Here is a 71,421-nt window from a genome sequence, read left to right as displayed (position 1 = left end):
GAAGAAAGCATGGTCCAATCTACTGAGGTTTTGTGGAGTCCTCTCATGCTACCTCCCTGGGCTACAGGGAAGAAGACCTCCTCAATTCACCCCAGGGCTGTGGCCTTGGAAGGAGAAGGCCACAGTGCGATGAGCAATTGGGTCCCCATCTGTGCCAGGCCCTTGACTGAATGTGCTCTTCATCAGATGCCCTTCGTGAGGGTCAACTGGAACTGCAGCTTCTCCTCCAACCTGGGTTCGAACTCCATTGGACAAGGTTTTCTGGACGGGACCAGGAAGACCACAGGCCACTGCCCCAGGGGCCTATTCAAGCTGGATAACCTCCACATGACAAGTAGGGAAAATAGAATCGAGTCAGGGTGGGGAAACTGCAGTGGGAAGAGGAGATGGGAAGGGGCCTTGAGGCAGAAGGAAAGCTTAGGAGGCTTGGAATCCAGCAATTGGGGGTGAAATTAAGACTGATGATTCTGAAACACTGCAGAGCAAGGAAGTTCCCTACAACAGAACGCATAACAGGTTAACAACAGGAAGGTTCTTAGGACCTACAATGTCAGGACTTGGAAAGCCTTTAGAATTGAGATTGTCAGAGTTTTGGGTGCAGCACACAGAAGCCAAGATGTCGGTGCTGGGAGGGCCCTTAGAAGCCAGGATGTCGGACATTGGAGAGCAGTATTAACATACAGAATGGAGAAGGTTTGATCTGGGAAGGGCCTCAGAGCTTCCAACCCTATAAATTTGAGATTGAGCAAAGTCAGATCCAGGGAACAGACTTGAATTTGCCCAAAGTCACTGAAAGTTAGTGTCAGAGGTGAGAAAAAACAATTCCAATGCCAGACCATCCCTACACTCCCCCAAACCCAAGCAAGGAGCTGACAGGGGTCTCTTTTCAGGGCAGAAACTTATGACCTTTGCAAATGCCTTCTGAGAGCCCCAGTCATGAGGGCCTCCCTGAGGACAAAGGGAGTCCTCCAAAGAGCCACAAGACACACAAACCTTGTTGCCATTTACCCCTTCAGGCTGCTCCTCCCATCTTTTCCTCTGTGGATCTTCAAACCTCTTTCACTTAGAAAACATTTATTAGCATCTCAAATGAGATATTATTTCTGAAGTAATTATTATGTAACATGTACTTAAGTGAATGCTTGTTCCTTTTTAAAAAAAAAAAAATTAATGAATATTTTGTTGGATGGTAAGTTCCCAATTGTCTCCCTTCTTCCCCACCACCGCGTAGAGAAAGCCACAGACAGATGGATAGAAATATACAAACTATGCCATGCATTCTTCGTTCATTCTTTCCTCTAGCCCCTCCTCCTCCCTCCACACTCTGCTCTTCCTTTCACTCCCATCCCTTCCACTCCCTTCCTCTCTTCTGCAGAGGTTCATGCATGGCATTTCATAGACACGGAGAACTCCTTTTAGGGAACTCATGTTTCCAGTGCACACCCATACATACTTTTATCTTAATATCTTCGAGAGTGACATTGAGAGGCAAAGTGATTTGCCCAGGGTCAAGGAGACAACATGTGCCCGAAGCCACTGGACTTGTAGTTATATCTTCCTGTCTCCGAATTCAGCTATCTACCCTCTTCTCCACATTTCCTCTCAAGGGCATAATGGAGGAGATAAGATTCGAGACTGGACCTGTGATTTCCTGTGTGAACGCAGCACTTGGAGGAAAAGCTTCCTTTAACAGAACAGATTTTAAATTCACTTGAGACTTAGGAGAGTTGGAGAGTTGGCTGTGGATAAGACAGACTTGCATTAGCAATGCAATAGATCTGAGTGTGACAGACAACTCTGTGAGAACCTAGTGGATTGACTTTTCGTGGCTCTTGGACTTGAAGAGAAAGTGATATTGGAGCTGGGCTTCCACATCTTGTGTGCCTGTTACATGTGGGGGCTAATCCTGTTGGGAACGCTCCACACACTGTGCTGTCCTCACATCCCTATGATGGCCCCTTAGCATCATCTCTGTTTCTCCCCAGACATGCCCTACTGGACCATCAGCTTTTTCGGCCTGGCACTACTCCTGGTGCTCCTGGTTAACCTTATGTGATACTTCACAGTAAGAGAAACTGGGGAACCCCTAAGAGCCTGTTAGTACTGTGTGCATGTGTGTGTGTGTGTGTGTGTGAAAGTGAGAGAGAGAGAGAGAGAGTAAGGGAGGGAGGGAGGGAGAGAGGGAGGGAGGGAGGGAGGGAGGGAGAGAGGGAGAGAGACTTTGTGGTTGCACAGTGGAAAGACGATTGTGGTATCTGGAGCCAAAAGACCTGTGTTCAAATCCTCATCAAGTATGTCACCATCATCAAGCGCCCCCCCCCCCCCATGGGTAAGACTCAATCTTACAACCCAAAATCACTTGGTCACTTCTCTTCTTTTCCGAATTGTTGGATTGTTTTTGAATTCTTTTAATTGGCATATTTTTCATTATGAGGGAAGGTGAACACAGGAAAAGACTTTCAGGTTTTAGAACTTCTAAAAAGTTTTTAATTCGATGGTGAGGAAAGAGAAATATGAACAAGGGTGAGTACTGTGGCTCAGTTTGGACGATCTTATTGAGAGCCAAGAGGCAGTCCCTATTATTCCAGTTTTGTTGTTGTTGTTTTTTTTTTTACCAAGGAGAATTCTCTTTGTAGTAAAATCGCTGTTTAAGAAGGTGATACCTGAGTTAAAAAAAGGCACCTAACTGAGATGAGTTCCAGGGCACCAAGCACAGTGGATACTGAGAGAAATGAGGCAGATGCCATTGGAGAAGCCAGAATCAGCCATTTGGGGAAAATGGTGTGGCATGGAAGAGGATCAAAGGAGGGCGAATGTCCTCATCTTCAAAAAAGGGAAGAGAAAAAAATCTGCACATGGAGAATAAGGAGCTTGATTTCTGTTACTGAAAAGTTAAACATTAGGTTATGAAAGGTTTGGGTAGCAAAGTGATAGAAAAACAGGTCGTAGGCCTGGTGCTAGCGTTCCCAATGTCACCCCCCCCCCAGCTCATTTCATCTCCCATGTTCTCCATGTGTTTAGATTGCTCAGTATGGCAAATGCTGCGGTTATCATTTAACAAGATTTTTGCAAATGATATGACCGAGTTTCCCGTGCAGTCTTTTCCAAAATAAGAGTGATGTGGGCTACCAAGTAAAAGGATCTGGTGGATGTAGAATGAGAGGAAGGATCAGTCCCAAACCGTAGTCGGTCCTTCACCTTTCAGTATCAGCATGAAAATTGGTTTCTGGCAGAGCACCATAAGGATCTGGATGTGACCTGGATCTAAAGTTTTTCTAAGTGACGTCAGTGAAGGCTAAGACTGAATGCTTTTCAAAAAGAGCTAACCATTTTAGTAGTCAGGATTACAAAAGATCTAAAAGGCAACAAGTATTAGGTCGATTCTCGTAGGAAGAAACTGGTGTCTCTTTGATTGTGTATTACACAAGCTTCAATAAATATAACTATGTCGGTCACATTAATTTAGAAATAGTGAAGAAGAGGATTGCACAGGAAACCGAGAATCTCTTACATATAGTTTTGGTCATTTCAAAGTAGATACTTAATTTATATGAACCCCATAGAATTATTTGTCTATGTCCCCTTTCTGAACTTGGTTCTGTTCTTGCTGGATATTTTAAAATGTGATTTTTAAACTCTTTCTTCCATCAGGCTATTATGGGTACCCATCCATCTCAAGTAATCATCTCCTTCCCTCTTTTCCTCCCCAAGAAATGAAATCTGCCACCCTTCTAAGAGACAAATAAAATTGGGGGTTGGGATGCAAACATGTGTCATCTCTAAAGATAGTTTGCTTCTGCTCTTGTACTCTCTACCAACAGGATGTTGGCCTGGTTCACTAATCGTCTTCTGGAGAAGTGAAGACCTCAGAATACTTTTCCTTTACATCATTTTTGTCATTGAATATGAGTGTGCTTTACTCCATCTGCTCATTTGTTTCCCTAAATTTTTCTTAATGACTTTTATAATTCCATACTATTCATTTACGTTCACATACCACAATTTTTCAGCCATCTTCTCATTGCTGGACATGCTGTCGGCCTTCAGTTCTTTGCCTTAGCAAAAAGTGCTGCCATATTTTTGCATATTTCAACCTGTGGAGTATGAAATAATTGACTGAGAATGAAATAATCAAGGATCAAAAATCAGCTTCACTACTAACCTCTAGGGGAAGGTATGATGAGAGAGTGATGTAGTTGAAAGAATCTGGGCTTTTAGGGCTCTCCAGCTCCAGTTGAGTCAGTAGTGTAATATGGCATCCAAGAGAGTTAGAGCGGTCTTTGCTGCAGTAAGAAAATAATGTGGCCAGGCCTAGGAGGGCAATAGCGCACATGCCAGGGCTAAGGTGAAGCTCATTGGTAAGTTGGAATGTTCAGTGACAATGACCAAGTTTCTTCAGGCCTGGCCACCTGATCTGGAGGAGGACAAGGGCCGGATGAGCCCGGTAAAAAGGATATTTGCAGGAATTATGTCTGTTTTCAAGTCTTTGAAAGGCAGTCACAAGAAAAGGATCTAAACTCCATGTAGCAGAATCCCAAACAAAGGAATTAGCAAAGTCATCACACTTCAAGCTGGAAGAGATGGAGAGTTCTCCATCCCAGCAGAGATTTGGGCAGAAGCTAGCTGACAGGCCCTGAGGGAATGCAGAGTTAGGCCTATTGCTTGCTGTTCAAGGGTGTGTTGGCCTGTGTGTATGCTGAGGTCTTCAGAACTCAGAGCTTCTTGGTGGTTTCCCAGAGATGATTTGTGATTGGTGTATTGTTTGTCGGCTGTCTGTTGACAGATCACCTTTGATCCCTTAGGGGGTGAGTGTTTCCTTTGAATATTTGTATCATTTAAAAATGTTATATTCCATTAGATTGCACTTCCTGAGAGTATTTTGTCTCTGCAGTTTTTCTTTGAGTTCCGGTTATTTGTGACGTGTAAGGGTGTAGGGGTGTGAAGTGTGAGGTTTTTATGTTCTACCATATCATCTTCTCAACACATGAAAAATCTTGATGTATCATCTCAATTTCATCTCACTTTCTTTCAAAATGGTTAACCTTTTGACCTTGCAGAAACTTATGTTGATATATCCTCTTAAGGTTGGGAAGCCAAGTTTCTTTTTATCCACATTCCGTTGTTCATGAGAGGTTTTGGTTTGCCTTGAAGGCAATATTTTAATGTACATGTATAATTTGTAGAAACTTACGATACCTCTTTCTGCTCCTCCTGGATTGCATTCTTTTGATACAGTATTTATTCCTTTGACCTCTTTCTTCTCTTAAAGCCAAGTAATGGCTAGGATTCCGCAACAAATGAAAGAACACAGGATCACAACGTAGGAATCGATGGCTTCGTGGACGCCTAGATGGAAAGTCACTTAAAGGACACTCAGTTACCTGCCTTTGTGTTCCCTCTAGGGGTCACAAACACTCCAGCATTAACCCAAAGGAAGAGAACCAGCCTGTCCACACCTATTCAGTATTGGAAGAATGACTCTGGGCCTTTATAAACTTTATTATCCTGAAAAGAAGAAAACATTTGTACTGGATATTTTAATTTATTTTAAAATACATACGTCCTGTAGTTGGATGAGTATAACTAGTAAAAATAAAACCATGTAATTGTTACAAAATAACCTCATGTCTTTTTCAATTTACTTCGATTGTCCTTTTTTGTTCTTCTGTCTCCTTGCCATATTTATGTCTGCTCTTAGAGAATTTTGTATATAGATTATTTAGAGAAGCAGAGCAGTGTAGGTCTGGCTTTTCGAAAAATGATTTTTTTTTTGTCTGTATATTTGCAACACAAATGTGACTCTGTGAAATGTTTTGAGCCTTTTTCCAACACCATTCTGGCTTAGCTTTTTTACAAAGTGGACAGTGCTTCTCCTTCTTTAGGAGCAACCACCCTCACCCAGGCTCAAGCACCAAAAGTTCCCAAGTGAAGCATGGGGGACCTGTCACCAGAGGGTCCATAAAGTCCTGAGGTCCCCTCCGAATCAGAGAAAAAAGAAGCCAATTGGCAGGATGAGGGTGATGCATAGGAGGGAGGAAGAGAAAGGAAAGGGAGAGCTGGGCAAAGCATGGCGAGGGGTCGTATAGGGCGCTATAGCTTGGCTAGTTTCCAGTTTGGGTTACTGGATTCTTCTGCCCTTGGCAGGCTGTTCAGAGATGAGATAAGAAGGATCTCCACTGCCACCTTTGGCTGTAACAGTCTGAGGTTTAGACCTCAAATTGACATCAGGTCAGTCTTACCCAGCCACATGAAACCATTGTATCCAAGGAGAGAAACACGGTCCCTGCAGACTGCACTCATAAGCATGTTAGGTCGACTTGCCAAAACAAACTTTGGCATTTTAGTCTCTGTCCTGCTCAGGAATCATTGTTTCTGGTGCAGATGAAGGGGAATGTATTAAGACACTAGCATCAGTGCAGAATTCTGGCTGTCTTCTTTGATCTAGGTCCTCTTGAACCCTAGAATAACATATTAACAAAGCGGCCAGCCCGAATAAGCCACACTTCACCTCCTCACACCATTCTACCCAAACTCAACATCATGAGAAAGCTCGATCAGGAGGGTAGCGGCCTGGGAAATTTGTGATTTGTTATGGTTAATTTCCAAAAAAAATCCCTTAGAAAAACAGTTGCAGTAGTTAGTGGGAGATTTTTGTATTGGTTTGTGTGGGAATTTCGTTTTCTAAGAACATCGACGATATCATTGAAATGATGACATGTTTTACACTTGGCTTTGTTTTGAGTCAGCTGTGCAAGCTCACCAACATCACTTTGTCTTCCAGAGCCATCTGTGTCCCTTTCATTCTGATCTCTCCTTTGACTCTGTCCCTCCTCAAAGCTGTTTGCTTCTGATCACCCCTCCCTAGTCTTCCCTGTCTTCTATCATGTCCCCCCCTCTTAGGCCCTTAAACTATGGAGCTCCTGGAGAACAAGGACAGTTTGTGTCTCTTTCTTTGCATTCGCAGTGCTTAGCACAGTGCCAGGCACATAATGAGATATTAATAATTGTTTGTTGAATCATTTGTGGCTCTAAAAGCCAACCCCTCCTCCTTCCTGTTCTCTCTTTGGATTCTGTGACATCACCTCTTGTTTACCTCCTACCAATCTGACACCTCCCTCTCCAAGGCCTTAACTGGCTTCCTAGTCCACAGTCTTCTCCCTAAGTGTGGGTGAGTATTCCCTAACGTTCCAACTTATTCCCCTTCCACTACACGTATACAACTTTTATCAAATTGTTTGCCTACTCACTGAGGCTGGGGAAGGAAGGGAGAGAAGAAGGGAGAGTTTGGGGATTTGAAATAAAAAAAGAATCTTAAAATTGTTTTACATGTAATGGGGAAAAAAATAAAATATTAAATTTTGAAAAGAAAACAAATGTCACCCCCAGAACTGAGATTATAATAGGAATTTAATCCTATCCATATGCTTTTTTCCACTTAATCCTCTGTTTCATTGCCATTTGGACAGACCAGCACGTCTGGTATTCAGTAGCTCTGGCACCAATGATGGCAAGAATAGATTAATAAAAAAACGCTGTAAAATCTGTTTCATCAAAGCTATCTTTCTTTGGTGCCTCTGGATTCTTATGGAAATGTTGTTCGAGAAAATCTAGTTTAGTTGGGTCACATGCCAAGTTTTCTGCAAGCTTCTTTTCATCTCTCATATGAATTTTTAGACAGTAATGCTCATAAACTCCTACCATCCTCCAAACTGTGTAACTAGATTGGCAATTTTCTTGGCAGTAGCGTTTCACTGCTTGATAAAAAGATTAAATGTTTGCTGATATTCGCTGCTTGTCAGAAAGATTAAGTATTTGCTTCTAACACAATCTCTAGGCTCTTTTGTTCTTATTATTGGTTATATATTTTTATTATAAAAATCAGAGTCAATCTATTCTTTGTTCATTTACAACTGCAATCATTCCTTTGAATAGTCCAAGTTAGAGCTCTTGTAATTCGATGCACAGTCTCATCGTCTGTATCATTTCTTCTAATTTCTGTTGATTTTGTCGTTGTTCTTGTTATTCAGTCGTTTCAATCATGTCTGAGTCTTCTTGACCCCATTCGGGATTTTCTTGGAAAGATCTTGGAGTGGCTTGCCATTTCCATTTCCATATCATTTTACAAATGAGGAAACTGAGGCACAATGCGGTAAGTGGCTTGCCCAGGGTTACATAGCTACTAAGTATCTAAGGCCAGATTTTAGCTACTGCATCACCTGCCACTTCTTTCTGACCATCTCCTTAATCAGCTAAATATCTGACTGCACATGGACAAGTAATTCTTAAATAACTCCCATGTCAAAAACCATTTCTTTGGGTGTCTGCTTAGTATAGCCCTTTAATTGGCTCTCAGGCTCGTTTTCCCCACACTAACTTCATAAGAATTGGTAAGTAAAATGGCCAGAACATGGCTACATCTCTCTGTCTCTCTGTCTCTGTCTCTGTCTCTGTCTCTGTCTCTCTCTCTCCCTCCCTCCCTCCCTCCCTCCCCCCTCTCTCTCCCCTCTCTCTCTGAGTTCTAGAAGTAACCCTCAAGAAATTGGGATAATTCTTATATGCTCCTCCTAAATATCAATCACCTAGTGATACTTACCACCTCCTCAATATCAACAGTATCAGGGATTAGCATTGCACTATCACTTTTACCACTTAATTTCTGCTCCCTATAAACTGACCAGTAAACTCCAATTACGTTTCATAATTATGCGGTGAGATGAGAAGAGATTGATATCCAGAAAGTAAAGAAAATGAGATATTTTTCCTGAATACCCTAAGCAGGAACTACATGGGAATGAGGAAAAAGCTCAATTTGGCCTTGGTCAGGTCTCCCCTACAGACTGCTCCTGTCTTTGAAGCTATGTCCACTGGTATGCTAGCCATAAGGCGAGTCAATAACAGATGAATACAAATGATTCCCATTCTCAGTGGAAGACTTCTTGATCCTGACAAAAATAGAAGGAAAAGGCGTTTCCAGCAAATGGGAATGGTGAGTTATCTTTTTGCCACATGTGACCTCTTAGCTTCAGTCCACTTTCCTTGACTCTCTCTATGTAATGGTAGGAAAGTATGTAACAGAGTTTTGGGGGGAGCGTTTTAAAGGACCTCTTTTTATTCTACAACAGTAGTAAATATTCTTTTCTAAAAGGCACTTTATGGCTAGTTCAATATAGGATTCTCAATTGAGAAACTTGGGAGAAAGCAGATTGTAGGGATTTTGACCCAATGCAATTAGACAATCACCAACTGACTCGCTGTAGATATGGTCAAAATCCAAGGAGGAGATGTAGACACCATTGCTCTTTGATTGATCTGTCAGAGTGGGAGTCGGCATAAGAGTCTTCAGGGATTGCATGGGCTGTAGCTATATCAAAGTACAGTCTTCATCCCTTGCTTCCAGTACTCTAACACTTGTTAGCTTCCTTACCAGAGGACTGGGGGTTTTCTTTGTTCAAATACTCTTTTATTTTATGGACGGAGGGCAGTGTGGCACAATGGAAAGGGAGATGGATTGATTTGGAATCTGAGAACCTGGGGTTCCAATCCTGCTTTTACAGTTTACTCATTGAATAACTGTCGGCAAATAATTGTATATCTCTGGGTCTGAGTTTCCTCCTCTCTAAAATGAGAGGGTTTAAGCTAGATAAATAACCTTGAAAGCACCTTCCTTTTAGCAAATGATCCTGTGAATGATGGAAGAGTCATGACATTATTAGTAGCTATCTGTGTCTTGGACATTGCAGAAAAAAGGAGAACGCTATACCAAGGAAAATTATTGATATATCATTATATCAAATATATATCTAAATACAAAACAGAAATATAGGCCGTAAGACAAATTTGCCCTGTTGGCCTCAGGATCTGCTAAAGATATAGTCTAGAAACATGATTCAAACTGAGTAGAGTTTATAAATAAAAGTCAAAACTCTATTAACATAAAAATGTCACTGAGCTGTTCTGGACCCGGAAAATAACACGTGCAAGATAGCAGTAGCAAGCAACGACACCTGTGGTGCTAACCTAGTCTCATCATATTCTCCTGGCCACAGCAATTTGCAAAATGAAAACAGGTGGAGCAAACAGGAAATTTTTTTTTTCAAAATTAGTTTTATTGACGCAATTTTTGTTATATTTCAATTTCCAAACTGTCTCCCTTCCTCCTTTCTTACCCTGAACTAGTGAAGGCTACCAATTATAAATATGGTGTAGAACTATACACCATAAACATATGTAAATTAGACTATGTGCGTCTCCATTTCTGAGTTCTTTCTCTGGAGGTGAGAGTGCCTATTACTTCCTAGCTCCTTTATAGATGATTTGATTAATTACAGTACTCAAAATAACGTGGTTGTTCACAATTATTCTTCAATCTATTGCTATTATTATATACAGTGTTTTCTTGGTTCTGCTCTCTTCACTTTCCATTATTTCATGCAAGTTTTCCATGTTTTTCTCAAACTCCAACAGCTCATCATGTCGTAGAGAATGTAAGTATTCCTTCACAACCATACATAAGAGCTTCTTTAGCAATTCCCCAATTGATGAGAATCCCCTCAATTTCTAGTTCTTTGCCACCACAAACAGAGCTGGTATAAATATTTTAGAACATATAGATTCTTTTCTTTTTAAACTGATCACCTTGTGACACATCTACAAGTGCTATTACTGGCTCACATGGTATATAGAGTTTTATCGCCCTTTGGGCATAATTCCAGAATGTGCTACAAAATGATTAGATGAGTTCACAGTTCCACCAACAGTGTATTCAAGACCCAAATTTTCCACATCCGCTCTAACATGTCTCATTTTCCCTTTCCTTCATTTTGATAGATTTGAGATGATGTCTCCATGTGGTTTTAATTTTCCTTTTTCTAGTTGGTAATGATTTAGAGCACTTTTCAAATGAATTTTGAAGTCTTCATTGAGAAACAGTTCATACTTTTAGGAGTTTTTCCTAATTTAGTGGCCTTCATACTTCATATCACACTAATCACGCTCTTATATTAAGTTGACACTCAAATTACTGGAGTCATACTTAGCCTTAGGAGCAGATTCAAGCACGTATTAAGAAAATATTGGAGGTAAGTATATTAGCAGAGGATCCTGCTATTTCGTAAAAGGTAAAGAGTTGTAGAAATATACCTTTGCCTTGCCCCAAGCCTTGGATATAGAAAGAAGAAGTACCCTAAGAATTGCTCTTTCCTGTTGTGGCAGTTTCCCCTCTGATATCACAAAATCTCTCACTAGGAAAAACGCAGAAATCAAAGTTTCCTTCCTTTATCGCAGTCATTCCCATGAGGTAGAATGTCCCAAATTTGGTCATTTTATATTTTGGCTTTTATTCTTTTGTACTTTCTGCCTATTTTTATTGCTTATTTTTCTTTTCCAGGTCTCTGATAAGAACTGCTTTCAACTTCTCAATGTTTTTCCTTTTTCTGTGCTTTAATGGAAGTGGTTTACATACTTCAACATGGAGTTACTGTGTTCGGAGGCAAATACATACACTTCATTCTCCAGTGAACATGGACTTATAAATTCATTCTTTGTACTTTGAAGCAATTTAATTTTGGCATAGGATTATGTGAATTTTTTCATGGTCACATGATTTACTCAATGTGATACTTTCATTTTGTTTGTATCATTATGACTCAAAAACGTTTCTTCTTTCCAATGAACGTATCTTTGTTGGACTGTTTTTAACTAAATTAAAGGAGAAGACCATGAGACACTAAACTTTTACGTTCTTATTAATGGCAATTTTGCTGACAATTGAGCTTTTAAAAAATTTGTGAAATATATTTTGAATTCTATTCTTAAGATTACACAGCATTGAGCAATTCAGTCATCTGCAAAATTAATGAATCTGAATTTTAAATTGTGAAGGGACCTCCACATGGAGTCACTTAGTCCCATAATCCAAATGAAATTACCACTGCAATATATACAGCAAGTGCTTGAGTTTTGGTTTGCGTCAACACATACATTAAACACAAGGAAGATATAACCTTAACAGCATTGTTTCCCTTTACTCTCTTCAGGGACAACATGAGCTTGAAACTTCTACAAATTTCCTGGGGTTTTTTCTAGATATAAGACTTCTTTAAATGAAGGCCACAGGAAAGCAAATAAACACATTTTGGGAAGACATCTAAATGGAAAACTTAGATCTATATATGTAAAGGGTAAAGCTCCACTTTTATACCTGCAGCAATGTCCTGAGTATAGAGTTTGTAGTTATCTGGGACATTTCCAATATCCCATTCGAAATTTCTCCATTCGTCAATAGGGTAGAAATATCTGAAGGTATCTCAAGACCTACAATCAACACAAGAAAGGCACTACTTGAGCAGCACTGGTTTCGTTACTCTCTTCAGGGACAACATGAGCTTGAACTTTCTACAAGTTTCCTGGTGTTTTCTCACTCTGTAAGAGTCCTTCATTTGAGGACCTTAGTAGTTCAAAAAAACACATTGTGGCAAATAAGGGAAGTTGAAAATTTGACGTAATACATGCACAGGGTAAACCTCCACGTTTCGCAGCTGATGCAATGACCTCATAATAGAGTCACTAGTTATCTGGGAGATATTTGAAAATAACCCATTGGAAATTTCTCCATTGGCCAATATGGTAGATATACTTGACGGTATCTAAAGACATACATTCAACACAAAGAAGATGTTCAATTAGCAGCATGGGTTCATTACTCTCTTCATGGACAATATGTGATTCCACCTTCCACAAATTTCCTGGTGGTTATCTCACAATGTTACATGTCTCCATTAGAGGACCCAAGAATCGAAAGAAACACATTTACACAAGGTACCTTCACATACAACTTTGAAGAAATAGAGGAAAAAGGTAAAACTCCAGATGACTTATCTGCAGCAATGAGCACAATACAAGGTTGGCAATTTCTTAGGGGTATTTTCAATGAACACATTCCCAAACGCTCATTTCGCCATTATGGTAGATACATATGAAGGTATCTCAACACATCCATTGAACACAAGGAAGATATAACCTTAACACTATTGATTCGCTTTACTCTCTTCAGGGACAACATGAGCTTTAACCTTCTCCAATTTCCTGGGTTTTTCTCTAGATAGAAGATTTCTTGAAACAAAGGCCATAGGAATCCAAATAAACACATTTGGCCAATAAGTGAAAGAGAAACCTTTGGAGTACTTTCTGTAAAGGGTAACCTCCACATTTCACATCTGCAGCAGTGACCTCAATAGAGAGTTTGTAATTATAGGGGAGATAATTGCAAATATCCCATTCGAAATATCTCCATTGGCCAATATGGTAGATATATAGGAAGGTATCTCAAGACATACATTGAACACAAGGAAGATATAACCTTCACAGCATTGATTCGCTTTACTCTCTTCAGGGACAACATGAGCTTGAAACGTCTACAAATTTCCTGGGGTTTTTCCTAGATAAAAGACTTCTTCAAATGAAGGCCATAGGAATGCAAATAAACACATTTTGGGAAGACAGCTAAATAGAAAATTTAGATCTATATATGTAACGGGTAAATCTCCACATTTTGTACCCGCAGCAGTGTCCTCAGCATAGAGTTTGTAGTTATCTGGGACCTATTTCCAATATCCCATTCGAAATTTCTCCATTCGTCAATAGGGTAGACATATCTGAAGGTACCTCAAGGCCTACATTGAACACAAGAAAGGCACTACTTTAGCAGCGCTGGTTTCCTTACTCTCTTCAGGGACAACATGAGCTTTAACCTTCTACAAGTTTCCTGGTGTTTTGCCAGTATGTAGGATTCCTTCATTTGAGGACCTTAGTAATCCAAAAAAACACATTGTGGTAAATAAGGGAAGTTGAAAGTTTGAAGTAATATACACAAAGGGTAAACCTCGACGTTTCTTAGCTGATGCAATGACCTCATAATAGAGTCAGTGGTTATCTGGGAGATATTTGAAAATATCCCATTGGAAATTTCTCCAGTGGCCAATATGCTAGATATACTTGAAGGTATCTAAAGACATACATTCAACACAAGGAAGATTTTCAATTAGCAGCCTTGGTTCTTTACTCTCTTCATGGACAACATGTGATTCCACCTTCCACAAATTTCCTGGTGGTTATCTCACAATATTACATTTGTCCATTAGAGGCCTCAAGGATCAAAAGAAACATATTTACACAAGGTACCTTCACATACAACTTTGAAGTAATATAGGTAGAAGGTAAAACTCCAGATGACTTATCTGCAACAATGAGCACAATACAAGGTTGGCAATTTCTTAGGGGTTATTTGCAATGAATGCATTCCCAAACGCTCATTTTGCCATTATGGTAGATACATATGAAGGTATCTAAACACATCCACTGAACACAAGAAAGATATAACCTTAACACTATTGATTCGCTTTACTCTCTTCAGGGACAACATGAGTTTTAACCTTCTCCAGTTTCCTGGGTTTTTCTCTAGATAGAAGATTTCTTGAAACAAAGGCCATAGGAATCCAAATAAACACATGAGGCCAATAAGTGAAAGAGAAACCTTTGGAGTACTTTCTGTAAAGGGAAACCTCCAAATTTCACATCTGCAACAGTGACCTCAATAGAGAGTTTGTAATTATAGGGGAGATAATTGCAAATATCCCATTCGAAATATCTCCATTGGCCAATATGGGGGATATATTTGAAGGTATCTCAACACATACATTGATCACAAGGAAGATATTCAATTAGCAGCCTTGGTTCTTTACTCTCTTCATGGACAATATGAGATTCCACCTTCTACAAATTTCCTCGGGGTTACCTCACAATATTACAGTTCTCCATTAGAGGCCTTAAGAATCAAAATCAACACATTTACACAAGGTACCTTCACATACAGCTTTGAAGGAACATAGGTCAAAGGTAAAACTCCAGATGACTTCTATGCAGCATATCAGCACAATACAAGGTTTGCACTTTCTTAGGGGGTATTTACAAGGAACACATTCCCGATTGCTCATTTCGCCTTTATGGTAGATATATAGGAAGGTATCTCAAGACATACATTGAACACAAGGAAGATATAACCTTCACAGCATTGATTCGCTTTACTCTCTTCAGGGACAACATGAGCTTGAAACTTCTACAAATTTACTGCGGTTTTTCCTAGATAAAAGACTTCTTCAAATGAAGGCCACAGGAATGCAAATAAACCCATTTTGGGAAGAGAGCTAAATGGAAAACTTAGATCTATATATGTAAAGGGCAAATCTCCACGTTTCGTATCTGCAGGCCTGTCCTCAGTATAGAGTTGGTTGTTATCTGCGACATATTTCCAATATCCCATCTGAAATTTCTCCATTCATCAATAGGGGAGATATATCTGAAGGTATCTCAAGGCCTACATTCAACGCAAGAAAGACACTAATTTACCAGCACTGGTTTCCTGACTCTCTTCAGGGACAACATGAACTTTAACCTTCTACAAGTTTCCTGGTGTTTTCTCAGTATGTAAGATTCCTTCAACTGAGGACCTTAGTAATGCAAATAAACACATTTTGGCCAATCATCGAAATTGAATATTTGAAGTAATATATGTAAAGGGGAAACCTCCACGTTTCGTAGCTGCTGCGATGACCTCATAATGGAGTTTGCAGTTATCTGGGAGATATTTGAAAATATCCCATTGGAAATTTCTCCAGTGGCCAATATGGGGGATATATTTGAAGGTATCTCAAGACATACATTCAACACAAGGAAGATATTCAACTAGCAGCCTTGGTTCTTTACTCTCTTCATGGACAATATGAGATTCCACCTTCTACAAATTTCCTCGGGGTTACCTCACAATATTACAATTCTCCATTAGAGGCCTTAAGAATCAAAATCAACACATTTACACAAGGTACCTTCACATACATCTTTGAAGGAATATAGGTCAAAGGTAAAACTCCAGATGACTTCTATGCAGCAATCAGCACAATACAAGGTTTGCACTTTCTTAGGGGGTATTTGCAAGGAACACATTCCTGATTGCTCATTTCACCTTTATGGTAGATATATAGAAAGGTATCTCAAGACACACATTGAACACAAGGAAGATATAACCTTCACAGCATTGATTCGCTTTACTCTCTTCAGGGACAACATGAGCTTGAAACTTCTACAAATTTACTGCGGTTTTGTCTACCTAGAAGACTTCTTCAAATGAAGGCCAGAGGAATGCAAATAAACCCATTTTGGGAAGAAAGCTAAATGGAAAACTTAGATCTATATATGGAAAGGGTAAATCTCCACGTTTCGTATCTGCAGGCCTGTCCTCAGTATAGAGTTGGTTGTTATCTGCGACATATTTCCAATATCCCATCCGAAATTTCTCCATTCATCAATAGGGGAGATATATCTGAAGGTATCTCAAGGCCTATATTCAACGCAAGAAAGACACTACTTCACCAGCACTGGTTTCCTTACAATCTTCAGGGACAACATGAACTTTAACCTTCTACAAGTTTCCTGGTGTTTTCTCAGTATGTAAGATTTCTTCAATTGAGGACCTTAGTAATGCAAATAAACACATTTGGGCCAATCAGCGAAATTCAAAATTTGAAGTAATACATGCAAAGGGTAAACCTCCACGTTTCGTAGCTGCTGCGATGACCTCATAATCGAGTTTGGAGTTATCTGGGAGATATTTGAAAATATCCCATTGGAAATTTCTCCAGTGGCCAATATGGTAGATATATTTGAAGGAATCTAAACATATACATTCAACAAAAGTCAGATATTACGTTAGCAGCATTGGTTCCCTTTACTCTCTTCACGGACAACATGATGATTTAGAACACTTTTCAAATGAATTTTGAAGTCTTCATTGAGAAACAGTTCATACTTTTAGGAGTTTTTCCTAAATTAGTGGCCTTCATACTTCATATCCCACTAATCATGCCCTTATATTAAGTTGACAGTGAAACTATTTGGGTCATACCTATAGTAGCCTTAGGAGCAGATTCAAGCATGTATTAAGAAAACATTGGAGGTAAGTACATTGGAAGTGTGTCCTGCTATTTCATAAAACGTAAAGAGGTGTAAAAATTTATCTTCGCCTTGCCCCATTCCTTGGATATAGAAAGAAGAAGCACCCTAAGAATTGCTCTTTCCTATTGTGGCAGTTTCCCTTCTGATATCACAAAATCTCTCACTAGGAGAAACGTAGAAACCAAAACTTGCTTCCTTTATCACAGTCATTGCCATGAGGTAGAATGTCACAAATTTGGTCATTTCATATTTTGGCTTTTATTCTTTTGTAATTTCTGCCTATTTCTGTTGCTTATTTTTCTTCTCCAGGCCTCTGAGAAGAATTGCTTTCATCATCTAAATGTTTTTCTTTTTTCTGTGCTTTAATGGAAATGGTTTACATGTGTCTATATGGAGTTACTGTGTTTGGAGGCAAATAAATACACTTCATTCTCTAGTGAACATGGACTTATAAATTCATTCTTTGTAATTTGAAGCAATTTAATTTTGGCATAGAATTATGTTAATTTTTTCACGGTAACATGATATAGTCTATGTGATACTTTCATTTTGTTTGTGTCATTGTGACTGAAAATCATTTCTTCTTTCCAATGAACGTATGTGTATTGGACTATTTTTAACTAGAGTAAAGGAGTACACTATGAGACACTAAACTTTTACATTCTCATTAATGGCAATTTTGTTGACAATTGAGGTTTTAGAAATTTTGTGAAACATATTTCGAATTCTATTCTTCAGATTACAGCATCGGGCAATTCAGAGTCATCTACAAAATTAATGAATCTGAATTTTAAAGTCTGAAGGGACCTCCACATGGAGTCACTTAGTCCAATAATCCAAATGAAATTTCCACTGCAATATATATGGCAAGTGCTTGAGTTATGGTTTGTGTCCTTGATTCGATTACAGATGAAATGACCTCCAAGGGCCCCTCAAGGTATTAAGATGATATTGTCCTAGGGTGACTTTTGGCATGATCTATTTACATTTTTTAGGCATACTCTTGCTCAATCCATTAATTCCTTTACTTCCATTTACCTCTCTAACTTCCTTTCATCTGGTCACTGAAGAATCATCCCTCATTCTTACCAAGGCTAGCCTGGCTACTTTCAGGATTCTGAGTTCCCCTCCTGTCAGACCAGGATTGGAGAATTACCATCCAACGAGCAATCAATCAAGTATTTATTAAGCAGCTACTATAAACCAGGTACTAGGTTAGGCAGTGGAATACAAGTACAAAGGATGAAACATTTCTACTCCCAGTAAACTTCCATTCTAATGAGAAAGACGATATGAATACAGCCTAGATATTAAGTCAACAACCGCATATATGATTACATGTTTTTGTCATGGTAGTTAAAAACTGGAAACTAAGGGCGTGTACATCTATTTGTGAATAGCTAAAAGAATTGTGGCAGATGAAACGGGCCATTTCAGAGGAAACTGGGAGGGCCCATTGGAACCCATAAAATGAACAGAACCAGGCGACCATGTCCACACGCACAACTGTACAGAGAAAAACACTTTTGAAATGTTTTAGAACTCTGAGAAACGTAATGACACACCTTGAACCTAGACGATTTAATCATGCCAAGGAGGGATGGACTTGAAATTTATAAGGAGATCTGCATATTTGCATGTGGGCAATTTGGAAGTATCTTTTGTTGGACTAGGCATATTTACTAGGAGAGTTTTAAAAAATTGTTCTGTGAGGGCAGAGTGGGAGGGCATGACAATAAAAAATACTTACATAAAAGTAGAGAAGAAGGAAAAACAAGTTGCTGTGAAAGGGAGGCACTAGCTGTTGGAGGATGAAGAAAGGTTTTGTGTTGAAGATGATATGTGAGCTCCATCCAAGAAGAGATAGACTCTATGAGGTAGAGATGAGGAAGGAGTGCCTTCCAGGGGATTGGTCAGTGCAAAGGCACAGTGATTGGAGATGAAGTTTTGCGAGTGTAGAGCAGAGAGAAGACCACTTTGGCTGGATTACAGAATGTCGGAGGAAAAGTAATATACAGGAGGGCTGGAAAGACGGATGGGTGCTAGGTGCTGTGGGGTTTCCAAAGCCAAACAGGAAAACAGCTATAGACTTTCTATTTTGTTGTAAAGGCAATAATAAGCCACTTGAATTGGTTGGCTATAGGTATTGACATGGTCAGTTCTACACTTAAGGAAAATTACTTTATGAGCCGTGGTGTAGGATAGACAGAAGTAGGAAAGACGTGATGTGGGGAGAAATTAGAGAGCTGTTGCAATAATCTAGGCGAGAGGTAAAAAGAGCTTAATCGAAGGAGATAGTTTTGTGAGTCGATGGGAATGGATCCGAAGTGAGAGATGCTACAAATGCAGAAATAGCAAATTTGGCAAAGAGGAAGGGAACATTGGCAGGAAGGGTGGAAAAGGAGTGGAAGAAGAAGGCAGACTGGTTTTCAGTGCCTGTTCCTGTTGAACCCTCATGGTGAGACCTTGGTTGCCTAGGGACAACACCCTGATCAGATATCATCTGGAGGGCCCAGCAGGAGCATGTGTTATGAGGCCCTCCAACGTGTTAAAGAAAGTTTGACGTGATACGTAGCCTTTCACACCCACAGTGTCCCCCCATTTCAAAGAACAATTTCTGGAGTGGAGGTATCTTTCCATAGCAGTCAACATTTTTTAAAGGCTGATGATGTGGCAGTCATGACGCTAAACTATGTTTTTGGGGGGAAAGGATGGTTTTCTTTTCATAAAGGTAGAAGTTAAAAGTGGGAAAAGGGGGATACGGAAAGAAACACAAAGTGCAAGGTCTGCAAACTTGCAACAACTTTAACCCAGAACTTTCATTGATTTAAAAATTTTATCCTTGGAGAGAAGAGAATACAAAGGAGAAGATTCAGTACTGTGTCCCTACACAAATGTAAAGCAAGTCCTGTTCCTGATAATGAGTGTCATGAAAATAGACTTTTCATTAGCAACATCATTGAGGTTTCATGAAATTGGAATCCAAATTACTTCCTTCTTAAAGGGAATGTATTGTAAGCAAGAGAAGGAGAAAATAATTGGGACACAAATTACAGTAGCTTTAATCACAGAGAACAAATTGTAAAGAAATGTCAATATAATGAAGTAAATTGTCTTACGCAACATGTTAATCTGATACAACATGACCATTTTGGAAGGTTTTGCAAAACTACACATATATAGCCTATGTTGTATAGCTTGCCTTCTCAGTGGGGATGGGTGTGGAGGGAGGAATGGGGAGAAATGGGCATTCAAAGTATTAGGAACAAATATTTAGAATTGTTTTTGCGTACAAATGAGAAATAAGAAATAGAGGTAATGGGGTATAGAAATCTATTTGGCCCACAAAAAAAGAGTAAAGAAGGGGATGAGGGAAAAGAGTGATGTGATAGAAGGCAGAACATATAGAGGGAAGGGGCAATAAGAATGCAAGGCGTTGCGGGGTGTGGGGAGGGGAGAGATGGGGAGAAAATTTGGAACTCAAAATTTTGTGGAAATCAATATTGAAACCTAAAAAGAAATAAATAAACATTTGAAGAAAATACAACGGCAGTTATTGTACTGTGATGGAGAATCCTCAAAAACCTTGCCACAACTCTATCTTCCAATAATTCTTACCCCTCAAAACCAGTCTGTGACCTTGAGGAGCTCTGCTGGGATCACTAATGTAACAGAAAAACCTGTGGAAACAGTTAAGGCTGGTATCACTGCCTCCCTTTGAAGGACAATTACAGAAATCCTTCACATTTTGGTAGAGCTTTGTAGTTACCATGATGTTTTCCTGAAAACTCTGAGTTCTCTTGCTTTTACCGATCTACATGGCACTTAAACAATTTGTAAAGCACTTTCATTACAACTCTGTGATGTAGGCACTATTATTTTCCTCATGTTATAAATGAGGAAACTGAGGCTTGTGGTCACATAGCTAGTAAATGCAAGCACTCCAACGCAAGCCTTTTTGTTCAGTCCTTTTTCAGTCGTGTCCAGCTCTCTGTTGGGTGTTTTCTCGGTAAAGATACTGGAGAGATTTGCCATATCCTTCTCTCGCTCATTTTACAGAAGAAGAAACTGAGGCAGAGTTAAGAGACTTGCCCAGGGTCACAGGGCTAGTAAGTATCTGAGGGACAATTGGAACTCTCTCTCCTTGCTGACTCCAGGCCTGAAATTTTACCCAGTTTTATACGTAGCTGCCCAAGTATCCTAACTCCAAATCCACTGCTCTTTTTGCTATGTCACATAGCTGTTTCTGTGAAATGAAAGAATCAAGACATCAAATGCTGTGCCTTCAAGTGACTGCTGGCAAACCAGGATCCAAGACTAGAACCCGAATCTCCTGACTGCCAGCCCACTTCTGTGATTGAACGCCATCTTTATATTACATTCTTAGCTCTTACTATTCTAAAGCAATCAACTTTCCACATTTCTTGGCAGTCATATTGGGAACATTATGATTCTGATGTAGGGAAACTATGTTTTGTAATGTTATTCATATTATCATTAAACAGAAATAATAACAAAACGTGTTTTCTCTTTGGTTTGGTCCTAGTTTAATAAAAAAAAAAAATAAGAGTAAGTGGTAAGAAATGAGAAATTTTGAATTTGTTTTGCAGAATCTATTCCCTAAGAACTGAAGCATTAGAAGATCATACACAGAGTCAGTAAGACCTGGATTTAAATCCGGTCCGAGGCTCTACTCCTGCGACCTTGGGCAAATTACTTCTCTGTGCTTCAGTTTTGTGATTGATAAACAGAAGAGCATTGTGTTCCTTGCCTCCAAGGTCCCTTCTATCTTCTTAGCCTATCTTAAGGGCAGGAAATTAACACTGGATTTGCAGTCACCATAATTGTGTTAGCTAGCATTTTAAATAGTGCTTCAAGCTTTGCAAAGCACTTTGTAGAAATCATCTGATCTTCAGCCCTGTGAGGTAAACGTTTCTATACTCATTTGATGGATGAAGAAACTGAGGTTGAGAGGTTAAATGACTTCCCCAGAGTCACACAGCTAAGTCATTGTCTGAGGAAGGATTGGAACTCAGGACTTCTGGATTCCAAATCTAGCACTGTATCTATTGCACTACCCCCAGTGGCCAAAATTCTGGGTTCAAACGCTGTGTCCAACATCTCTCAGGTGTCTTAACAGAGTCAAGCCATCTCCTCCCGTTGGGATAATTCCTCCTCTCAAATGTGGGGAGAACAATTACTAGTCACAAGGTTGTTCCCACGATCAAATAATAAAATGTATATCATCGATTGATACGTCAGCCATAATTGTAAGTAGTTAAACAATTTACTGACCCTTGATTGGGAAGAACATGAATTAGGGCCTTCATGTTTTAGTCAATTGGAAGACCATCTGGAAATTTCTTAGGTCTATTATTTTAATAAGTTGAGTTCTATCAAGAAAATCCTTGGGATACCTGACTGTGAAAATGAAACGACACCTATTTAATTTGCCAGAGATGGTCTTTATCTCTTCTCTCCTCAGGTTTAGGCAATAGATCCATCAATAGCAAAGGAACTTCTTGGGAGGGTATAAGGTCATTAGAATTGGGAAGATATGGTTGCACTCCTCATATCCACTTTCCTCCAGTGACAACAAAAAAGAATTCTTTTCCAAGGATCATAATATTTAACTTTATAGCTGCAAATAAGGTGGAACATAAGAGGAAATTATGGTGAAAATAAATTGTCAATTAGATTATCTAGATATTACGTTTTAATTTGTCGCTTAATTTGAAATTCTAAGAACTGGTATAGAAAAAGGACACAAGACTTATATTGGGAGGTCTTATACAACCCTTTTAAAGACCCATATTTTTTTTAAAGGCCATAGAAGAAATGTATGTTCACATGTTCTCCGTAGGAGTGACACTTAGGCATTATTTTACCATGGAGAGATTGTTGTTTTTTTTCCAAGTATTCTACCCAGATATAACTCATTGTTTTCAGTTTGACTAACATGTCAAAGTGACTGGATAACACAATCCTAGTTATGATACAACTGCAAAAACTGACTCATATTTTGAGCAATTCAGAGAATGGAGTGTAATTATTATTATTAAGGAAATGATATTATTAGTATTATGAGCAACATTAATGGCTACTTTCAAACTAATTCTGTCACAGGCGTCAATGATAAAGTGTGTCTATTGAGTTTAATTTTTAAGGCTTAAAAAAGAAGAAAAATATGAAGCTCTGAGAATAATGTTGTGTTTGAATTTCACCTCTATAAATTGGGTAGGTTAAATTTCTGGAAGAAGATATCAGTAATTTCAAATGGAAATTGAAAAAAAAAAAAAGGAAATTAAAGAGGGAAAATCATCCAGACAGCAATCTGAGTGCTGGTAGAATAAAAAGAGCATATGTATGCAATGCAGGAGGAAATCCCATTTCAAATCTTTCATATTTAGGTGCCAAGAATGGTTTTAAGTAACAAGGGAGATCCCAAGTGAGTCTGATTAAGTACACTCAATTTTCAGCTGCCTGTGGATTGGTAAGATTCAATCTTCAACTATTATTCATAATTCATAAAATTTTCCTACTTTTCTTTTAAATTTTGATCACTTGGAGCACTTATTTCCTACAAAATGACCCTTTCCAAATATAACTGAAGAGATTAAATAATTTTCTCTAATACCTACCTATACATTGTCATAGCAGGATGTCGAACCAGAATGACTGACCCCTCACATCTTGGCCGTTGTTCTTTAAGTTGAATCAGTTCTTGCCTTGAATTTTCACTTCCTTTGGGGCTCCTCCAATTCTTCTCTTCTCTTCCTTTCCCCTCATCCCATTGGAACACATCATGGCAAAACATGCAACCCCATCATGGAATACGAAAGTAGCAATCTGTTTTTCTGGGCTCTTGACTGTTCAAATAGAAAGGAAAAATACGATTTCATATTATTTCTAATGCTACAATGAAGTACTTTGTAAGAAAAAGGGATCTTGAGTTGTAGGATAGTTATACACTTTCTAGCATGTTCCATCATCTTCAGCTTTATGTTTCAATTGCGATTTTGAAAAATCTAAGCAAAGGGTCCAAGAGAGGCATGAGTTAAGTCACAAGATGCAAAGGATTTAACTTGTCAGGACTTCAAGAGAGTAAGAGGTATTAATTCAGAATATTTTTAATCCAAAAAAAGGTTGGATTTTGATGACTGCACTTAGTGGAAAAACACGTATGTTTCGCTGCTTCTATTTGAACTCAGGACTCAATATAACATCTGGTGGAAAGCTCTTCATTTGAAAGAAATTGTAACCCACATAGTCATGAAGAAGTAAACATCTAAGTACAAGGGACACCTCCCATTTGTACAGAAATCTGTGATTCATGTGGCAGGCAGCAGCATGTGAATTTTAGGTGTTCTGCGGGAACGTTTTCCACCTCCAGCAGGCTCCAGCCCTCTGACAGGGTCAGAAATAGCCTGAATTGAGGGCAGCAGTTTGCACTGCGATTTCTGGGTCTACTTCAGGTTATTTTCACGCATGAAACAGAACTCCCTGCTGGTTCTATTGATAACAACGCTCGCAGACCACCTGCAAAACAGACCTAAAACGTCACTTCCACTTGAAAACAAGAAGCAGAGCTACGGGAATTGCTCCAAGCTAGCACAGCGGGCAGGCATGGCTTTGAAGGGACGAGAACGCCAGGACTTCCTTTTCGGAAGGAACGGGCACCCGAAGAGGTGACTGAAAACTGTGCATTTCGAGGACACATCAAAGGACCCCAAAGCGCGCTTGAGGAAGAAACAGAAAAATGGCTTTCAGGCTTCTGGCTTGATGCGGCACTTGCCTGGTCCGAGCCAGTCTGGTATCCCACGCAGCAGTCGGACGGGACTGGGGAGGTGCACAGAGCAGGCAGAATCATAGCTTCAGAAGGAAAGTGAAAAGTTTCACGGAAAAACGCGGACACGCACTCCCGAGAACGGCGGCGCCGGGGCGCGCTTCGGGGCCTGGCGAGTACTATTGTGCTGGCCCAGCCGCCAAGCGGCCTGAGGCTGACCACGGGCAGAGGCATCTACAGCCTGCTTCCTAAGCTCCTGGGGCTCCTGCATCCTCTGATTTAGGGAGCCACGCGGGAGGATGAAGGCAAGGGGGGCGGGGAGGCTGCTGCCAGCCCGAGGGTTGCAAAGGGGTGACCGCGGTGAGCAGCAGGCGGGGGGAGGGGCGCTCTCGGTGCATCCCTGGCTCTGGGGGTGCGGAGCGCTGCCAGCACAAACGTGCCCCGTGCGTGCACGTGAAGGACGTTTGCAGGCGCCTTTAAGCCCCACGCCGGGTCCCCCTCCGCATGCAGGCGTAACGCAGCCGCCTAGGCCCCTCCTACGGGGTGGGGTGTCCTGGTGGGAGGCACGTGGCGCATGGCGGGGTGGGCGGCGTCTGCCTTAGGGACCCTCTGGCTCCGCTTCCCCTAGCGCGAGGCAGACAGGGAGCGGGGAGGGAAGGCGGCTGACCCGGATGGCGGGGGAGGACCCGGGGGTGGGCAGAGAAGCGCGCGGCTGCCTTGCTCTTTCTGGCTCCCCCCACGCCTGAGGCTGCGAGTGCTGCGGGGCATGCGCGGCTCCGCCCAGCGCAAGGACGCAGGGCCGCGGGCCAGCCGTGAGCCGCGGGCCAGCCGTGAGCCGCGTGTCCGTGTGTGCGCCTTGGGGGTGGGGGGGGAGCGGCCGACGCCCTGCGTGGTGGGCGCTGCTGGGGCCCGCGCACTTGTCCTTGACCCGCTGGCCGAGGGGGCACTCGCGGGCGCTGCTGCCGCTGCCCACCCCGCGTCCTGCGTGATGTTGTCACCCGGGGGTCCCGGGTCCTGGAGCACTTGGAGGTCTTTGCGGACAGTGGAGGGCTTGAGACCAGCTTCGCTTTGCCGGCTTACTCTTCCCGCCCGTGAGAAGGGAAGCAGTTCACTGTGGGCTCTCCACGTGGAGTTTGCCAAAGACTTCCAGGACTGTCATGCTGCGTTTGCTGTCCTGCCCCGGCTTCATCCAGTTCTCTCTCCTGACTTGTCCCTCCCCAAAAGTGGTTACTTCCGATGACTTCCTCCTCCCCTGTGTCCTCCCCCTCACCCCTCTTGTCCCCTTCTCCCCCACTTCCCTGTAGCGTAAGAAAGATTTTCACACCCAGTGGAGTGAGCGTGTTGTTCCCTCCTTAAGCCCAGTGTGACCCGAGGAAGCTTCCCTTCTGCCCTCTCACCTCCTCCCTTTTCTCCTCCGTGGAAAAAGCTTTTGCTTGCCCCTTTTGTGAGATAATTTGCCCCATTCCACTTCTCCCTTTCTCCTCCCACCCCTTATTTTGATTTTTTTCTTTTTCATCCCTTTTATTCAACTCACCCTTTGCTCTCCGTCTGTATATGCATATATGAGTGTGTGTGTTTAATCCCTCCAACTACCCCAATAGTGAGAAGAGTCTGAAGAGTTCCAAATACTATCTATCCACATATGAATGTAAACAGAGCAACTTTAGAAGGTGCCTTAGGATTTCTCTTTCCTGTTTACCTTTTCATGCTTCTCTTGATTCTTGTGTTTGAAAGTCAGATTCTCTCCTCAGTTCTGGGCTTTTCTTCAAGAATGCTTGAAAGTCCTCTATTTCCTTGAATGACTGTTGTTTCCCCTGAAGTAATATCCTCAGTTTTACTGGGTAGGTGGTTCTTGATTTTCATCTTAGTTCCTCTGACTACTGGAGTCCCTTAATGAAGAAGCTGCTAGATCTTGAGTTATCCTGATTGTACGTCCACAATTTTCAAACTGTTTCTTTCTAGCTGCTTGCAATATTTTCTCCTTGAGCTGGGAACTCTGGAGTTTGGCTGAAATATTCCTAGGAATTTCGCTTTTCCTATGTCTTCCAGGAGGTGATGGGTGAATTCTTTCAATATTTATTTTGGCCTCTGTTTCTAGAATGTCAAGCCAATTTTCCTAGATAATTTCCTGAAAGATGATGTCTAGCTCCTTTCTTTCATCATGAGTTTCAGGTAGTCCTATGATTTTTAGATTGTCTCTCCCCATCTATTTTCCAGGTCAGTTGTTTTTCCAATGAGATATTTCACATTGTGTTCTATGTTTTGATTCTCTGGTTTTGTTTGACAATTTCCTTGTTTCTCATAAATTCTTTACCTTACATCTGCTGAAGAAAATAGTTCTGTAAAAGTTAGAAGTGAACATTTTTTTTGGAATGTTGCGTTGAAGTAAGTTTCTTTTATTTGTGTCTACATATGTGTATGGACACATGCATATATACATATACACACACATCCAAAACCGCATACCTGTGTATATATCTTCACTGTCTCCAAAAATAAAAATGTCCTCAAAAATCAAGAATGATTTCAGGTTGTGACAAAGTAAGGAGACAATCAGTGATGCTTGGGAAGTTAAAGTATTTTGTGGTTCTTTTTAAAAATAAAAAAAATGAATTCAATGGTAATCAAGTTTTCCATTCTTGACCTCTTTGAATAATGTTAATCATACTTTTGGTACCTCTGGAATTGTGGTGAGGGAGCATTGTTCTGAACCGAATGTAATTCTGTAAAGTTTGATGAGCTGCATTTCAATACTTTGGATAATAGGTTAATGGAATATTTAGTTTTGTGTATGAAAATGCTAATTCCACAGCAATTTTTATTGTTTTCCTCAGTGTGTTATAATTCTTCTTGAACAATGTGTAACTGATTTTTAAGTGTCCATTTATTCATTGAGTTGGTGATTCTCTTTTGCAAGCCAGTTAATGTTTTGAATCAATTTGAAATGGCATTGGTTCCTATCTCTGCTGAAATATTACTGTGGAATAAGATGAAGTGTGCTATGAGGGGCGCTCTGGACCTGGGCCCCCCTGAGAGGATAGGAGACGCCCAAGGGTCTGGACCTGCTGACGCGGCATTGCCACGCTGGCACTGGGGCGGCTCTTCTGGACTGGGCTGGGCTCCGCCCTCAGGGAGGAACTGGGGAGGGGCTTACCCGGAATAGGAGGGCGAGTTCTGGGGGCCATAAGGCACAACACGGAAGGGGACAGGGGGGACTTCTGGCTGACTATCATGTAATAAAGGTGCTCTTATCCACCTCCGGAGTTCTGCCTGGTAATTTCTCCCCCTGATCCCCAAGGGGGGAGCCAGATATGTCTGAAGACCCTGGGCAGGGTAAGTTGATGCGGTGGTCGGGGTTCCGCCCCTGACAGTGTGCCCCACCCCCAAGCTGATTACAGACTGACTTCTGCAGTTTTAACATTCCTACGCAGAAATTCTGCCAAATTGTTCATTGTATTCTGATCTGTTATAGATGAGCTAACCAGCCCAAGCACAGATGATGAGATTGCACTTATTCCTGCTTCTGCTGTCATTTTGGCATCCACCTGCCACTTACTCACTCTAGCCGAGATTCTTCCCAGCCTTACAGCTTCACCATCATGGTAAGTCTAAATTAGTCAATGCCTAGACGCAATTCTAACCTCAGTCTTTCATCTTGGAGGTCATAGCATTCTAGAATTTCAGTGTCATTGCAACAACTCCAAAGCCCAGCCGTGTGCATCTAAGTGCTCAGTTTGATGTGTGGGATCTTCTGCGCCATCCTAGATGGCCAGCGCAACTCAGAACACTGAAAGGTCAAAATCATATGAAGAAAGCCTGGGGGATTGCAGAGTAGAGGCCAAAGGGTGAGTACTGGGCGTTTGCTGTGAGACTCTTGCACATACTTGTCTGGGTAGAGAGACTTGGAGGAGTTCCATTTTAGATTTTCTCATACATGACATTGAAAAGCCTAAGAAATGAAGTCCCCTCCTAATAAGTATATACGTTTTATCAGATGATGGACAGAATGAATCAACTAACTTTAACATGGTCCTGTAAGTACACCTAATAGTTGTCCTTTACCTTGGGGACTGTCAGGGAGGATGAGGTAGGTATTTCTGAGGCTACATTTAAAGTAATAAGAAGATGCCATGTCATTCATTCTCCTCCCTAGAGGATACCACTTTTAATAGCAGTAAGGCACAAAGAATCCTCGATACTATTACCAGATGATCATACTTCATCTCTCAGGGACCTTTAATATATGACTTCATTTGGGAAAAAATTATAAAATTGAGAATTACTTATTTAGGTTGTCATTTACCCTTGAAAAAATTCTTGTAGAATAAAATTCTTGTGGAATCCACTTTTTTATTGAGTGTTATCTCTCTCATATGACATGTTCAAGTAACCTGCTGTATTTCCACTAATTTTTTGTTTGTGTTGTAAATAATCTGATACAGTTGACTTTTCTGACAGGACTTATAAGCATGTATCTACCTTGAAGGAAATCAAGGTACATGTTTAGTTTATGATTCAAGTATCTTATGTATGATTCTGTTTATTTTTCATTACTGTGGCTCTCTCATTCTGATCATGGACTTGAATGCAAGCAATCTACCTATGGTCATAATGAAAGATTTTGAGGTTTTTCTTCAGTGAGCTCTCAAAATATTGCAAAGTAGTAAATGTCAGCTCAACTCTTCATCCAGTTTTTACATAATACATATTTGTCAAGTATGTTCCCTCAAAGATTTTTCCAGATATTCCTAAATGACCCCATTTCCGGTTACTTGTCACTGATGAGGGGAACACATTCACTCTTAAAGCTATGCATAAATGTCCAAACTAGTTAAACACATGGCAAAATAACTTTGAAGTAAAATCTGTGGCTACCCAGGGAAAAAAACATATGCAAGAACTCAGTCCTTCATTTGCCCACTTTTTTCCAGATTTGGCTATTTTGAAACGTTCTGACCAGTTTTGAATTTGGCAGTTTTGCCCAGATACTAAAACAACATAGATGCAAAGTTCCTACGAAGAAAGGAACATTCTTTGATCAGATTGGTGTAGGGTGGTGCAGTGGACAGAGCACCAGGGCAGGAGGACCTGAGTTCAAATCTTACCTCAGACACTTGACACTCACTGGCTGTGTGAATGCTCAAGACGTTTAACCCCGATTGCCTCCTCCTGGGTCATCTCCAGTCATCCTGATGAGTATCTGGTCATTAGATTCAGATGGCTTTGGAGAAGAAGTGAGACTGGTGACCTGCTCAGCCCTCCCTCACCCAAAACAAAGTCCAGCGCAGGTCATGTCTTTATTTCTCTGATGGCTTGGTCTTCTTCGGCAACCAAGGGTGAACATGCACAATATTAATCCAAGTAGTAGACACTTTAAAACTATCCATTTTTCAGTTTTACACATGACAAGGCTCTTGATCCATTTCTAGTTTGAATCTGTTATAATTTCACTTCCTTACATGTTAAATGTTTGTAAATTTTAGCTAGATATTATAACCTTCAGGCAAAATCTCATTGTAAACAATTTGCAAAATGACCATTGGCCATCTTGATCATGAGTCAAGTTCCTTTTAGTAGTCAGGATCTTTAAGAGTCTTCAGAATAAATTTATTGTCATGAATGGAATAAGTCCCAGTTGTTGATTCATCCAAATCTTACTGTTCTACTTTCCCAATATTTTCCATATTTCCCATAACCAAGATACACTCTAGGTTATGAATAGAGTTTCTGTGATAGAATGTGTCTTCTAGGGATACTCATGTGGCAGATACTCCCTGTGAAAGTAGTTTGAACTTTCTTCATTTCATGCCAAACTTTCCCCAGCTTCCATTTCTTTCAAAGTTATTCTATAATGTCAGGCGTCTTTGACGAGGATTTTGTAGGTTCTAGCAATTTATTTGAAGTCCCACAGGGTTTCAGGGAGAAAATGTAAAGCTCCACTTAGTATATTTAAAGAGTGAGCATTTCCATAAAGTGGATATTTCAATCCTGGCCTCCACTTGTTATATAAGGATCCTGGGGTCACTAATGGCGACCTCATGAGCTGGAGGATAAAGGAATATAGCAGTCTGATATGGTACGGTGTCTACCATCTGTTATAGTTTTGGGTTTTTTTCTTTGTGGATTTGTAGAGGAGAAGGTGTGGAAATCAAGCCAGCAACTCTTTATTTTCTTGCTTCAGCCAAGCAGACCGTTTGCCAACAACACGCAGCCAGAGTGTCATTATGAGGCAGACTTTGCTTGGTAGTGAATTGGAATCAAAATTTCACAGTCCACCTTCTCCCAAAGAAGAGTCAGAAAGAAAGATGTCCTCAGTAAAGGACCATGCTTTTGCTGGAGAAATGTAACAATTCAGTGATTGAGACTACTTAGAATATTAAGTTCTCAAAATATTTTAACTTTCAAAATTCTTTCCTAAATATTCTTCCTAAGTCTTGGTGGTTGGTTTTACCTGGCTTGTAAGGGCCATAGTCCCGGGGGTCCTTTTCCATTTAGGCTTAGGCACAAAAATGTAGCTTTCTATAGTATGTATTACAAAAATAAAAAAGCAAGCAACATGTATTCCTGAAAATTGCAAATACAAAATTCATTTTTCACACCTATGTGGAAATGAATCCTGGGCAATTTAAGATATTATAGCGTGACATACACATACATGAGATGGGCTCTCCTAATGCTTGAAGATGCCCACATTGTGATCCAGTTCATTTCAGGCTCCATCTTTTCTTCACAGGACTCTCTCATGCTAGCATTAATAATGTAAATATCCCTTCCATAAACTCTCCCTAAGACCCATCATCAAGAATCCATCATGATCCTATTATCTGCAGTGGAAATATGACAGTCCCCACATATATTATCCACCCCTTTACTTTTCTCTGTAGATACAAGAGTGAGAGGCAGCATGGAATAGCAGGTAGAGAGCTGGCCTCAGAGTGAGTCAAAACCTGAGTGCAAATTTCGCCTCTGGCACATAGGGATTGTGGCTCTTTACCTCTGTGGGCTATAGGACACTCTTTAAGCCCCTTCGGTTGCAGAGCAGGAATGAGTATTTCTAGAATGAGCTGTACCTGCTGAAAATATCGCACAATATCTAGCCCAAAAGAAAAGAAATTAGAGTGTCAGCACTTGTACACACACACACACACACACACACACACACAGACACACACACACACACATATACATACACACATATACATATGCATGCATGCCTGAGTGTGTGTGTGTGTATATATATATATATATATATATATATATATATATATATATATATATATATATATATATATATATATACACATATATATATTAGTATAAATAGAGGACCATTAGAAACTTGAAGATGTTGGGGTAGAAGATAATGGATCTAGAATATTTGAAGAATCCTTCTCTGTATCTCCAGCTTAGTTATACTAGATACTTTGTGAATATTTGTGGAGGTTTTCCTCAGTGAAAAATTCAGCATAGTTTACATTATAATGGCATGAAAAACACTTAGTGCACTTTAAAATATATGGAAGAAGTTAATTTTCTTTTACTGATGAATGGCAAGTGAGGAATTAGAATGACTTGCCACGTTGGTAATAGGTGCATCTTTCTTAAAAATTCAAATATTGAAGGGATGCCATTTCAGCCAAAATATTTTGTTCATGTATTTGAATGATGATTCAAACAATTTTGTTTCCTTTGCTTTTTCTCAAATAAATCACCTCCTTTTTCCCACAATAATCAGAGATGACTTCAGTCCTCCAAAATACAAAGGCACATGGAGAAAACTCATTGCAAACGTCATGAAGGAAATATTTGAGAAAAATCCAAGTGCTGTAGGAACCTTTGGTGTCAGACTGGATGACTGCCCCCCAGCACATATCCATCTGGCAAGAGACGAAATCTTTGCTCGTACCCTAAGAGTCTAAGATACCTGTAATCTCCTCAGTGTGGCTGCTGCTTCCAGTGATACAGAGAACAATGTGTGATGCAGAAAATCATGTATTTCCGTTAATTTGTCCCTGGCAGGGATGTACATACATGCCGGACCTTACTTTCATTCTCTTGACATTTTGTGCCACCACCCGTGGCACAAGGTATCCATTGGTAATCCCTTGTCCTCACTTCAGTGGCTGACTCATCTTTTTTATGTGGGTCATGGTTACTTCTGTGACATTCTCCACTTGTACACAACTTTTTTTTTTCTAGTGGATAACCTACTTGTGGCCTGCATGCACTTCTGTGTTGACCTTTGAATGTTGTGATCTGTGACTTGCAACCATGTATTGCCAGTCTCTCAGCACACATTGAAATGCCTACTACGTGCCAGGTGTTGTGCCTGCCTCTGGGGCTGTGAAGGCAAAAGAGGAAACAGCATTTGGCCTCATAGCACTTGCACTAACCGGTTTAAAAGCATGCCTGTGGGTAGCAGTGTACAGAAGAGATCCACAGTAACCTGGAGAGAGTGGGAAGCATTCGCCCCCGAAGGGACCAGGAGAGTCCTCCTGCTGAAGAAAGTGGTCACTTGAGCAGAATCTTGAAGCAAAGAACACTGAGTTAGATGCTTTGTCTCATGATTTGGGGAGTTCCCTCCATGATGCACTTTGCAAGCCGTCTGTGCCTGCTCAACCTGTGTGTCTATATTTTCCCCAAGATTCTCTGTCAAAATGCTGGGAACTTTTCTCTCTTTCTCCCTGCAACACAAGGGCAGTAGGAAAGTGCTCTTCCCCTACCTTCCTTTCTTCCTTCCCTCCCATTCCCCAAAATCAGTCCATCCTCTCTTTCTGCCATGTGATTGTTAGATGACCACCTTTACTCTTGCTCTTTGGAGTGCCTTGTTGATATGTTGCAGGCCGCTCACACCAACCAAGCCCCCTTCTCTGCCTGCCACATGAGGTTCGTCTCTAGGTTTTCCGAGGGAGTGCTGAATAGCTGGGCCTTTGTTGTTTGGGGAAGCTTGGGGTTGGTCAGTTTTCCAAAAGCAATCCGGAGAGCTCTCATCTTCTTTTTCCTCTCTGCACCCACATGGAGATACCGTTAGACAAATTCAGTAGGGGTCCAGCCAGACATAGGTTGGAATCTGGGTATCCATTTGGTCTTCCTTTTTTCTTTGGATGGTCAAGTCACTATCCTTTGAATGATTGCAGATCTCTTCCAGGAGGCTCTGCAATGTGTTGTTGCTTGATGCAGTGAACAGGATGTCATCTGCAAGCAAGAGTATTTGGAGAAACTCACCATCCACTGGGCATCCCTTTTTGCCTTAGGCACTGGGCTGGATGTGCTCAATACATTGCTGATATCTCCTATCTTATGCCTCACTAGATGATTATTATCAAAGAGTCATTCAACAGGATGATTTATGCCGTTAAGACTTCCAAAGAAGGATGACAATATCTGGGTGGCAGATGCCTTGCTGTAAGAGCTTGTCAGAGAGCATTTTGCTTTAATGATTCCAATGTTTTTTCATACTTGATAAGCATTTTGTTTCCATTAATTTTGAGATGTTTGATTGTCACGTACCATTTTTGAAAACCCACTTGTCACTACCTTTTATCGTTGGGAGACCTTGGAGATCTACCTGTCCTCCAAATACCTTACAAACAATCACTGAATATTCTTATACGTTGACATTCTCTTCAGGCTGAGCATCCCAATGGATATTATAAGATGTCTACCAGTAGACATTCTATGCCTTTGACTTCTTTTCTCCTGTGGCGAGTATTAGACCTACTTTTTTTGAGAAAATGGAGATGTCACTTAGGATATTGTGCATAAAGACATGGAAATTGTGGTCAGCTCAGTGTCACTTTTGAACAAGAGCATCAGTAGGATCTCCCCACTGATACCACCATGTTCTTGTTTTTCACCGAGGCATTATATTTTACACCCTCCATGACAATGCTGAACTCCTCTAGCAAGCTTCTGAGTGTCTGTTTTGTGCTTCCCGTGAAATGACTAATCCAAAGTTGAAGTTATCCCTGTTCCATCTTTCAAGGAATGCTTTATGATTTGTATGCAGACGTGGGAAGCAACATTAGAGAAGACCTGTTGTCAAATATTTCTTATGTTGTTGTTGTTGTTCTTCCTTCGTATTCCCAGAGGACTGATGATATCACAGTGTTGGTCCAGTGCATTGAAATATGGCTCATCTGTCTAATGTGAGATTGGAAGGCTCTACCGCCTTCTCCGTTCAGGAGCTAATTGCCTGACTTCTAGTGTTCTTTGCTCAGCGGACTAACTCAGTGATTTCTTAGTAATAAGAACAAATGTATATTTGCTACCTTAAGATTTACAATAACAACACTGTGAGAAAGATGTTGCCGTTGTCTTTCGATGCGTTTCATGCAAACTGGGTCTTCCCAGAGTTTTAGTAACTTGCCCACAATTCTCCCAACGAATAAATGTTGAAGGCAGCATAAATACCACCTGAGTCTTCCATACTCCCCCATGCAATACTCTATTAGATAACACTTGGCTGATACTCATTTCCATCCCAGTGTTCCAGATATGTTTAACTCAGTTACAACTGAGCTCACTATTCTCTAGCTACTTCCCATGACCTAAATCGGAAATCTTTTATTTGAGAAATATATAGAGATAAATAACAGCTTTACAAGACCATTTGAGGGGGGCCTATAATCATTAGAATTGTCTCTTTTTATTTTGTAGTAGATTCCACTAGGAGTTGACATATGCTGCAAATCAGTTGAAGAATGACGACTTGAATATACAGATGTTTACCGAACCCTTGGAAATAATGCTGCTATCTCAAGTATGCAAGAAGCACTCAACAAGGGAATGGTTGATATTGATAGACATGGTGATGTAAGCTAATTCGTTCCTTCCCATTGATCTGAATGTTTCAAAATCTCATGGTGATTAGAACACATAACCTGTTTCCCTTTTGAATTCCTAAAAATGGCTCGACTTGAAAGTGATGATAAGCTTACTGAAATCAGATGGTAAGTTATCCTCTATAAAACCAGTTGAAGTTCCCCACCCTTAGGTTTGAATTTCAAAGGAAATTAAACTGGAAATAGAGTTATATGGGGCTGAACTAGAATGTATTTTCTTTTTCTTTTTGGTCAATCCATGAAAACAAGTTCATATCCAAATTATATAAATACAAATTTATATACAAATTATTTACATACAGCGAAACTACCTTGTTGTGTCCCTCCTTATTTCTGGCACTCAGACTCTTTAAACATGTTATTCCATATTACTTATATTTACATGTTTTTAATAAATCAACAAATCTTTTCTGAGCATGTCTCACACAGACACGCACCTATGTTGCTATACACACAAAGCCAAAAGATCTTTCTGTTGATGTTGGGGGCAGGAAAAAGAGAGGTATGTTTAAGACAAAGTTCCTGCTCTCAAGGCACTTTTGCACTCTAAATTACTCTAAGGATTTTCTCATTAAAATTGATATCATTGTGGAGGCCTAAATTTTAAACCTACTTAAGACCCACTCTTTTTCTCCAAATCAACATTTGTCATTTCGTTAACAATTGAAAGAATGCATTCAGCCTAAGCGTTTGAGAGAAACAGTGTCTTTGTATTGTCAAATAAAATGTGGAGTTTATTGAAGCAATTCAAGAAGAAGATCCCCTAGAGCGTCTACAAACATTCAAACCACTGGTGAGTATTATTAGGCAGTTGGAGAATGACACCACAAAGTTCTCCAGAGTTTTAAATCCATCTCTAAAAGGATGTTTTTACTGATTCATGATTTGCCTGAACATCATTATGAGACCTTTAAGTTTCTCTCCGCACATCTGAAGAGAGTAGCAGAAAATTCCGAATCCAAACAAGGTGAGTAAATAAAGGATTGAAGTCATATTCTTTAACTTTTTAAATCAGAACTTTATGTTTTATGTAAGAAAATCAAGAGTAGCCTTCTAATTAAAAGGAAAGGGTACAGATTTGTCTACCTGGCTTTTTCACTAAGTAGACCCCAGATGCAGAAGCGGTAGAAGGAAAGGGCAGAGATGTTCATGAATTCTGATGGTTGAGATATTTTTCTTCTGAAAGTACTCGATGCTCTTACTAAACTAGCCTCCTTCCCACTCGCTACACGTGTCAGCTTTCTTGTCTCCTTGCCTTCACACACAGGTCATAAGTTGCTGACTCTCTCTCCTAACAGTGGGAAAAAATCATCGAAAGGATTGTAACATGAAGAATTACTTTGAACCTTTAAAATCATAGTAGATTTAGAACAGTGTGTGATACAGGGAGTGCTGTGATATGCACTACTGCCCTCCTTATGTAGGATCCTTCACAGTTTTGGGTTTTTTTCTGCCTCTGATATGTCCCTGAAGAAAATTAGTGGCTTCTCCCAGCTTATTGAGCATTCTTCACAGTTCTGGGGTTTTTTCTTCCTCTGATATGTGTCTGAAAAAAATTAGTGACTTCTCCCAGCACGTGTTTTCCTATTTTTCTTGACTGACATATTCATGATGTGCTTGTTTCCCGTTTAATAGTATATATTGCAGCAGTTCACGTGTTGGGTGCTTGAACATTTCCCTGTGGTCAGAGAACTTGATTTGCTGCTTTACATGAAATATTTTATATATATATATATATATATATATATATATATATATATATATATATATATATATATATATATATATATATATATATATATATATATATATATATATATATATGTTATACCAAATGATGGTAGTTTGAACCATGTAGCTAAATTAAATACTTCAAAAGCACTATAGCAAAATTTGGAAACTTAAGTATAATTCCAATTTCTGCTGATTACTTCCTGTTATGTGACCTTGAAACGGTTGCTTAATTTTAAGGCATAAGTTTCCTACTCTAAAAAATGAGCTAGTGGATTCTCTGACTCTATATCCTGTTGTCCCTTCTCCTTTGCTTCAGAGTGCTAGTCTCTGATGAAGAGGCAACCCTTCCCTTCAAAGCCAGTCTGTACATTTCATTGTCTCACTCCCACCTGGACTCTGTCTTCAACTTCTACAGCAATGAGGGCTACGGAAACGAGGCCAAACCCAGACTAGCAGATGTGGAGAAACACCCTGGAGAGCCAGGATACCCAGACAGTAACAGATCCAGTTTCAGCTGCCTTGTCCTCTCCTGTTACCACCATCATTACGATATCTGCTGGAGTGGACAGAAGCATTTTCTTGATGTCTCCAGAAGGGCCAACAGAGGCTAAAGCATCGTCCAGCACTTTCTGCGACACCCCTGGAATCGGTGCCAGCGAGCACGTGTTCACCAAAAGGCCAGGAGGGCCTGACAGCAGGGCTTCCACCTCTTCTCTGAGCCAACTAAGTGAAGGACCCAGCTACTGCAGAAGAGTCTCCTACCCCTCTGTGGGAAACATGACAAAACTTGGTCATGACTGCAGCCCAGAGAAGCCCAGCTGAACCTCCTCCCCCAGAGCTCACAGAACCCAAAGCCCTTGAGTGAGATACTCCCTCTGTTGCACCAATGACTGACTTCAGAAGCAGGGACAGTGAAAATTGACAGGGTGGTTTGGCCTCGCACCAGCGTTCTCATGTGGGAGGCCATCGGATCAGGTAACCCTGCAGCCTCAGATGCCAGCACACTCATCCCAGGAATGTTTCATCTGGGTGGGAGCAAGGCTGACCTCATGTCAAGTGGTGTGTGAGGGTCCAGCCCAGAGCCAGCTGGCTACACGACTCCATCGCAGACCCCAAGTACTTATATGGATCAGGCTTGTAGGAGAAATAGACTGGGTCTTGGTATTGAATATACCAGCACCTGCTGTATCCATCACCAGGATCGCTGGCATAAGAATGGTGATCCCTGAATCTTGACTTACCCTGAAGCCCTGGATCTCACGGTGATTGGTTGGTATTATGTCTGCTTTGCCACAGGCCTTCTGTCCTTTTTCTCCAGTCACCTTCTCTGGGGTTCCATACAAGTTCAAGCCATGAGCTTCAATAATCTTGGGACTGAAAGCCTGAGCATCCTCCTCAGCAGCAAGGTCGTAACGATCTTCTTTCTTTATCAGGAGACCACTCCCAACCAAGAACTTCTGGGTAGAGTGGGAGAAAATACCACAGGTGCTTTGCTGATCACTCCTTTACCTGGACCTCCTGTGTAATTATCTGCACTTATGGGAGAGGTACCAAGTAGGTTAGGTACCCCTCCTGGTTCAATCCAGTCGGGACTGTAGCTTACAATCTACACTGCAATTGATAGACTCAGCGTGGACCTGAAGTCTCCCATTGGCCACAATGGAGCACAGTCCATACTGTCACAGTCAAGATGACTGGGGATATCTGTCTGTGCTCCCATGGAGCACAACACAGAAGCTCAAGTGATCTCAGTCCTGCTTCTTAGCCTCAGCACCAGTTGCATGGTTCTCCCTGGACAAAGCACAGTTTCTCCTTCATCTACCAATTCTGAGGCCAGGGATCTGACGATTGGCTGAATCAGATACCATCCCTGCATAGCCAAGGACACTGTCTTCTTCTGCTCTTGTAAGTTCATCTGGTCTTACTCCCTGCACAGTGAACATGAGCTCAACTGCCCCAAGGCCTGATGCCAAAAGACTCATCTTCAGCACTAAAATCAAAGACGTTGGCCCTGTCCCTCCTGTGGTCACTCTCAGCCCTGAGTTCCCAAATACGTTATCAGAGAAAAGCACCAATGCCCCATTGACCACCCACCACTTGTACTGAAGATCCACTCTTCTCAAAGACTAATCCTGGAGGTTCATTGGTCAGCACTGGCTCAATTTTTGTGGGGACTGATGCCCATAGTGTTCCACATGCAGAGAGAGGGGAGCTCAGAGCTTCCTCTGACCACGTTAACCAGAGAGACCACAAAGAGCACCATTCCAAGCAGGGCTCAACACAGAAGTTGAAGTGAACTCAGCCATTGCTCCTCCTGCAGTTCCAGAAGACTCTCCAAAAATTCTGAAGCCATTCTGACCAGCAGAGTCATAAGCCCTTCCTCCACGTGGCAGGGGGCATGGGGAACCCCAGTGACTGCTGTCCATATTGTTATCAGGTTCAAGTGTGGCTGCTGTGTCCCAGACTCATCCACTTGAAATTCAGAGTTCATTAATTATCATCAAAGCCCCATGGGAGAGTGACCCAGAAGGTCCATTGTCTTCTCTTGCAATCGAGGCCAATAACAGAGTGACCCAAACAGATTAGACTCTGATATCAGGGCTGCAGGAGAGCCAGGTTTCCAACGGTGCCATCTCAGGGACAGAGCCCAGCAAGATCTATCCCAGCTTAATTTCTCCTTCAGAAACACCATGACATGACACTAGTCCTGAGAGGGGAACATGCACTGAGCAAGCACTGCCCACTGAGCCAACTGAGCAGTTGCTTGAGACAGGAGCCAGGGCTGCTCCTTTTCTTTCCAAAACGCATTCTAAAGTCACTGTATCGGCACCACAGACAAGTAACCAAGGAACTGAAATCAAAGCATATCTACCCTGGTTGTTATAGGGACCCTAAGAGTAGGCACTGGCTGTAGCAGGACCTTTACGTCTCCAGTATCAAAGATCACAACTTCTCTCAGCATGGATATGCCAAAGGTGTGAAACTGAGCTCCTCAGGCAGCCAGCTGTCAAGGAATTTTCATTCTAATGGGGGAGACAACATATAGAAAGGAGTGGTCCCCAGTGAAAGACAACTGAGTTATGTATCTTGCAGGAATGGTCCGTGGGGGACCAAGAGAGTATATGGACACAAGATATTCGAGAAGAATGGCAGTGAGGATTTGGTCACAGTTCCAGATCTGGAGAGGATCTAGGGGATGAAATGAAGCATGACTTTGGATTTCATGAAAAAATAGATCAGGAGAGTCATTCACCAATGGGGACCATGGAAGTCCAGGGGAGACTTTCTAGGGACTAAGCATGAATCCTGCAAGAAGAGTCTTTGGTATGATCATTGGCGCAGTAATAAAGCTCAAGGAGAAATGGCCAGAGTGTAGGTTCAAGGCCTTAACAGGGCTTGTGAAAGGCCTTTAGAGGATGAAGTGCCCATGATGTGTATTGGAGAGGAAAATGGGGTCCTGGAGACTGGGTATTATCCAAAGGAAAAAAGAATCGCACTGAGAGGAAATGAGTATCCCTGCCAAAAGAAGACCAACCCTGCCCACATGCTAACCACCTCTTGTGCTCATAGCATTCTCCTCCAGGAATACAGTTGGTGGCTCAGTGGGTCTGCTGTGACAAGCAGCTCAAGAGAGTCTACCACCATCCTGAGGACTAGCTTCACAGTGACAAATTCTGTTTCAGAGACTGGAAGAGAGGCTTGATCAAGGAAACCCCTCTAGGCTCAGCGACCATTTGGTATCCATCTTCTCTTTGTGGGGATGATCACAAATTGGTTCAAATCTGAGACACCCAGAGGAACTCTGTTTTCCCATAGAAACATCAGTTCCACCTGAGACCCTCTGGAGTGACCATGGTTATTCCCATAAACCTGCCCTGCTCCTTGACTCCAGCAGATCCCACAGTCTGCCAAGGATCTTGTGAGCCATGAAAGACCACGCCAGTGGCATGGCATACTCAGGCAGGACCAGAGGCGGGTTCAGCTGCCTTGTCCTTCACTCCTCCAAGCACCATCCCAGCAGATGGTGGAGGGGACGCAAGCCCTTTCTTGATGTTTACACAAAGGCCAACAGAAGGTCAAAAGTTGTACAGCACCTACCCAGAGAACACAGACACTTTTGCAAGCACTAAGAGAAAACAGATGCGCTTTGCAAACACAGGGATAAGACTCTGGCCTGAGAGAACCCTCCCTACTTGTCTGTTCTGCCTGACTGAAGGACCCAGCTACTCACATTCCTTCAGCCTCTTGGGAATCATGGCCATGCCTGGAGCTCAGAGAAGCTCAACTACATCATCCAGCCTAGAGCCCAGAGACAGCATAGTCACCACAGTCCCTGAGGGGTAGTATTGTTGCTCCAAAGACTGAATTCAGAAGCAGGTACAGTGAAGTGTTAGAGAGTATTTTGGCCTCAGCTATCAACCCAGCTTGGGGGACCAGCAGACCAGGTGACCCTGCAATCTCAGATACCAGCACCCTCATCTCAGGGAAGTTTCATCAAGTCCTGTGGAAGGGTGCAGCCCAGAGCCAGCTGTCTATAGGACATCCTTCACCCTCGGTAATACAAAGTCCAGAAGACCAGGCCTGGAGGAGAAATAGACTCATCCATGGTAATAACTACACCAGCATTTGCTGTCTCCATCACCAGTATCTGTGGGTTTTTCTCCAACAAGAAGAGGTGACCCCTGGTCCTCATGTTTAGCTCAGGTCACAATTGCCATCATCACTAGGCCAGATACCCCCCTTCATGGCCAAGGGCGCTCTCCTTCCAGTCTAATAGCTTGTTCTGAGGTGAGCTATATAAGCTGGAGCACATGAGCTCAGCTTTCTCCTATATGTGTTAAACCGAAATCTGACTCTCAGCACCCAAATCACATACACTGTCTTTCTTTTCCTTACACTCCCTATTAGCCCTGAGCTCCTACATAGAGTGGCAGAGAGCAGCAGAGATGTTCCACTGACCAATTTCTTTCCCAAGGCCCCAGTGTTGTCAGTGAGCATTCCCGGAGGCTCATCGATCATCTCTGCTACCTTTGTTCCCCTAGAGAAAATCGTTAGTGCGATCCTGCTTAGAGGCCTAGAGAAAACCTCCGAGCTATCTCTAAGCACCTTAGTCATCGAGGCCAGTATGTTTCAATCATCAAGGTGACTAGAGACATCTCTGCAGGTCCTCCACGATACAGCACCCAAACTGAAGTGACACCTTCACTTTCTCCTAGTGTTAACTTAGGAGAGATTGTAGCAAGTTGTGGGGTTCAGACTGCCAGAGAGAATAGCTCTTCATCTAGGTGGCCCACAGGGACCAAGGGAGGGTGAATCCGGTACAGATCTGGCTGCTGTGACCCAGGTTGAACTATCTGAGTCTCCAAGTCTATTGCTCACTCAGATTTTACAGGACAGTAGCCCAGAATCTTTATTGTCTCTGAAGGTGAGCCCATAATAGAATGTCCTCTGAGCCCAGCGCTAAAGGAGACCCAGGCATCCCTGGGCACAATTTCAAGCACAGAAGACTTAACTTATCCCCTGTGTTAGAAAGCCCTAGGACCACACTCATCCTGACTCTGCTCTAACGAAGCCCTCTAGCAACGGAAATCAGTGGGGAACAGGCACTGGCTCAGCTGCCTCTGTTTCCACAAAGCTGCCTGTAGTCACTGCCTCAGCAGCAGGGCTAGGGACCCAAGGATCTTCTGGGAGTCTAAGTACAGGTACCCTGAAGCCCACCATTGCTCTGGCAGTTGGGTGTTGCTGTCACTTTAAGGTTTCCTTATCGATGACTAGAATGTTTATGTAAACAGGGTCATAGTGACTTGCCTAGCAACAGCTCCTCAAAAGGGGATAAATCAGCTCTACCAGCCCCATTGTTTTACCACTTTGTTTGGACTTTCCTTGCACTCACCACCTCCTTACCTCCTACAAGTACCCACTCCTATACCACAACCCAAGAACCCAGCTATTCTACTTTTGTGTCTACAAGTAAGTAGACTTCTTTAAACCTCACAGTAAGGTACAGTGATAAGACTTTGGAAAATATGTTTGGATCACCAAATGAGAATTGTGTCTGGCTTAATCACGAAGATGATACTCCTGCTGCTGCTGCACATGATATAGTTAGTATTTTAGGGTTCACAGAGTTCCGTCTAGATATTTTTTAAATTTAGTTCTACAGGGAATTTTAACCATCTCCCCATTTCATAGATGAGGAAACTGAAAGGGACATTGATCAAGTGACCCTTCCTGGTTTGACCCATTGTTGTAAGTATCTGCAGCTGTATGTGAACTCAGATGGTCCTGATTCCTAATCCAGCACTCTCTACCCTTGCCATAAGAATTTCCTTGTGTAGGCATTTCTCTCTTGGCACCTCTGTTTTGGGGCTTTTTTGACTTGAGTGGTGTGACACTCTGTTCACTCCCTTGTCAAATCTAGCGGTCCTTGTGGTAAGTTCATTTTCCTCTTTTTTTTTTTTTTTTTTTTTTTTGGTGAAATGCTGACATTTCCAATTGCAAACAGCAAAGTAAAATTTGAGAGTTTCCAAAAGAAACGTGTAGGGACAACATACTTTTCACAGTCTCTCACGAACCTCATCTTACTGATCTGTGGATCCATCCATTTTCTTTACCATTCTTTCTTAAATTTTGAGTTCCAAATCCTCTCCCTAGTTTCGGTCTGTCCCCCATGCATTGAGAGGGCCAGGGATATGGTTCCTGTTATATATGTTAAAGTTATGCAAAGCACATTTCTGTATTAGCCATTTTACAAAAAAGCAAGAAAAATGTAGCAGGCCTCAATATGTACCAGAGTTCATCAGTTGTCCCTTTGAAATTAGAGAGAATTTTTCATTATAGTTCCTTTGCAGTTATGTTGGATGATTTTATTCATCAGTTTAATTTAGTCTCTCTCTCTCTCTCTCTTGCTCTCGTTCTCGCTCTGTCTGTCTGTCTCTCTCTCTTTCTGTCTCTCTATGTCTTTCTCTCCCCTCTGTCAGAATTAATAGCCTTCCAATGCAGCAAGAAGCAGTGAGTATTCAGTGTTGTAATTTCTCTATGGACCCATGACTTGGCAAAGTAAACTGTTGATCCTCTTCCCCATCCTATTTTCCTCTATACTCTTGAAGGAGAAGGGAAAGTGGTGGCCCAGTGATGACCTGTGGTCTCTCAGTAGTTTAGTCCTCAATTTCCATGGGATAGTTAAGGACCTAGCCTCGCACTGTCCCTTTTGCCACATACCACACTAAAACATTATCTTCTCCTGACATTCATATAGGTTGACCAGGGTGGTTTTCATCCTTAATTTTCCCCCCATCATTTCCCATCTGCATTGACAGCGAGATTCTTTTCCATCTCTCTTCCTCAGTTCCTCCCATACTAATTCCATGTGTCTGTGCTCTGTGTCCTATATAGTGTGAAGTGAAGCGTTTCTTTGGGAAACTGACTGTAAGCAGAGGAGGTGGGAGTTGCAGAAGAAGGTGGTAGTGGAGGGAGGGGTTAGGGAGGTCCTATCACAGATGCATAATTGGAGTCAAGATGGCCAGTTTTCTTTCCAGTAAAGTATAGATGAACTTCACTTGGGTATCCTTTTTGGAGTTGATGGATGGCAACATGTTCCATTGAATAGGGCGTTTGTCTACAAGTCGTGAATACCTAGTTTCAAGTCTCACCTCTGTCACTGTGTATGGGAACGTGGCCACTACAGTGAATCCTCCCTGGGCCTCAAGTTCGTCACCTGCAAGATGCAGGGATTAGAAGGTCCATTCCAAGTCTAAATCTGTAATCCTTTGATCCTATGTATCCAAGACTCAATTTCTCTTCTCCCCAAAACAGACACTCGCCTTATGGAGTGTTTCACACTCGATTTTACGATTACCAATCTCCTCTGCAAGGCAGACATGGAACAGTCAGGCTCCAGGCAGTTCAGCGCCACTGAGAACATCCTACAGAGTCTGGTGAGAATCTTCCCTTCCTGTCCTGCCTTCCTCCTCTCTGGACCTGCAGCCCCATATGTCCAGGGGCTCCCTCAATCTCTGTCTTGCTTTTCAGGTCGGAGCAATATTTGAAAAGAGCTGCATTGCCTTCCATTTCTCTGGTTGCAAGCTGAAGTCACTAAGGTAAGGACACTGAGGGAGATGGGCCCAGGTTGTCAGGGAAACAGATGATGCCTGGTGCAGTTCTTCCTTTTTGTTGGGTCTATGGTCACTTTTTGGACAACACCAGGAAGACTACTGCCAGTACCAGAGGCTGTCCCACCACGATTTGCTTCAAGAAGCTTTGGGTTGCTTCCCAGCAGCAGCGCTAGGTAGCTATTCTCAAGACAAAACAGGCCCTGACCTCAAGGAGTTGGCATTGTGGTGGCGCTGAGGGGATACAATGTGTGACCTAAATACATGGTGAGTTGAGGAGAGAGAGGACACTGACAACTGAGAGGATTCAGGGAAGGTTTTCTATTGGTGGTATCATAGCTGCGTTCCTTGAAGGGGAGACTAAGGAGTCCAAGAGCATCTTGAAGAGGGAGTGCAATCCAGGCATGGGAGACATCTTATGCAAAAGCACCATGCAACATCTGAGTTCAAGGTACAGCTGGTAGGCCAGTCTTCTGCAAGTGCCAAGTGAGCAGTATGTACATCGCTCTGGAACACAGGACTGAAGAAGGCAAATCGAGAAGGATTTTAAAGGTCAGGTGGAGGAGTTTTTAATTCACATTAGAGGCAATAAGGAGCCACTAGACATTTGGGTTGTAAGAGAGTGACATAGTGAGAGATGTGTCTTAGGGAGATCATTCTGGCAGGCATGGGAAAGATGGATGGATAGAAGAGAGGAGGAGTTGGTGATGAATTGGGAGGGTAGGAGGCACTGCAAGCAAAGAGAGGAAGTGGGAGGTTATTGGAAGCTTCCAGGTCAGGGTTGTTGATATGGGCCTTTGTGTGAACAAATGTGAAAGATACTAAAGGAAATCAAGGAGCCAATAAACTGGTTATGGGAGCTGAGGTAGAGGGAAGAAATTGTAACAGAGACAGAGATTTGAAACCTGGTGATTGGTAAGATGGTGGTGGCTTTCACAAAATTACGGAAGTCTGGAAGAGGGACAGGCTTATGGAGGGGGCAGTGGAAATGGAAGAGATACCAAGTTCCATCTTGGTTATATTGGGTTTTGAGATACCACCAGGACACAGAGGTGGAAAGAATGACTTCCCCTTAGTTCACCTAAAGGCCAGTTTAGCACATATCAAAAGTGAATTTTACCCAGAGCAATGCACACGTACATGCGCACACACACACACACACAAACACACACACACACACACACACACACACACACTAAAACACACACACGCACAAACACACGAGACAAATGGCTAAAGTCTATGGGCATACAATTTTCAAGTTGTACGTAGTCAGTCAGAAAAGTATCCATGGATGGTAACAGTCAGAAGAGATGTAATTTAAACCATATGGAAGGATCGAGTCAAGGTAATGAAAATGGCAGAAATAACTAAATGACACTCAAATTTGTGGAGAAAGGGGAATACCTGTTCTCTGATATTTCAGTTGTGAAACTGCAGAATATTTTTGGAGCACAGATCACCCATTCATAGTAAAAGTAGGAGAAACGATCAGATTCTTCACATGGATAGCAAATAAAACTGTTCTATAGAACATCAGCCAAGCAGCTTGCACATGCTCATAAGGACTAGGTTCCTTGGCCCATCTTCCTATTATATTATGTTTTAGAAAGGAGTTCCAAGAATTCATATGAAGATTAGGAATGGTCCTGTCTGGTGAAATTCGACAAGTCATCCTGGTGGAAGAAGGGATAAGCGTTAGTGTGGAAAGTAGCTGCTGTGTCCTACCTCCTGGAAGCAGTGGAGCTACATATGCTCAAGCTGTGTCCCCCAGGTCTCACCTGTCTCTACTATGCCCCTGCCTTCCATTTCTCCCATAAGGGGCTAGAGATTTCGTCAGTTATGCCTTGCAATAAGAGTTAGCTCAGTTTTAGCTTAGGGATAATATAATGGGCCTCATTTTCACATGGTCCTTTTCTCTGCTATTTTATGCACTTTGTATAAGAAAATTGCCTTTAATTCCAATGACTTGTAATAGCTAATATCCCACTCCATTCAGGAATTTCCTCACATTCAGGGATTTGACTCTGCTTTCATTGGAGTTTTCTGTATTTCCCCTAGTGCCTGGCCTATTTATATTTGGAACAAAATCAAGGTAGACAAAAGAGTTAGGTAGCAGAATTAATCAGAGCTCCATAACTCTTTATACTGTATAGGCAGATAAAAAAAGAGTAGACCTTTAGGAAGGCACGTTCAATCCTTGCAACTTTTGGTTAGAATTCTCTGTTCTGAGGTCTGTACAGGAACTCAGTGACCTACCTTGAGATTTCCCTTCTCTAACAGAATCTCTTCTTTCACTTCCCTTATTTGCCTCTCATTGCTGTGTCGCCTTTTCCCCCCACCTCAACTTATTAACGTCTGCACATGGCTACAGACGCTATCTCCCTACTTTTTCTTGTTCTGTCTGTCTCTCTGTCTGTCACTCCCTTTCTCTCCCTTTCACTTCTCCCCATTTCCCTTTCCCCCTCTCCCTGTCCCTTTTGCTACCTCACTTCCCCATTCTCTGCCCTTTCATTTTCCTAGGCTCCTTCTCTTTTTCTAACTCTTTCTCTCACTCCTTCTCCCCTTCTCTCCTTCTTTTCCTTCCTCCTCCTCTTCTCCTCCTCCTCCTCTCATTCACTCTTTCTCTTTCTCTCATTTCCCTCTCCTCCTCCACTTTCCTCTCTTACTCTCTTCCCTTCCTCTCACATTCTGCCTCCTGTTCTTTCACTCTTCTTTCTATATTTCCCCTCTTCCTCCCCTCCCCATCTTTTACTCTGTCTTTCCATTTCCTTTCTCTGTCTCAGCCACAGCCCCTCTACCTCTTGGTCACATGTTGCCTCTCCCGCTCAACGATTACAAGAGTCCAATTATGTTCACACCTGTGAGGGAATGGTATTCCCTCTGAACTACAAAGTTCTGTGTGCCATCCAGTTCTCAGCACTGTAGTAGATGAGGAAGAATAAGAATCTCCCACAAATGAACTTCTGAAGACCCAGAAGGTGAAACAGTTCCACAGAGGCAGCAAAATGGCAATTGTTCAAAGAGCTGGAAGTGGATGCACAAGGAGCTAACCAACTAGCTTGGATAATTAAGAAGTTACTTACAAAATATGTGAGTGTTGAAAGATGGTCCACAGAGGAGTGAACAGGAAGATTATAACAATATCAGAGTCTTGCAGAAGTTGTGTCTGGAGTGCTAGTGCTGCTCATCTTGATTCCATTATATCCATTATATTCCAGAGGTTGCCTGTTTTAGTGGGTAGCGAGTAGGCCCCAAGAGTCAAGAAGACCTGGGCTCAAGTCCCCTCTCTTGACACCAGGTGATTGTGTGAGCCTGGGCAAATCATCAAATTTCCCCAGGCAACCATCTGAGTATATGTTGCAGGGAAGGTGCTGACAGGCCTTACTCAAGAAAGGTCTATGCCTTTCCCTACCCTCAACCCCTTAAATCAATAAAGTGATAGTTCTACCAAACACTTCTTTTACAATCAAGAATTATTCTAAAATAAACCTGAAATAATTTGCGGCGCATTGATGGTCCCTTCTCACTGCACCTAACTTTGGCATGCCCATGAGAAGCCAGATATTTGACAGTCCTTACCAATGTGTCCTTCAACAGGTCTGTGAAGAAAGGCACTGGCGTGCATCTACTTTGTGCCTATTGGAATGTCCCCACCATTCCAGTCCTGGACGAAAGGAGGATGTACCATGATTTTCGCAGTCAGACATGCAAAATTACAAGACTGGGTCCCTACACCCTCGACAGGAAAAGCCTGTACATCAATGGTGAGCAGTAATTCTGTCCAGGACATATAGTTCTTTAACCTCCATGCTTGGCCCCACTCCTCTTAAGCACTCACCTGTCAAAGCAATCTTCCGTTCCTTGGAGGATCCAGCTTTGCCTGGAGGGCACCTACTTACTGAAAGTACTTTCCTCTGATGCGCTCAGAGTCTGAGGGGTAGCCAAGGCCCCACAGGACCCTAGATGGGCAAAGGGACTTCTGACCTGGGAACTACTTTCTGAAATGCTTCCTCTTAGCTGATGACCCATATGTTTTCAATTGCTTTGCTTTCAGATGCTCTCTCATGTTGCTCTTTCACACTTTCTCAAAATCTCTTGGTCCTTCCAAACATGGCTGTTTTCTCTGTCTCTCTCTCTCTCACTCTGTAGGTTACAACTATAGGGTGTCCCTGTTCTCCTGCGTAAGCTGTTGTGAGTATTCTTATCCTAGTATCAAAGAGAGAACACCCCTTGTCCTTACCGACCCTGTTCTCCCAGCATATTAGGAAGGCAAGAATGGACCACGAGTGTACTAGTGAGAGGAAGGCATAATGTCCCCCTCCTTCTCAGGAAGCAGTCTTCACCGCTTGACTCAGTACCCTATCCAAATGAAGTCTCTTTTCCTTGTTTGTCACAGTCCCTTCCCCTCCTTGTCACATGGACATTGGGTCCACAGTGTTCATTCATGATATTTCTCTTCAGTTCCAGTAACATCCAGGAGGCCAAATCCAAGTTCAGTTTGCACAGGTAAGGTCTGCTTCCACCTTTGATCCCTTCTCTGGAAGCTTTTGCTTTCATTTGGCTAGGAGACTGAGAGAGAGGGGATTTTAGGATCTTAGGCTGTCCTGGCAGGAGAATTCCAGGTCATCTAGTCTAGTCTGAGTTCTGCCATCATTTTGAGTTCAGGACACTGAAGCCCAGAGCCATGTAGATAGCAAGGGGGACAGGCAGGATGGGAACCCATGTCTCCTTTCTCCAAATACAATATTATTCTGTTGCCTTGTGTGAGCAGAAGAATAGTTTTATGGCTCAAGGTTTCCTAAAGGATTCATTCATTTATTCAGGTTGCTGAGTTTTCCTTGCACGAAAGAATAGGACATTTTCAGGTCAGTGTCCTTAAAGATGAGGGTGATTGTTTTCATGATGATTTTCTTAGAAAACATGCCTCCACATATTCAGTATTTGGCAGTTGTTAGAAGTGTGGAAAAGAAAAAACACAACAAAATATGAGTTTGCAAATACATTGAAGTATCAAAGAAGCAAAGCTCGGTGGTAGAACCATGGAGAACCATTCTGCTGCTTCTGAAGATAGAGATGTAATGGCTTATGTATGTAGCCTCCAGAGACAGTCATCATTATCATCATCTATCATGTATATAGTGCTTTCACAAGGCACTTTACAGATACTACATCACTGGGATGAATAGTTCCCAAGCCCACACGTGGGCATTTCAATCCTCCTTCATAGTAACCTTGCTTCATCATGATGCTGACAGATGGGAGAGGCTGAACCAAGTTTGGAGGGTTACAGGTTGCCTCAGGGATGCGGTGAATAGGGCCAGGTTACTGACTTTTCCTCCCAAGTACATTGCAATGGGGTGTCCCTGACTGTGCTGAATGACGCACATTGAGCATTTCAGACATCTCTCACTCTCTTTCTTGTAGCTCTGGACTGCAGATTTGAGTTCTTCACCCTCAAGTTCACCATCACCAACTTGATCTATACATGTGAAATGGGCCAGGTGGGCTCAAGTCAATTCTATGGCACAGAGAGTGTCCTCAAGTTCCTGGTGAGACATGACTCCTTCCGTTCCGCTTGGCCCAGCTGCTTTCCTCGTCCTTTGGTATAGAGGCTTGATCTTGAAATCCGACTGTCTCCTTTCACTTCCAGCTCAGGTGCTTGATGGCCAAAACCAGCATTGCTTCTGTTTATTGCGGCTGCAGACTAACCTCGCTCAGGTGAGATCCCTGGGAGTCACTGGCCTCATGAATCACGGTACCCAGTTGGTGCCCTTCAGAAAGGAGATTTCTCCAACCCGCTGTGTTGTGGGTCCAGGTCGATTTTCCAGTTCCTCATTGAATCGATCCACGTCTCCTTGCCACATCATCTCAGGGAGGTGAATCAGACTTGGAAAATTGGCAGTTCCCCACAAAAGTCTCCCTTTTCAGTCTCTTCTACTTCAGGGTTTACCTCAGCCTTCTCAGGGGTGCTGTTCCTACTTGCAAAATTCTTATCAGACTTATCAGTCCCATTTTGGGCTTCTGATGCCCATTTTTGTCTCCTTTCCCAGGCCTTGGAAAGAAGCAACAGGAACTGGAGTTGGTGTCACTTGTGCATGTTGGAGAGATGCAGACAGCCCCATCCTGCAGAAAGAACAACTTTATTGGGAGCTGAGAAATCACACCTGCAATATGACGAAACTGGGGTCCTACATGCTGGATGAGAGAAGTCTTTTTCTCGATGGTGAGTACAGAGCTTTGCACTTAGTAAGTCGTTGTTAAATGCTTTTTCATTCACCCATTCATTCATTCATTCATCTAGCCATGCATCCGTGTATCCATTCATTCATCTTCCCATGGCTAGTAGCCCAGGTCTGCAAATGAAGCTCTGTAATTTCGTTCCTTATTTCAAGGGATTGGTGCATGTGTTCCAATTCACACTCTCTCACTTTCGAGGGTCAGATTTCTTTCTCTTCCTTTGCCAGGTTCTAGGGAAGCTACAACCTGACCCAGACTCCTTTCATGCTTCTTCTTGGAAAGGTGTGGGTTCTCTGAGATGTATTAAGCCAGTACACAGCTAGCGACTAATCTGTCAATGAGCTCTTTGGAGGGGAGGCAATTTCTCTGCTGCCTGAAGTACAACCAATCCCTGACATGGATCTTCTTCCCTTTCAGAAGAGCACAAGCTGGGGCAGCTGGGTGGTGCAGTGCGGAGAGAAACAGTGCAGCAATCAGGACGAGCTGACTTCAAATCTCACGTCAGACACTTGACACTCACTAGCTGTGTGACCTTGGTCAAGTCACTTAACCCCAATGACCTCATCCTGGGTCATCTCCAGTCATCCTGATGAATATCTGGTCACTGGATTCAGACGGCTCTGGAGGAGAAGTGAGGCTGGTGAAAACTTTCCTCACAACGTGATTCTTTCTTTCTTTCTCTCTCCAGATGACAATTATCTGACCTTGGACTCCACCAAAAACTGTAAGTCTACAGTACATCAACATCTCCAGCCTTCTAAGGTCCCTATTGGGAAGGAAACAGCTCATTCACTCTACCCCTCAGCCCCAGCACTGTGTTCAGGCCTAGATAGAGAGGAACAGGGAAGGAAGGGTGGGTGTGTGCATAGAAATCTCTTGCTGGATCTTTCCTGTTTCTGCTTCTAGCACCATTATTCTCTTGATTCCTTAAGATTTAGTTCTGGGCCTCAGTTCACCTTGGGCTGACCAAGCTTAGGAGTGAGTTGACCACAAAACCTCACCTCAGTCATGGAGATGAATTCCTCAAGGTTCCCAGAGGCCTCTAATATCCTTCTCAAAATACTCTCATGGTGCTATGTTCTAGCGGGTTCCCCTGAGATTGCAGGATAGAATAGAGGGAGCATTCCAAAGCTGGAGTGAGGAGGTTTTGTTTCAAATCCTGATCCCAGTATGCTTTGTCACCCTTCACAAATCACTTACACTCTCTGAACCTCAGTTTCTTTAGCTGTCCAAGGAGAGTCATAGTGCTTGCTGTGGCTCCAGGTTGTGAGGAAGGGGCTTTGTCAATCTTAACTTGCCACAGAACTCTTGGTGGTGCTGCTGGTTGTCATTACTGTTCTCATTTGTCATATTCCCCAAGGCGCACCCCTTGGCTCTTCATTATTCTAAGTACGAAACTCGTTTGGAACGCTCTTTGAAAGACATCGGAGCTTTAATTTCCTCTCTGTCCTAAAGATCTGAAAAGTGTCCCTTGTTTTCCCGTGAATTCGAATTGTACAACACAAAGTTCATCTGTCCATTTTCACTTGATCACGTTAGTGCTGCCCAAAGCAGTATTTCCAGTTTGTACTCTGACTCATTTCTTCCGTATCCACTAATTGCCCTGTCATTTATTTGACTGCTGTATCCTTTACCTAGGCATCCACCTAAGAAGCCATCTCTGATTCTTCGATCTGCTTCTCCTCTACCCAATCAGTCACATGGATTCTTCTGAAAAATTTCATCTAAGATCTAGTCCTTCCCCATCGCCACTAACAACATGTAGTAGTCTGGGTTCTCAGAGTTGGACTCCTGGATTGCTGCATCAACTTGGAACATAGCTTTTCTGCCTCTAAGCTTTTCCTCCTTCCAACCCATTTAACATGTACTCCAATATTTCAATACTTACAAGTGTTTTCTTAACATTTACCACGGGTAACAAACATTATTCCAAATGATGGAAGAACAAAGAAAAAGGGAAAATAATCCCTACCCTTAACAAGCTTACAATGGGTGAGTCATCAGGAGCAACATGCTGCAGCCTAATAATCTCTGACATATATCTTTCCATTGTGGTACACCTGCAGTTGTGTCCTCCCCAAATTGTGTTGTTCCATGGCAGCGTTACTCTTGTAAAGGAATGGCCTTTTGTTCATGGACTAGATTGGCAGCATTCAAAGTATTACATAACTGCCCAGAAGCCAGCTAGCCAGCTCCTTCTTCCTATTTGCTGCAGCATACAAGCCAGTCACCATATGATATAAATAGAATCTATTTCTTGAACCGGAGCTTTTACCCCGATATGCTGCAGAATTGAACAAACCAAACACAACACCTAACCTGGGCAATGGGTCACTCAAAGGACTCAAAGCTGTCCTGATGCTCAAGATACTTTTTCGATAAGAATCTTTTGAAAAAACCCTGGCTCCCGAACCATCATCCAAGGCTGATTGTCTGCTGCTTGCTCAGTGAAATGTAGCTACTTAGTGACCATTTCTGTGCAGGATAATGGGTGTAGCTCTTTGTTAGGCTAGACCTCAGCCACCGAGCAACCTGTTAATGAGTTAATGAGTCAGATCCACAGTTATACCTAGTTGGCACAGCAAACAACTTTCAGGTCAAGTTGTTCGTTTTTGGAAATCTTTCGCTTGCTGCATAATGGCAGTTCCTCCACTACCACCTGATATTTGAATGATTTTCCCAGTAAGTTTCATTCAGCTCCTATCTTACCATAGCTGTATGGCCATTTATACTTCTGGGATTGACTTTGAAAGATTGGAAGACACAAGGAGGAGCTGGGCACATTTTGCCAGCTCTCCTACAGTTTCAGTCAAATTGCTGCTCTTCCTACATCACAATGTCTCATGCTCACCATATCCAGCTGAAGCCTTTTGCACTGGCTTTGCAGAATTTTCTTTGTCAGGCCCATCTATGTATCTAATGTAGTCAACGCCACTTTCCCAAAGTCAGACTTATCTCCCCTAATTGCTTTTTGTAGACTTGAGTCAGTCTATTCCCCTACCTTGGCTGTGGCTTTCTTTTCCTCAAATTAAGCGGTTGGAGTAGATAAGCAAGGAAATGCGGTTCCTTCCAGCGCTTATAGGTTATGAATCTTTATTGCCCTCTGAATAGTTCATGCTTGGTTCTGAGCTTGGAGGGTGTAAGAAGTTCTGTTAGGAGTGCTACGACCACATCATATCCAAACTTTGAATTTACTTCTGCGTACATCCTAGGCCACATTACGATGTCAACGATGCATATTGTATCCTTTCTACGTATTAGTTTTAGGTCTATGCCTGAGGATCAGAGGGGCCAAGTGACTTGCCAATGTTCACCAAGCTAATAAGTTTTGGAGGTAAAACCAGGTCTTCCTGACTTCAAAGCCAGTCACTGAGCCAGTACGACTACTCCTTTACTCCACGCACTCTTAAGAGGCACGAGACAAATATGCCTCCAGTTGAAAACCTGGGCTTCTCTCTCCCTCCCTCTTATAGCCATGGAACCCAGCCTGAAGTGTTTCACCCTGAAGCTGACCATCACCAGCCTCCGGTATTTGGCAGACATGAGCTGTCCGAACTCAATCCAATTCAATATCGTAGACACCATGATGCAGCATCTGGTGAGACTGCCTGCTTCCAGCCACCCTGCCGAGCTGCCCTAATATCTTGAACATCCACCTGACATACTCACCATTTGTTTCTCTTTGTTTCTTTTTTGACCAGATTGGCCACTCATTCAAAAACACCACCTTTGGTTCCCTGTACTCTGCATGCAAAGTGACTGAACTCAGGTAAGGCTGCCAAGCTGGGGACTTGCAAGAGAGTCTCCTGGGAGAGAGCTCTACGTTTGAAGCACAGACTTCAAAGCTTCACTGTACATTGACTCACACATTCTGTTTCCTCTAGTTTCATGCTAGCCCTGTCAAAAGGAATCTCTTCTCCTTTCTCTCCCCGTCCTTTAGAAGACATATATTTTAGGATTTCTATCTAGAGCCAGTTCTACACCTCACATGCATCAATCCATTCAGCGAAATGCATGTAGTATCAGCGAGATTCTGTGAACAGTGGCAGGCACTGGGGTCAGAAAAGCAAAACAAAAACAAATGTCTTCCTCTCCCCCAATAAAACCACCAAACAATCTTTTTCCTCAACGAGCTTACATTCATTTGGGGGAGTCACTATAATCTGATCACAATTTTGGCTATGCCTGGAGTTCTTTCTTGCTTCTATTACCCCCAATTCCATTGGATTCAGAAGACCTGAATTCAAATTCCAGCTTTAATGCCAGTGTCTTTGAACATGGATGAGTAACGTGACTTACCTTTTCTGAATTTCTCCATCTGTAGAACACAGAAGAGAGTACTCATACCATATTCTTGATAAAGTTGCTTGAAGGGAGCGCTTTGCAATGTCACTACAGAAATGACAATTATCATTACTGTTTTCCTCATTGAAAAATAATCATAAAAAATTGTGTCCCTACCACTCTTTCTCAGTTTATCCAGAGTATCTGTTTTCCTAGGCCTGTGAAGAAAGGATCACAGACAGCTGTAGATGCCATCTGCACGTGTCTCCCATTTGCCAGCAGCACTCATCTAGATGCCAAGCAGATTTTCCACGAGCTGAGCAACCAAACTCGTGGTATCCGGCTACTGGGCCACTACTCCCTCGACAAAGATAGTCTCTACATCAATGGTAAGCAGTCTCATGGAAGGAAGTCTTAACATCTATCTCTGCCTCTGTCTCTTCTCTTCCTCCTCTCTTTTAATCTGAACGTTCGCCTTTCCTTCTGACGCTTCTGCTATGAACAAGGTTCTAATCTCATGCAGCAATTCAGAAGAGAGAAAGACAGACTCTAGAGACCTTACCTGTTCCTCTACGGAGACCTTTCCTCTGAGTTTGTGAGTTTCTTGACATCTGACGGAAACTATACAGAGCATTCCTTGGTCCTGTCTTCTTCAACCTTTTTCTCAATGGCTTAGAGAGATACGTAGATGGAAACCAATTATTGATACCGTGAGACTAGGCGAGAAAGGGTCATTGATGTGTTGCGTAGAACCAGAATCCAGAAAGCTGAGACAATGTGACAAATTTGACCAGGTAACTTTTAATAGAAATAACTGCAAAATTCTACGTGAGGATAGAACAGGGAAAACATTATGTCCTTTAACAATTTCTGGGAAGATGCTGCTGGAGCTCTTGTTGAGCTACAGTCAGCAGTTTAATGTGCCAACAAGAAACTCTCTGGCCCTGTGAGTCTATGTGGAAAGAATTCTAGTGTCTTGGACTAATTTGTTTGTAGTCCTAGTTTTTGGGTTTGTTAATTGAATATTTTATTTTCTTCACCTACTCCATGTAAAGAAGCATGTTTCCCATTTGTTTTGGTTTTTGTTTTTTACAAAAGTTCCAGATTTTCTCTCACTCTCTTCCCCCTATTCTCATTGGGAAGGCAAGCAATATTGATATAGCTTTATCGAAATCTTCCATGCCCCAGAAGAAAACAGAGAGGAAGGGAAGAAGAGATGGAAGGGTATGAGAGAAGGGAGGGCAGATTGTGGGAAGGGGCAATCAGAAAGCACGCTGTCTTTGGGTGTTCAGAAGGGAGGGATGGGGGGAATAATTGGAATTCAAAATGTTGTGGAAGTCAATGTTAAGAAGCAAAAGTAAAGTGATTAATTATTGGAAAAAAATAATAACTAGTGGAAGAAGGAAATGGATAAGCAATCCATTTTGTTTGCCAAGAAAACATCCGGATGGGATGATGAAGAGTCTCACAAAATTGAAAACTGACTGAACAGTAATTGTTATCATTGTGCCTCTGACAGCAATGTGAGGTGACTAGAGAAAGATGGTTAGCATTGTATTTTTTTGGAATTTTCCCACAGCACCAACTAGCTCAATAAAGGCATGTTGAATTCATTTGAACAGTGGCAGAAAGGATTCAAAATTAGGATTATTCTTTGAAGTTTTTGAGAAGAGAGAACCTTCTCTCTCCAAGAAAAAAAGAGAAGACATTGTTCAGATCTTACCCTTGGACACTTACTAGCTGGGTGACCTTGAAGAAATCCTTGTCATAATGAAAATGACCTTCTAATAATGATAATAACAATAGCATTTCTATAACACTGACAATGTTGGGTCATTTGGTCCTCTCAATAGTCCTGTGAGGTAGGTTCTACCATAGTTCTAATTTTCCATATGAGGAAACTGAGACTGAATGAGGTTAAACCAAAGAAGCAAGGGCCTGAGGGAGGAATCCGACTCAGTGTCCCTGACACCAAGTCCATCAACAATCCAATCCTTTAGCATCTCAGAGCTTCAGTTTCTTCATCTGGAGAAGGAAGGGTGTGCATTGGAAAGCCTATGACGACCCTTTCTATTCTTTATGTGTGATCCTAAGCTTTCCATCAAGCCAGGAGTGGAAGGAGAGGAGCTACCATTTCCACTTTCCTATACACCAAAGGAGAAAGAATGCCTTATTTCAGGCACTTACTTATGCTTTGTCTTATTCTCATTCCTCACAAGCTGCAAGCTTCCCATTCCTATCTCGTCCTGGTGTGATAGGGGTCTCCTCCAAGAAGCAGCTTTTTCTCATAAGTGATCAGGTGCAGCAGAGCTGATCCACTTTACCTGTGTTATTCAGTATGAGAATTCCTTTCTGTTCTTTTCTGCCATGATGTATTCATGACCCTCATTGTCAACCTTTTTGTTTCCAGGTTATAATGAACCTGGTCCAGATCTACCCAGTGTTGGTAAGTATGTGGGCACTCTCATCTCATAATCTTGAGCCATCTGGGAGCACTGAACCTTACTCCTTTCTTGACCCCTAAAGTTGGAGGCCAGTGCCTTTGCCATGCCCAAGTCCCTGACCCTGGAGGCCATTTTCAGGTGATATGAGAAAGGAATCCAAGATATAGAGTTAGCATGTTTCCGTAAATCATGGGAAACAAAGACCTCCTGTCACTGGAGGTCTTCAAATGTCAGCTAAAGGGCAAGTTCTCAGGGATACTGGAGTGTGCATGTGTTCTTCAATTAGATTTCCTCTCAGCATGATTTTAGTTCTGATATAATAGGATTTGGTGAAACTGTGAAGAAAAGACTGAAATGTAGGGAAAAGGCACTCAAGATCCTTTGAGTCTCCCTTGCCATGCAAAAATGGCTTCCTGTTTCATCACTCGCCCTTCCTTGGCTCGAAACTGGGTGGAGATGACTTGTTAAGCTGTCTTCACCATCAGTCAATGATGCACCAAACATTGCTTAACTTCCATCTATGTATCAATCTCTGAACTCGGTGCTCAGAGTAGAGGGTGAAAAAATGTGGGAATCTTTGTTCGGAAGGGGGTTTACATTCTGTTGTGGGGGAATCCAGAGCCTCTGTCTGAGATAGCATGGTGAAAACTTAGCAAAGCATCCCCACGAGATGGTCAAGGGGATTAACAGTGGACCTCACCTCTTTTAGAGAGATATTCTAAAGGAGAACTCATAATGGTATTTAGGAAGTATTCCGAAGTGTCACTGGAGCTCATAGTGTCACCAGCTCGGCACCTTAGCCATGGCCTTCTGAAAGATTACTTCTGTAATAGCCCAGGCAGCACAGGCAACTAGAAATACCCATCCACCTTCAATCATGTAGTGATTTGTCAAACACTTATTTGACATCTCCTACAGGGGGAACCCGGAATTAATAACCCCATGACAATTGAGTTGATCTGAAAGAGTTTTAAGACACAATAGTTTCTGTCACGTTTCAGTGTCAGTATTTCTTTCTTTTTTGACACCTTTTGGCGTCAAACCCCATTCTGTCATCATTTGTGACTCTCCAGGCATCTTTAGGGCCTGCAGCCCGCGCAGGTAGAAAATCAGCAAGATTAGGATGCTAGGTGATGTCCACTGGGTCCCCCATGGAAGCTGCTTAAAGAATGTGATTAGGAAAATGAAAATGGCCACGATCCTTAAAAATCACCTCCTTCCAAATGAGCGAATCAGAATCTGAGACTTGGTGCATCATCTTGGGTGGGGGACAGTGACCTTGGTATGTTGGATATTGCAAGGCTCTCCCCTCATTAATCCTCACATACACCGAAGAAAGAAGGATATGAATTTCTGGCAGTTGATTTAACAGCTTCTCAAGAAATACTCCCATAGTTCTAGGAAATGAGTCCATGTTTCCCATTCAAAACCTAAAAGAAGTGAAGACCTGGACCATTCTAAACAAGAAGCGCACAGCTTGACAAGTTTGTCAGGAGAAGCCCATTTTTCAAATATCTGTTTCCACTGCTTTAACTCCTCCCCAAAGCATTCTGTGACTACATCCAGGTGTTCACTTTTCTCCCACATCCACTATGAAATTGTCCACAGTGTCTTTATCAGTGATTTCCACTCTTCATGATTTTTCCTCAGTTCCTGTGAGAACCAGTTACCCTGCAGACACCTCTCTGACTCCATCACAATCCTCCACTTCCTCAGGTAAAAAGAATGCGGCTGATAGGCATTCCCAGGAGTATCATTGTGTGCATAACTAGAAAAGGGGAAGAACAACTGTGGGGACATAGGCAAGGAAAAGAGAGGAAGTGGTTAGGGATTCCTTGATGTGAATGTCAGTGGGCCATGGAGTATGAGATTGCCCTCCAGGAAAGCGTAAGACAGTACAAGACATGCCCAGGATTCAGGGCTGGATCTTTTGTTTCCTTCCTCTGTAACAGCCGGTGACAACATGACATTTTTACCCATCCGCTTTACCATCACGAACTTACGCTACATGGAAGGCATGGATGACCATAGCTCTGGCATTTTCAATAACATCCAGAGAATGCTTCGTCGCGTGGTGAGATTTCACAGGCCCTGTCCAGACCCATTCCTGCATAGCAAGCTTCTCCACCGTGGGGGCTGAAAATCTGGTTATTCATTCCCCTTCTTATTTCCTTCACAGTTCAAACCCTTGTTCGGGGAAAGCAGCATTGCTTCCTCCTATGATGGATGCCAAGTGGTGGCCCTGAGGTGAGACCTGAGAAGAAGTTGTCAGGCCCACACATCATCTCCCATGATGCCCCCAGTTTCATGGCTAACGTGCAGGGTGGGTGGACAACAGAAGCACTGTCTCCATGGACGGTCCATTTCCTCCTTTTTCAAATCTGAGCAGGATTTCCTACCCATTCTCTTCCTTCCAGAGTCCTTAGGAAAGTGATTCCCCTTGTGTGTCGTGATTGGGAATAAATGCTGGCTTGTGGAAATACATTTCTCAAGTGGGAGTTGTGTGGCTGCACAGGCAAACTCCCCACACAAGGAATGGGCATGTTTCCACCATCAAGGATTCCGTATCAGCCTTTGTGATGGCAGGAAATCTCAGCTGAACTGTCCCCACTGTCTCCTAGAAGTAATTTTCTCAGCATCGAAACTCAGGAACCTCAGCATTTGTTTCCTTCCACAGATCTCTCAAGGGTGGCTCAAAAACTGGAGTGGAAGTTGTGTGCAACTTTCGAGGGGGGCCGACCAATCCCTCCTTAGACAAATACAAGGCATATTGGGAGCTGAGCAAACAGACTGAGGGTATCAGCAGACTGGGCCCCTACATTGTGGAAAAGGAAAGTTTCTACCTTGATGGTGAGATTCCTCACTGGCACAACCATTGATCTCTTTCCCTCCAGCATAAGCTTTGTAATGAGACCATAGTCCCAACATTCCTATCTTTTCCCTTGATTCCCCACTTAGATTCAGGCCATCTCTCCCACCCCAGCCCCACCCCAGCAGCTCATGTTCTCACTCTTCCCTTGTTCATCCACTTGCACTCAATCAGCCGTACCCATGTCTATTTCCTGGTTACCTTAAGCCATTCTTTCTCTTTGTCTGACTTTTTTCATTTGCTGCCCACTCTTGAACTCTGCTTTTGATCCTGTTATATGTAATGTTTTTAGCCATCAATCGTGTAGAATCGTAGATGGCAGAAAATAGACAAAGGACAGACAAGTAGAAGTGTTGGGTGGTCAATAATAGAAGGCAGAAAATAAACTCCACAAAAATTAGAAAGGTGCATCACATCTAAGAACCTGACATTTAACCAACGTAAGGCCAAAATATGGATGCAGAGTTACCCAGTAATCTGGCTGACCAGAGGGTGATGGGGACATGAGCAGAAAGGATTCATGTTGCGAAGACACCAATTAGATTTCATGAAGGTAAATCTAGAGACTGTAAAGAGGAAGATGCTAGTTCCCTTATCATCTGGCCTTATCAGCCCTTGATGATAGTAATCTGTTGTGATCTGAGGATCCAGCCTTCAGAAAGAACATATATAGACAGAAAATGGCCATGATGGGAAATTGAAATGATGTGATAAGAAGATTGCTTCAAGGAACTTGAGGTATTTAGTCAGATGAAAGAGGTATAAAGATTGTCTTCAAACATTCCAGTACCTCTCATGGGGCATATTATATAAGATGCTTCTACTTGGCCTCAGCAGAATGTTAAGGAAGGCGTGAAAATTCCTGCGTCAAAATACTCATGTGAGTATTGATACTCACATGAAAGCAAATTGTTCTCATTGATTAATGCAGTGGACACCCATTCACAGAAGGTTTCCATGCTTAGGCTAAATCACATTTTGCTGGGAGTGGAACGGAATGAGTACATCTACAGGAAGCTTGGACCACAAGGAATGAAAAAGCTTTTGAAGTGGTACCTTTTGTCTATAAGCGTTCTTCCATGCTCTTAGAGATGAACGGGTTAGACAGTAGGGGGCTTGAATTCCTACCGAGTTTCTGCAAGCCAGGAAAAGGCAAAAATGAAAGGGATCAGGGCTCTTGGATCCATCTAAATCTCAGAAGATTGAAGGGTCCTTCTTACTTCTATCCTCATGTAAGAACTTCATGGAACAGATTACGGAAGGGCCCTGAAGAATTGCACTCTCCTCCCTTAAGGATATAACAGGAGAACTCAGACTCTGCCGTTCACGTCATGGCTAAGGTTCAGGGTGCACAAACAGGAAAGGCCATTCCCCATATCCAGCGTCCATGTCCTCCATTTACAAATCTGAAGATGTTTTCATTCCCAGTCTCTTTCTTCATGTCCTCAGGAATGCCATTCCTCTTCTCTTTCATGATTTGGCACAAATGAAATGTTGACAGCTCTTGCTCTCATCTTTGGGTCTCTCCCATTTCCTCTTCCTTCGTTTCTGATCTTCCCTTCATTATATCTTATTTTGCTTTACAGGTTGTAATGAACACCATCCCTTACAGCTCTTCACCAGTAAGTGTCTTGATATCCAAATCAACTTGCAGTCTTCTGTTCCTTCCACTGAAGTTAACTCTGTAGGCTTTACCAAGAAATTCTCCACACCATAGTAAATTTCCCAGCAATAGAAATCATTGTGAACACTCAAGATGTTAAGAATGCATTAGAAGAGGGTTAGATGGTCTCTGAGGGCTTTCCCTGAAGAAAATGTCCCAGGTTGTATAGAAATGGGCTCTCCATCCTTCTGGACCTTTGTGATCCAGAGACACTCTTTCATTTTCTGGGATTCTAGGTCTCTCTCTGAGGTTGCATGGTGATACCTTAGCAAGGCATGCGCATGGAATGGTCAGGGGAATTAGCAGGGTAAATCAACTCTTTCAGAGAGATTTTCTGAGGGAAAGTCATGATGGTGTCCATTGTACCACTGAATACCTCTTTTTCTTGGAGTGTCATCAGCAGGACCCATTAGACATGTCCTTATAAAAGGCTCCTCCTGTGTGGCCCCAGGCAGCTAAGTCAACCTGAAGTGCCTGTCCAGATTCACTCATTTATTGATACTTTCTTCATTCCTTCATTTTTCAAACACTTATTATGTATCCCCTACATGTGCAACTCTGAGTTAATAACCATATACCAATTGGAATGATCACAAAGAGTTATAGGACACAGTGGTGTTGGGCAGTATGCAATGTCAGTACTACTTCTTCATTTTTACAGCAGTTCCTGATCCCAATGCATCATCAGTCCCAACTTTCAAGGAACCCTCAGGTCCTCCATCCTCCAGAGGTAGAAAATCAGCAACATTAGGCGACTATCCATTAGATCCCACATGGAAGCTATGTAGAGAATATGATTGTGATAAGAAAGTTAAGAACCTTGCGTTAAATATGAAGAATCACCTCATTCTAAGAAAACCCTTCCAAACAAAGATAAAGCAGTACCTGAAACACAGGGTATAACATCTTGTGTGAGGGAGGGTGACCCTCAAAGACCTCCTCCCAAACGCATGTGCACATATACCCACACAGAAGACAGGACATAAATTTCCTGCTGTGGAGTGAATGACTAAGTACATATACATATATATACATATATATACATATATGTATATGTATATATATACACACACACACATGTGTATATCATTTACATCGTTATATATATAACATACATATATATTTATAGATAAAGATAGATATATTTATATATATTTATATCTATATCTATGTATATATCTATATATATGTATATATACATGTGATTTGTTTCCACATGGGCATCCATGTATCTAAGCAATTAGCTACCATTCATGAATCAGTCAATATGTCACTCTGTCCTCCTTGGAATGTTTTGACAGCTTGATGCACTGCCACAAATTCAGCATATTGACCCCTTCCACTTATGCAAGGACTTTCCAATATCCACCTAGTACTTGGCTTAGAGGCTACCGCTTTCCAGTGTATTCTGAGGCCCTAATATTCTGTTGCACCATCAGTAAACTCTTCCTTTCCCTTTTCTTCAGTTAATCCTTCTAATCCCTCATTCCATTTTGCCAAGGGTTATACCAACTTTTGCTATGGTTCGGAGGGTATATCATTTCCCTTAGTGGGTATGTTTGCTATTCATTCATAGAGGGTTGATTTAAATGTATTTTGAACATAGCATTTCCAATGACTTGTCCAATTCTTTGAGAAGCTGGTGTAATCATTACCCAGGTCTTGAATCCATTTGCCAGCATTAATGTTACCCCATGAGTCAAAGTCAGTTGTCCAGTCTCTACCAAAGCCCAACAGGCAGCTAACCACTGCTTTTCAAAAGGGGTGTATTGAATGCCAGAAGAAAGGAGTTTCCTAGACAAAAATCCAAAGGGCACATTTCAGACAGGTTGAATATGCCATAAATCAAGGCTCAATTGGATCGTGGTCTATGCTTCCACAAAAGCGTTACTTTGTTCAAGTGACCAAGCGCCAATTCAGTGTTTTTTATTGTAATCTTCTATAAGGGTTCAAATTTTGTTCTTGATGTGGTACATGATGTCCCCAATATCCAAATAATCCTTGAAACTTTTGGGCCTCTATCTTATTGGTGCAGATGGAAAAATTCTGAATCTCTTGTCAGGTTTGTGGGAGGTGTCAACCCCCTTTTCCTTTATGTACCCCTCAAATTTTCCAAGTTCAGTTAGCTCTTGAAACTTTGCACGGTTAATTTCCAAATTTTATCCCCTGGAATCCTGTCCATGGTGCCAAATGAATCGCTAAGGCAGTGTTTACGGTACTGGGGGTAACTGTGAATATACTGGCATAGTTGTCAATTGCAAAGTGTAACAGATGCTCCATAGAGAAGGTAGAAAAAAAACATTGATTGGGACCTCAGAAAGCCACGTTCCCAAACCACCAAGCAACACCATGTATAGTAACAAAGAAGTCAATACACATGATGGCAAAGAATTTTTCGTTTAAATTACGATTATTCAGGTACAGAGGGCAAGCTTAGTATGCATTTCCTCAGGAGTGTCTTACTGTATTTTCCTAGCAGATGAGAGGCATAGGCAAGGGAGGTTGAGGAAATGGTAGGGGTACCTTGAAATGGATGTTATTGAGGCCAGGGATTACCAGTTTTCCTTCCATGACAAGAGAAGAATAGATTTGTCAGTACATCTATTTGTTCGATGTGCCCAGAGTTCAGACATGGATATTTTTTCCTCTTCTACAATAGCTGGTGTAAACAGCCTGCAGCCTTTACCATTCAACTTCATCAGGACCAGCTTGTCCTACCAAGACCACATGGATCACCCTGGTTCTGCCTATTTGTGTTCCATCAAAAGGACCTTGCAGCAGCTGGTGAGATTTCTCAGTCCCTACCCTGACCTTGGCATGCTCTAATGGACAAAAGCATTGGTTCTGGAGAGATAGGACACTGGGTTCAAATACGTTGTCTGGTGCTTCTTGCCTGTGTTACCTTGGGCTAATTATCTAATCTCCCTGAGCCTCAGGTTTCCTCATCTGTGAAATTAGGATAGCAAAGTCAGAATAAACGAATGAATGAATGAGTCTTTCATAATCAAGTGCATACTGTGTGCTGGACAGTTTGCTAAGTACTGGGAATACAGATACAAGTGAAGAAGACCATCCAAGCCTTCAAGGAGCTTGAATTCTAAGGGGCCCGGAAGGGGTTGAAGACAGCACATTAAGGCAATGTGGAAAATCAGCAGATTATACATTCCAGATTGCATTGTGTCACAGTGTTTGAGAAATGTCCTAAGGCTCTGGTTCCGGGGATGATAAGGTGAAAGCTTATATTTTGGTGGCGATGATTGTGTTGGGGAGAGGTATGATAGAACGAGTCAGGAGCAGAGTGTAAGCAGTTTAGTATGTAGGCAAGTCAGAAGACAGCTTCTAAGGTGTTTGGGAGCTCCAGATTTATGATGTCAAGCCCCCTCCTCCTCCTCAATAGTCTACTCCATTCTTTGGGCGTCATCTTTACAAGGCCCATTTGTTCACTCACATTTTCCTTTCCTTGCAGCTGAATCCCTTCTCCTCGGGAAGCACACTAACTTCACTGAGGTGAGACCTGGGAAGCTAAGACTTGGAGGTCTAGGTTTCTGTCCTGGGGCTACACTCACATAAGTAGGGCTCACGGTAGACAATATACATATAAAGTCTCCACAAAGTGACCTTTTCCTGCATTTCCCCATTCCTCAGTTGTTTCATGCCTCTCTGTCTTGGCCATGGAGTGTCAGGAATGGAGATCTTTGTGTCTTCCACAGTGCTTTCTCCAGAACAGTTGTAGGTTTGTAGGTCCTCTCGGGGGCACTATCAACTATTATGCAGACGTCTCTGACGTCCCAGTTTCACTGCCCCAATACACAAGTCTCTGTCACCGCAGTCAGCACCAGTCTTAGGAGATTGTATCAAAATTTCCTTTCCTAGACCAATGACGTGTAGATCCATGACTAGGGTGGCTGTTGTATGCCACTGCTGGCAAGATCCTACCACACCCTTTCTGATCAGAGAGAAGTTTTCCTGCGAGCTGAACTACCAGACCTATGGCACCACCAGGCTGGGCGTGTATATTCTGAAGAATGACATCCTCTACCTAAATGGTGAGCTACCTAACTGAAGCAAGGTTTCGCACCCATGCCTTTTTTCTTTGTTCTAATCCCAACATTACCTCTTTTCTCATTTTCATTATGCTTTGGCCCCTCAGGCAGCCCAAACTTTCTTCTCATTCATCCCTTGTCGATACAATTGCACCAAAGTCATGTTACACATACCTAGTTCCCCAGAGAGTGGGTTCTGGCTTTTCTTCTTTTCAGTCAGTTTCAGTCACCAATCTCTGAGGAAGTAGCTGTTTGGTTCTACAGATTTCTAAACAACTTCAAGGAAGTCATACATCAAAGGAAGCAAATGTATAGATGACACAGAGTTGTTTGGTAGGTAGCTACCATACGGCAAAGAATCAGGATCTAGTAAGGACTCAACTCACTCGACAAACAGGCTGTTACATTTAACAAAATAAATTGAGTGAAGACGAATATAAGATTTTGGAATTAGGTTTCTTTCAATCAATGGATTGAGTTCAGAATGGAGGAGACATGGCTAGACAGCATTTTGTGGGGGTTCTCACATACTTCAAACTCCATAATGAATGACAAGTACAATGACAATGGCACAAGTTAGTTGAAAAGTATCGTGCATATATTTACAGAGACTCTTTTCACATGCAGAGCTTTAGAAGTGTTAGTCCTACCATGCTTTGGATGCATCAGAGTACATCTGAATACCGAGTTTAATCTCTCAGTTACAATTGAGGAGGGTGTTGGGCAGGGAGGGGCTCACTGAGGAACAGGGTGAAAATGGAGTGGACTTCCATTCAGGTCAAACCAATTATCTTTTGGATGGTTGTCTATTGAGTGTCATTCATTTTGCTGAGCTCATAAATTCAAATAGCATTTGAACTTAAGCAGCTTGCATGTATCCAGAAAGAGCAAAACATGAAATATATTTACAGCAAATACACGACCTCTCTTTCTAGTGGGGTACATCAAGAAAACGGTTCGAGGAGGACAGGGTTTCAGGTGAACCAGTGAGAGGATGAGGGGTTCCTAGCAGTGGAAGTGAGGATGGACAGCTTTCCAGGGGTGTGTGAGCACTTATGGAAGGCCAGAAGATGGAATGTCAGGTACGGGTAAAATACAACAGCTAGAATGTATAGTGTATGACTGTGAGACATGTAAATGAATGGATAGAGATCATTGGGCTTTAACTGGATTTGTTGTTGGCTTAAAATATGAAATAGGGACACTTCTATTTTATTCCATGGGTAATCTTAAAGAAGGCAGTCTGCAAATTTTAGACCAGTGAAGGTTCTTAAGGATGTGAGTGGCATGGCCAGACCGGGGCTTTGAGAACTTGAATTTAACAAGTGTGTGGAAGATGGTTGAAGTTTAGAGGGCAGAATCTGAGAGGCCAGTTTGTGGAGGCTATTGTGCTAGGCCATGCCAGCTAGTGGGGATGAGGACTTGAATGAAGGTAGTGTCTGGGTGAGTTAATGTGTGCGGTGCTGTAGAAATAGAATAGATGTTAATTTTGGAAACTGGAGGCAAGGGAGCAAGGCTGAGGGTGAGTGTTGTGAACCGGGTCACCATGGTGCCATCAGCAGCAATAGGTAGATGATGCTGAGATGTGGGTTAGAAAGACATCTGAATCACCCTCTGGACAGGTTGTGTTTAAGATGAGTTTGCAACCTTTGTGTGGAAATGTCCAGTCATCGTGTCCCTCAGAGAAGAATTAAATCATATAACGCTATGAAAGAGAGAGTCTGGAGGAGAAACGGTGTGATCAGCAGTGTCTGTATCATAGACATTTCCAAAGGAATAAGGACTGCGTAAAAGTCACTGAATTTAGCGATGAAGAGATGATTGGTCAAACTCAGGGAGTTTCAGTTAAATGGTAGGATCAGAAGGCAGATTGCAAGAGGGTGAGAAGTGAGGAGGAGAGGGAGAAGCAGCTTTTTTCTCGATTGACTGTAAAAGGGAGAAGACATGTAGGAATAGGGGAAGGTGAGGACAGGATCAAGTGAAAGGTATTTTTCTCCCCTTAAGGGTGGAAGACATTTGTAGTAAGCAGAAGAGGAATTGGTTTGTCAAATGTTGCCATGCTAATGTTATGGACAGTATGGACAAATGGTGACTAGATGGCATCACAGCTAAGTAGTTGACAACTGGAAGAATGGCTGGACCCAAAGAATAGTCAGTAATTATTCCTGGAAGGAGGTGTGTAGTGAATTGTCCCAGGGATATTTCTTGGTCTCTGTGCTACCTAGGAAGGAAAACAGCTAGAGAATAGGTAGAAAACACGTTTACTGATTTTACATCTAACCCCAAGGGTTTGAGATAGAACCAATAGATCTACTGGATGACAGATTTGGAATTCCAAATCTTAGGCTAGAATGGTGGGCTCAGATGTAGTAAGGTGAAATTTAATAGACATAGTAGAATTTTGCGTCTGTACTCTCAAAACCCTTTTATGAGTCCAAGATGGACAAGCAGAGGCTGGGAATTTCTGAACAAATATTGGGACATTTAATGGACTGAAGCTCAACATGGTTCAACAGTGTGATGTGTTAAATAACAAAGGTTAAGGAAAACCTTAGGGTACATGAAAGAGACAGAGTATTCAAGTGTCTTCAGGGAGTTTAAAGGGCTGTCACAGGGAAATGTGCCTGGACTTGTTCTGCTTTGACCCAGAAGGTAGAACGAGCAATACAGTGTCACGTTACAAAGAAGCAAATATCCACTAGAAGTGAAGAAAAATTTCGTATCATGTGGTGGGATGGTCTACTTCAGGAAGGAGAAGGTTTGCCTTCCCTGAGGAATGTCAAATAAATGGTCGATCACCACTTCTTGGGGATGTGGTGGAGGGTATTCCTGGTCAGGTAAGGGTTGGACCAGGCCATGCCTGAGGTGTCGCATTTCTGTTCGTCCTTCATCCTGATGTGTTGATTTTCTCCTAGAAGTCAGAAGACTATGAAGAAGAGCCTGGTGACAATCCAAGGCAACCCATGGGAAAGTGTGCTGTTGTCTGTGTCTCTTTAGAGCAGAGGAGAGCAAGTCAAGATCCTTTGTTATGTTTGTCACGGTAGAGAGCTGACAGGTTCCCAGGAGAATTCTCTTGTCCCTTTGTTCAACGATCACATCCTCCACATCTTGTGTGGGGGAGGGTGACCCTCAAAGACCTCCTCCCAAACGCATGTGCACATATACCCACACAGAAGACAGGACATAAATTTCCTGCTGTGGAGTGAATGACTAAGTACATATACATATATATACATATATATACATATATATACATATATATATACACACACGCACATGTGTATATCATTTACATCGTTATATATATAACATACATATATATTTATAGATAAAGATAGATATATTTATATATATTTATATCTATATCTATGTATATATCTATATATATGTATATATACATGTGATTTGTTTCCACATGGGCATCCATGTATCTAAGCAATTAGCTACCATTCATGAATCAGTCAATATGTCACTCTGTCCTCCTTGGAATGTTTTGACAGCTTGATGCACTGCCACAAATTCAGCATATTGACCTCTTCCACCTGTGCAAGGACTTTCCAATATCCACCTAGTACTTGGCTTAGAGGCTACCGCTTTCCAGTGTATTCTGAGGCCCTAATATTCTGTTGCACCATCAGTAAACTCTTCCTTTCCCTTTTCTTCAGTTAATCCTTCTAATCCCTCATTCCATTTTGCCAAGGGTTATACCAACTTTTGCTATGGTTCGGAGGGTATATCATTTCCCTTAGTGGGTATGTTTGCTATTCATTCATAGAGGGTTGATTTAAATGTATTTTGAACATAGCATTTCCAATGACTTGTCCAATTCTTTGAGAAGCTGGTGTAATCATTACCCAGGTCTTGAATCCATTTGCCAGCATTAATGTTACCCCATGAGTCAAAGTCAGTTGTCCAGTCTCTACCAAAGCCCAACAGGCAGCTAACCACTGCTTTTCAAAAGGGGTGTATTGAATGCCAGAAGAAAGGAGTTTCCTAGACAAAAATCCAAAGGGCACATTTCAGACAGGTTGAATATGCCATAAATCAAGGCTCAATTGGATCGTGGTCTATGCTTCCACAAAAGCGTTACTTTGTTCAAGTGACCAAGCGCCAATTCAGTGTTTTTTATTGTAATCTTCTATAAGGGTTCAAATTTTGTTCTTGATGTGGTACATGATGTCCCCAATATCCAAATAATCCTTGAAACTTTTGGGCCTCTATCTTATTGGTGCAGATGGAAAAATTCTGAATCTCTTGTCAAGTTTGTGGGAGGTGTCAACACCCTTTTCCTTTATGTACCCCTCAAATTTCCAAGTTCAGTAGCTCTTGAAACTTTGCACGGTTAATTTCAAATTTTATCCCCTGGAATCCTGTCCATGGTGCCAAATGAATCGCTAAG

General features: G+C 42.1%; 3 protein-coding genes across 12 annotated transcripts in view; all 3 read left to right on the top strand.

Annotated features, from left to right (window-relative positions):
- Positions 1–5,620, top strand: part of LOC140521159 (mucin-16-like) — a 10,569-nt gene extending 4,949 nt beyond the window's left edge. For 2 of the 3 annotated variants that reach the window (XM_072635899.1, XM_072635909.1), the window contains 3 exons: positions 1–334; positions 1,986–2,065; positions 5,270–5,620. The exon at positions 1–334 is cut by the window's left edge and continues 8 nt beyond it. In XM_072635899.1, the coding sequence (XP_072492000.1) occupies positions 1–334; positions 1,986–2,056 (405 nt within the window). In that variant the 3' untranslated portion in view covers positions 2,057–2,065; positions 5,270–5,620. The remainder of the gene's footprint in view (positions 335–1,985; positions 2,066–5,269) is intronic. The other variant, XM_072635902.1, reaches the window with a different exon arrangement.
- Positions 5,621–25,556: 19,936 nt separating this feature from the next.
- LOC140521241 (mucin-16-like) lies at positions 25,557–50,640 on the top strand. 4 transcript variants are annotated; one of them, XM_072636061.1, is made up of 7 exons: positions 25,621–28,392; positions 35,450–35,742; positions 37,685–45,305; positions 45,400–45,467; positions 49,080–49,246; positions 49,632–49,673; positions 49,944–50,640. In XM_072636061.1, exons 3-7 carry the CDS (start codon positions 45,195–45,197, stop codon positions 50,009–50,011), a joined length of 456 nt encoding a protein of 151 aa, XP_072492162.1. In that variant the 5' UTR covers positions 25,621–28,392; positions 35,450–35,742; positions 37,685–45,194; the 3' UTR covers positions 50,012–50,640. The 4 variants fall into 4 exon arrangements, 2 of the variants coding, with proteins under 2 accessions (XP_072492162.1, XP_072492155.1); XM_072636054.1 differs by lacking the exon at positions 25,621–28,392 and having other exon boundaries at positions 32,119–35,742; positions 49,632–50,640; XR_011972844.1 differs by lacking the exons at positions 37,685–45,305; positions 45,400–45,467; positions 49,080–49,246; positions 49,632–49,673; positions 49,944–50,640 and having other exon boundaries at positions 25,557–28,392; positions 35,453–35,934.
- A 22-nt stretch (positions 50,641–50,662) lies between these two features.
- On the top strand, positions 50,663–63,992 carry LOC140521009 (mucin-16-like). Of its 5 annotated transcripts, none has more exons than XM_072635564.1 (14): positions 50,663–51,031; positions 51,133–51,200; positions 51,533–51,705; positions 52,408–52,443; positions 55,193–55,317; positions 55,421–55,488; positions 56,220–56,392; positions 58,414–58,449; positions 60,098–60,163; positions 60,400–60,521; positions 60,627–60,694; positions 61,125–61,297; positions 62,903–62,938; positions 63,644–63,990. In XM_072635564.1, exons 1-14 carry the CDS (start codon positions 50,975–50,977, stop codon positions 63,880–63,882), a joined length of 1,440 nt encoding a protein of 479 aa, XP_072491665.1. In that variant the 5' UTR covers positions 50,663–50,974; the 3' UTR covers positions 63,883–63,990. The 5 variants fall into 5 exon arrangements, with proteins under 5 accessions (XP_072491665.1, XP_072491655.1, XP_072491671.1 ...); XM_072635554.1 differs by having other exon boundaries at positions 63,641–63,990; XM_072635570.1 differs by lacking the exons at positions 50,663–51,031; positions 51,133–51,200 and having other exon boundaries at positions 51,572–51,705; positions 52,137–52,443; positions 63,641–63,992.
- Positions 63,993–71,421: the final 7,429 nt, after the last annotated feature.

The sequence above is a fragment of the Notamacropus eugenii genome, chromosome 1, assembly GCF_028372415.1.
Source record: "Notamacropus eugenii isolate mMacEug1 chromosome 1, mMacEug1.pri_v2, whole genome shotgun sequence".
Lineage (NCBI taxonomy): Eukaryota > Metazoa > Chordata > Mammalia > Diprotodontia > Macropodidae > Notamacropus > Notamacropus eugenii.
This window is presented reverse-complemented; position numbering and strand designations above follow the sequence as displayed.

Excerpts from the sequence above, each read along its gene's own strand:
- LOC140521009 (XM_072635554.1), top strand. The coding sequence starts at position 50,975 with ATGGGCCAGGTGGGCTCAAGTCAATTCTATGGCACAGAGAGTGTCCTC. Across the intron at positions 52,444-55,192 it reads CTTGGACTCCACCAAAAACT|CCATGGAACCCAGCCTGAAG; the intron begins GTAAGTCTACAG and ends TCCCTCTTATAG. Across the intron at positions 58,450-60,097 it reads TCCAGATCTACCCAGTGTTG|TTCCTGTGAGAACCAGTTAC; the intron begins GTAAGTATGTGG and ends ATTTTTCCTCAG.
- LOC140521241 (XM_072636054.1), top strand. The coding sequence starts at position 45,195 with ATGGAGTGTTTCACACTCGATTTTACGATTACCAATCTCCTCTGCAAG. Across the intron at positions 45,468-49,079 it reads TGCAAGCTGAAGTCACTAAG|GTCTGTGAAGAAAGGCACTG; the intron begins GTAAGGACACTG and ends GTCCTTCAACAG. Across the intron at positions 49,247-49,631 it reads GAAAAGCCTGTACATCAATG|GTTACAACTATAGGGTGTCC; the intron begins GTGAGCAGTAAT and ends CTCACTCTGTAG.